We start from the raw sequence: 53,956 nt of genomic DNA, 5'->3' as shown, positions 1-53,956 counted from the left end.
TCTCCCGTTGGAGAGTCGCGAGCCTCCCCATGATGGTATCAAACTTCTGTTCCATGGTGTTATCGTTCTTTTGATTCTGAGACCTCACAACTGCAGTGATCCGTTCCGCGATGTTTTCCAACTGTCGCTCAAGGGTCTCATTTTGAGCAGGCCTCTCTCTGATGTTTCCCCTCATACGCTCAATGGTGTTGTTTTGAGCCTTCACAGCAGCTGCAAGCGTCTCCAAGGTGTTGACCATATTACAATTATTATTATTATATTACAATTATTATATTATTATTATATTATTTATCATTTCTAGTCTTTGGTTTCTTTGAGTTCTGTCTTATGGTTTATGTTTCTGTCTTCTCTAGTTGCTCTGTCTCCCCTGTCAGCTGTATCCCCTTGTCAAGTTCGCGTCTCTGTGTATCCTTAGTTGCTATATCCCCGTGTCCAGTCAGTGTCTGTCTGCCCTGGTCCCGTCTCTGTTCCCTCTGTTGCAGTGCCTGCATGTGAGTCTGTGTCTTTAGTTCAGTCTGTGTTATGTTTCCTGTTTTACTTTGAAAGTCCGTGTCTCATGTATATGCGTCTGGTTTTGCTTCCTTTGTCTCGTTAGGCCTGATTTGCCCCAGCTGTGTTTCCCTCCTGTTACCCATTCCCTGATTGCTCCCCTGTGTATTTAAGCCCTGTGTTTCGCTGTCTGTGTTGTGGTCTACCCTCATTTAGGCTGTGTGGGCTGCTTGCTCATGTAAGTTTAGTTGGATTTTTGTTACGTTTTGCCAGCAATAAAAGCTGAGTTTTAAAATACACTTTTGCCTCCGAGCGTCTGCACTTTGGGTCCTCCTTATCACCACTCTTGCCTGCACACAGCCCTAACCTGACAAGAACGTGTTGATATTCTATGATATGATTTACACTGAGGTGTTTGACAAGATTAGTGATGTTGCCACAACCATACATGCCAACCCTCCCGATTTTTCCGGGAGAATCCCGAATTTCTGTGCCCCTCCCGAAAAACTCCCGGAGCCACCATTCTCCCGATTTTCCACCCGGACAACAAAATTGAAAAACCATATCGCAGAATTCATAGCGCGGCCCAGCCAATTCCAGTTTCCAACAATGGCGGCAGCTACTTAGTTTTAATATTGCTCTTATTTCTCTTTCTGGGTCGCAAAATCTTTTAACATATTTTCAGGTGAGAATGTAGCTGTGTAAACTTCAAATATCTGAGCTGACCGACACATCGTTTTCAAACCCCCGCGGTCTTTCACTACTCTGGTTGAACATGATATATAACTCACTTTGATAACTTAAAAATGTTATTGTTTGGCTTTTTCAGTGTTTTATTTGTTCGTGAGTAAATCGGTTTGGCTGAGATTAAAGTTATTAGATTAGATTAAATTAAATTTAACTTTATTAATCCCTCAGGACGGTTCTTCCGGGGTTTTCACACAGCTGAATAAACGTCAAACAGAAAACTGATTAAACAGAAGTGTGAGACGGTCGAGAGTTTACGTCAGCGCCCGGTTATATTTTAGATAGCAAGGAGCAGACGGCAGAGTTTCACTCCACTGAGGGAGCTCATGACGTACTACCCGGGTTTCTTTAGACCACGAAGGCCGGGTCCTCAGGTGGAAGCAGCCTCTGAATTTGGACACCCCCGCGGTTTCCGGGCCGGCCAATAATAACGGTGACATTTAATGTATTTTATCAGATAAATAAACACTGTAAAATGTATTTATCACCCCCCCCCCAACAGCCCTTTTGAATGTCTCCCTAATTCTGAGGTCTCAAGGTTGGCAAGTATGGCCACAACACCTCACTTTTTTGCCACATGTATCGCAAACCACGTCTCAGCTGTTTGTGGAGGTAAAATACATCCACACAATTACACTCAGCCATTGTTGTGAGTGCGCACGCCAAGGGGCTGCGACACATTTATACAGCCGTATTTCGCACAGGACTATAAAATCATATATAGTTTATAGTTGAAAATAGTGGGAATACAGCACTCGCTGTATTTTTTGCCAGATGTTCATCCCCTCAAACTAGATGGGACCTCAAACTATTGTTATCTCCACCTGATATTAGAGAATCGCAGGATGAGGCCTTCACCTGGCCAGGCTTCAGCACATCTGGACAGGTTCACTAAATTTCCTCAGGTGCTGTGCAGAGAGGGTTTGTCCGACCGGTGTTACTGGGAGGTAGAGGGACATGCTTGCACTCTGTCTGCAGCAGTGGCAAAAATGTTTGGCAAAAGTGACCTATACTACAAATATTTAGCACAATGCTCCATGAGAAATCAAGGGACATATGCTAGATGAGAAAACCAATTAAAAAAGCAAACAAAACAAAAATCCTTCTTAAGCTGTTTGTTAGACACACACACTGATTTTGTCTGTTTTCGCACAGACAAATTCAGTGTGTCTGTGCGAACGTAAAATGAAAGCATGCAGGTTATTTATTTTCCATAGGGAAAAAAAAATGTTTGTGCTGGCAAAAAGATCCAAAGGATTGTCATCACTGAAAAGAAAAAAAAAAAAAACTTGCAAGTTATTACAGGCCCTAAATCCTTGCAGTTACTCGGATTTGGAAACTTTGCCACTGTGGCTTACTTTATAAAGCCGGACTGTCAGCTTTACTTTGTGGGGAACATAAAGCCCAACTGAAAGTATTTTAACATGTAAAAAAACTTTTTTTTTTCATTTTCTTTTCTCTTAGCCCAAACAGTTAAAACATTGTAAAAACCTGCAATTCATTTATATCATTGTTGATCCATCCATCCATTTGCTTCCGCTTATGCTTTCCGGGTCGCGGGGGGTGCTGGAGCTTATCCCAGCTGTCATAGGGCAAGAGGCAGGGTACACCCTGGACAGGTCACCAGTCTGTCACAGGGCTAACACATAGAGACACAGACAACCATTAGCATTCACATTCACTCACAGATTCACACCTATTGGCAATTTAGATTAATCAATTAACCTATCCCCACTAACTGCATGTCTTTGGACTGTGGGAAGAACCCACGCAAACACGAGGAGAACATGCAAACTCCACACAGAAAGACCCCGGCCTCATGGTGGAATTGAACTCAGGACCTTTTTGCTGTGCGGCAACAGTGCTAACCACCATTGTTAGCATTGTTGATAATAATGGTAATAATAATAAATCAGTCTGGATGTCTTAAAAAGAAAAGTGGAATTTCAAAAAAACCCAAATGACTTTATTCTTTAGATCAATGAATTATGGAGTTAATATTTACACTTTTTTTTTCAAATAACTGCATTTAACAAAATAAAATAAATGAAAAGATACACTGCATATAGGGAATACATCATTAAATTTTATGCAGAAGCTGCTGCCACCACATGTTGGGCCTGCATGTGCATCTGTGAATGCTCAACTTCCCCCTTAATCGTCAACAATGTGAAAGTTTTTCTACTTCTGTTTTTAATTATAATTTCTTAATCACTTTTAAGCACAGATTCACTATCTCTAATCCCAGTCGTTGTTAACATTATGCATTTGCCCTTTAAAACAATGGCAACATGCCCAGTTTTCACCAGGCACATCTGGGTTTCTGTTGACTGCAGAAACACTGCTCGAGTGAGTTCCACAGAAAAGTGTCAGTGATTTCTCTACCAGAGGAAGTAAGACAGTTATCTTTGTGTTTTAATGTTTCATTTCTAAAGGATGTTGTAATCAGTGCTTGAGGCGTAGCACAGTACTCTGTGCCCTATAAATAAGCTTCTTTGGGCCTTTCTTCCTTCCTTGATCTATATCTCTCACGCATCTTTTGATTTTTTTTTTCTTTTGATTTTGAAGCAGCAAACCAGGAACCTTGTAGTGCTAACAATAAATGAACTGTTTATATAAAATGATGATGATATTTGAAAAAAATCGATGATCCATCCTCACATTTTAACTCTAATTTCTCAACACGCTGCACAATTATTCCACACTTACTTGAAGATTTGCTTAGAGTATCAACCTTAAAAGTGCATCATTTTCTTCATTTTCATTTAGGTATTAATTTTAGTCCTGGATCCTAACTTTGTACCTCCTTCTCGCTCATCCTCTTCTGCCTTGTCCTCTTTCTTTCCATTACACTTCAGGACAACCTTAATTCTCTTTACTTACATTTTAAACTAGTGCATCTTGTCTCAAAAAGTTGATTCTGTTCATCTGGACGTAGCGTTTTGTGGGAGAAACGTTTCGTCACTCATCCAAGTGACTTCTTCAGTCGCAGCTGACTGCAGGTTTCCCCAATCTTATAAACAGTACATTTGCATAATGACTGAAACCAGCCCACTGAAGGAACAATTGGCTGGGAGGTCAGTTCCTTAATCATAATTATGCAAATTCTCATGACCATTGATCAACAACCACTGACCAAAACCCACTGATCAATGGCCATGAGTACCATTCACAGAGAGTTGGGGAATGGCTGCAATCACTGCATTGTATGATGGCGAAAGATGTACCCTTAGGCCCCCTCCTCGATTCAGAGATGGTCTTTCCCTTTTCATGTAAATGGCCTCCTTGACTCCGCGCTCAAACCAGTGTTCCTCCCTGTCCAGGATGTGTACATCCTCATCCTTGAAAGAGTGTCCACTGGCCTGTAGGTGTAAATAGACTGCAGAGTCCTGGCCTGACGAGGTGGCTCTTCTGTGTTGTGCCATCCACTTCGCCAGATGTTGTTTGGTTTCCCTGATGTATAAATCCTTGCAATCCTCCTGGCACTTAACAGCGTACACTTTGCAAGCTCCTTTGACTATGATGACCTGGATGACTGAGAACCTTCACAGACAGCGTACACTATGTTACTCTGTTTGTGTCGGGGGACCCGATCCTTGGGGTGGACCAATTTTTGGCGCAGCGTGTTTTGGGGTTTAAAAGCCACAGAGACAATTAGAAAAAATGCGTCTCAACTGTTCCGATACTCCTGACACGTACGGGATCACTACAGGTTTTCGCTTGGGCAGTGGTTGTCCTTCTTTCCTGGATTGGCTGGAGCTTTATTTAGGTGCCTTTCCAGCTTTGACAAAAGTCCAGCTGGGATAACCACATTTACTCAGGGCCTTCTTGATGTGCTGTTCTTCAGCTTTCCTGGCCACTGTGTCAGTGGGGATGGTGTTCGCTCTGAAGTGGAAGCAGAGCAACTATGGGCGAAAGTTTTGGCCTGTCTCAGCAATGCAAAGCCCCCAGCATCCAACATCATCATGGAGGAGAGGAAGGCACTCACATCACTTAGTGATGACAACAACATTATCATCCTTCCGGCAGACAAGGGTAGGTGCACAGTATTGCTAAACCAGAAAGACTATCATGAGAAGATTTTGTCACGAAATTGATGAAATTTATTCAAGTGAAATACAAAAAAATATGGCTTTTTTACAACAAAGATACTATGAGGTAGGAGGCAAATCTGCAAAATTACTGGCCTATAAATTAAAAAAACAACAATCAGAAAATATAATACATAAAATAAAGGATCCTCAAACAAATAACGTTGTGTATAAATTGGAAGACATTCAGTTAGCTTTTTTAAAATTTTACAAAGAACTATACACACAACCTAGAGTGGATGTTAAAGGTATGATATCTTTCTTGGACTCACTTTGCTTACCAAAGCTGAATGAAAACCAGAATATAACCTTAATCAAGGACATATCTGAAATTGAAATTAAAAAAGCTATTTCAAAATTAAAACCTAATAAATCCCCAGGCCCGGATGGATTCCCATCAGATTGGTATAAGGAAATGAAAGAGTTATTGATTCCCTTGATGAGAACATCATTCAATTATATTTTAAAGACGGGAGTAATCCCCCCATCTTGGAATGAGGCTTCTATTTCCTTAATAGGTAAAGAAGGAAAGGACAGGCTTGATTGTGGAAATTACCACCCTATTAGTGTTCTTAACCAGGACTATAAGATATTCACATACATCCTTGCCAAAATAATTGAAAATATTCTTGTTCATATAATTAGCTTGGATCAGACTGGTTTTATTAAGCAGAGACAAACGCAAGATAATGTTCGCTGAACATTACATGTTATTGATTATGTTGGAAAAAATAAAATTCAGATCGTCCTTATGAGCTTAGATGCTGAAAAGGCCTTCGATCGGGTTAATTGGGAATTTCTGTATAAAGTCATGGGCAAGTTTGGATTTCATCAATCGTTTATCAGGATTATTCAAGCACTATATAAATCACCAATGGCACGAATTAAAGTTAACGGGGCGCTTTCTAATGTTTTTAATTTACAGAGAGGGACACGTCAGGGTTGCCCTTTAAGTCCCTCACTCTTTGCTCTTTTCAAAGAGGCCCTGAGTCAAAGTGTTATACAAAGCAATAATATTACTGGAGTCAAGATCATGGGTCGAGAGCATAAGATTTCCTTGTTTGCTGATGATATTTTGATTTACTTGACAAATCCAAACATTACTCTCCCCAAGCTGTTATCACTTCTGGAGACCTTTAGCTCACTATCAGGTTATAAACTAAATATATCGAAGACTCAGATATTAACTTTTAATTATAAGCCAAATCAGGAAATTAAGTCTAAAGTCAATTTGAACTTCGAGTCGGAGCAGATGAAGTATCTTGGAGTAAATATTACTAAAGATCTCTCTAAGATATATAATGCAAACTTTAATCCTTTGTGTTATAAAATAAATGAGGATATTAAAAGATGGAACTTATTACCATTTTAAAATTTTGAATCACGTATTGATACAGTTAAAATGAATATCTTGCCCAGGATGCTTTTTCTGTTCCAAACACTCCCAGTTGAAATAACTGATAAACAATTTCAGGAATGGGACAAAATAATCTCTAGGTTCATATGGCAGGGGAAAAAAAACACGGATTAAGTACCAAACTATCCAGTTGGCTAAAGACAAAGGGGGGCTGGGGTTCCCATGTTTGAAAGATTATTATATTTCAGCTGAATTGAGGATATTAGTGTGTTGGTGTAATGTAGACTACCAAGCGAGATGGAAAGAAATAGAAACAGAAACAGTGGCCTTAAGAGATTTTCCAATTCAGGCAAGCTTAGGGGATGTGACACTTATTAAAAAACAAATTAATCAAGGAAACCAATGGATTAACCTGCCTTTAAAACTTTGGTTACAATTTCTTAATAAGAATGATTGGAATGAAGAGGCCAGGATTTTAAGATGGTGCACTTTTGATTTTGATTTTTTACCCAATAAGTTAGATGTAAGATATAAAAAATGGGCAGGGCAAGGCTTAATGGCATATTGTATGTTTTATGATAAGGGAATTCTTAGGGACTTCCAATCAGTAAAAGATCAATACCAGTTAAGCAAAACTGATTTTTTTAGGTTTCTTCAAATTAGGCATCACCTACATAACTTTATACATAAAACAACAGATCTTTTCTCTCTTCCTGTTTTGAATATATTTGTCAAGGCTTACCAGGCAGATCCCAGCCTCAAGGTGATTTCTAGACTGTATAAGGGTATACAAGAGGTTAAGAAGCAGAATACTACCTACATTTAAAAAAAAATGGGAAAGGGAAACAAAGGGATACAGCAATTTCAAATGACATTTGGTATCAGCAGTGTGCTTTTCAGTGGAGAATTTCTAGTTCTAATATATGGAGATGTTTTGGTTGGAAGGGTCTCTGTAGGTTTTTTATTACTCCTGCACAAAGTAAACATTATTGTAATCACTCTAGCTGCTGGAGAAACTGTGGGGCCCAAGGAATAAAACATTTCCACTTGTTTTGGTCTTGCCCATTGATCAACACTGTTTGGGTATCGATTCATTCTGAGTTACAGATCATTTTTAGTATGCAACTTCCCTTTAATTGGGATGAACTTTTGTTTGGATATTTATACTCAGTGAATGTAGATAAAATGTCCAAGCTGTTGTATGGTATTCTGAGTTTGGCTGCCCGTAAGACTATTACCAAGAAATGGCTTAGTGTGAAAATTCCATCACTAAATGACTGGTATGAGATTGTTTATGGGATGTTTAAAATGGAAAGAATTACCTTCATTAATAGACTCCAATATGACATATTTAGTGATATTTGGGATAAATGGAAACATTACATTTTGTCAAGGAGACCCGATTTTGTTTGAATCTCTGTAATTATGTATGCCATATTTCTGAATTGTTATGTGTATATATGTATATGTCAGTATGTATGAGGGTATAGGCGAATACATATGTATGTAGGTATGTGTATGTATGTCTAAGTATATGGGTGTGTACGTGTATGTATGTGTGGTAATGTGTGTATGTGTGTGTGTGTGTGTGTGTGTGTGTATACACACTAGATGGTACACCCGTTTGTTTATTTTTGATTATTTGTTTATTTTTGGTTTATTTGTGTTCTTATAGGTTGTTTATTAAAAAATAAAATATAAAAAAAGAGAAGATTTTGTCACAAATCCCTACAGGTCTGAAAATCTTGCAGTTATAGCTAGGGATGGGTACCAGTATCCGGTGCCATGATGGCACTGGTTCTGACATAAACGGTAGTAACCAGACCGAAAAGCAGCGCACATTTCGGTGCTTTTTTTTCCTGAGCTGTGATACACTTCTAGCCAATCATTTTACGTTTCCGAGGATAGCAGGCGGGGCCAGGTACGTACGTTCTTTTAGAGCAGAGCTACAGATTAAAAATGCCCAAGGCGAAGCGGTCAAAAGTCTGGCTGTACTTCACAGCAAAATATGCAAACTCAGCAGCCTGCAACAAGTGCTTTAAGCTGATACTGTGATACTGTCAAAGGAGGTAACACCTCAAATCCGATGAAACACCTGGCGACGCATAGCGTTTTTTTTAAAAGCCCAGAAATGCGCCATATGATAGCTTGCTGCGAGACCTCACACCAAGCGCATCTACTGTGCATGGGTTGCCTGTTATCGGACCCGGAGTTAGCAATATCCCCCAAAACCCCCGAAGAGGAGAGTCCTGGCCCCTAGCCCTGCCAGTGTAGCAGAAATGATGACGGATGATGATGGCAGCGGCGGCCGTTCTTCTCTGCATGAGTAGCTTCATGTTGTTCGTGTGTAATTTACGTTGAGTAGGCTAACCACGTTATTACATTAATGCATATAAGGTGAACTATCAAACATCATCATAGCTACATGCGGCTGTCTTCTTGTTTGATGGCAGATACTCCCAAAAAGGCTAAAATGACCAAAGAAAAAGTGGAAAACAGTTAAACATGAGAGGTTTTTGGACAAAGTTTGTGTTTTTTTCCATTGATTAAGCACTGCTTCCAGCCAAGAGTGATACCATATATGCCACATAGCTGCAGAAAAGGCTAACATTGTTATCTTTTTACAAAAAACCAGCTGAACATGAGAGGTTTTTGGACCAATTTTGTGTTCTCCATTCTTTAAGCACCGGTTTGAGCACCGTTTGAGCACCGGCACCGTTTCAAAAGTACCGATTTGGCACCGGTATCGGATAAAACCTAAACGATACCCATCCCTAGTTATAGCCCTAAACCACGAAGGATGTGTGTTCTTGTTCAACAGTCATATGGGTGCAAGGTGTGTGTGTGTCCTAGTAGTAAAGTGAAAATTTTAGTTAAGGTTTTGACATATGCCTCTAAAACAACAACTGTTGCTTTGACAGCAAAGGTCTAGAAACATTTTGGATGCACAAAACAGTGGAAATGAGATGAACAGGGATTTGGATGAACTATCCTTTTACTGGTTTGCTTTTGGGTTTATCTGCTTGAGAATGTTGACGAACTACCAGAGCCAAGAGAGGCGAGGCATAATGGGGACACACCTTCCTCTGCTCCCTGCGTGTTACAGCAAGCATGACAAGTCAATGGAGAGAGGGCTCAGAGAGAGAAACAGAATGAAAGTAGGTGGGGGAAAGTGAGGTGGGACCAAAAGGTTAAAAGAAAAGGAAGAAACTACAACATCTTTAACATATTCAGACTCCTTTTCAAGCACATGGTGTTTTCTTTTCTGTATTGGGATTTACATTTAACTTGGTAAGTCTTTTCTTTCTTTTCTGATCTGGGATTTGTTTGTTCTTATTAATGATTCTTTACAATAGCTCATTTTCTGCAGCCTAGTGAATTATATATTTATTTTGAGACTGCATGGCATATTGCATGTTTCCATGGCTGATACTGTTCTCATGTATATTAGAGCTTTTGAAAGTATGAATATGTCAGGTACAGCTACATTTCTGGACACTTATGTTCAATGTGTTGTACCCTTTCTGTGCGCGTCCCCTTTCTCTGTGGGTGGAATAGGTATGCATGTGAATCACAGAGCACACAAACACACCCTCTAAGTTAGGCATGTTTTTATTAATCATGTGGTTTAACAGGAAGGTCTGTGTGTATACATGGTAATAAAAATAGAGATTAAGCTGACAAAAACCAAAGAAAATAGAAACACTGCGACAACAAGCGTAATAGAAACTGGAGAAAAAAAATCTGCCATTTATCCATGACCTGGTTATAGTTGGTATAAGTTGTAGGTGTTGCACAGCTCAACAAGAAAAAACAGTGTCAGCGTCCACTGCTGCTTGGATGTCACTGCCCATGAGGTTTGACCAGCTCTTTGTAAACAACTGTCATGTGGTCACATTACTTCAAAATCAAGAAAAAAGCAGAAATCAACTGAAATCTGAAAACACTTATCATTAACTCTACATTTAAATTTGGTCTTTTTTTTCATTCATCTTTTTTCTATGTATTTATTTTAGAAGAATCTTCATAGTTATATTTAGCGACATGATTATTAAAATGGGTTTTTTCAAGATAGAAATGATTTTCTTTTTAGTTTTGTTTTCACTTATCGCTTGTTGTGCTTAAAACAAAAGCAACAGGAGAAAACTGGAGAGTGTCTCTTAATAATTTTACTACTTTATAAAGATAAGAAAGAATCTATTTCTACTACTACTCCTTAATTACCTGCACCTCCTCACATTTAATACATGCTAAATGTATTTGTGCTTTAAAGCAGTAGTCTGCTGTAAATCTTCATAAAGCTTAATATTGACTGCTTTGATTGTGCCTGCCGTCTCACCTTGTGTGAGCTTGCTTAACTTTAAAAACAACTGCACGCTTATTGACTCTGTAATAAACACCAACTACAAGACAGTTTGCTAAGAAATATCAAACAGGTTTGTTCAGCAAGTGTAGGTGTGAGTACCTGATTATACGCAGAGGCATACTGACACTGCCTGACTGGAGTGACAGAGAGTGTAGATGTGTAGATCATGTAGTGACACGTTTTTTTTGAAAAACATTTTCAGTAATGTGAAAGGACTCTGATTCTTGAAGTCAGCTGCTGGAGAGGGGAAAAAAAGAAAATACATGTGAGAAACATTTGATGTATGAGCTAAAATTTATTTTGACATCAGAATTGATGTTGACACATGTTTTCTAAACTGGCGCTTGTGTACATTTTCTTGAACAACTATGGGCTTCCAGTTAGTTACAGAGAGCATATTCACACATCAAAGTGTCTCTGCTAATGTATAAATGTCTCCAGGGCTGTAAATGTTAGATATACATACACATATTTTTATTACCTTAGTTTACGTCATCAAATCCCCCAAAATAAAACTGTCTCAGTACGACAGGGCCAATTTCTATTGCCCTGCGGTCAGTTATTGCAGGAATTACAAGGTAATTATACTAAGTTTACACCACAAGAAAGGACAGAGGGAAGATAGGACTATTTATATACAAAGAGCTGGTTGGGAATGGCAAACAGAGTCAGAAATAAGGCTCGGGTGAAAGTAATGAGGGACAGATAGGAAGCAAAACACACACAAAAAACTAAGATTCACAGTAAAATTGAAGAGTAACGGTTAAGAGGAAGTACTAGACAAGGAAATAAAAATGGACCAAGGCATACTTAAAGAACAAGGCACAGAAAGGCACACATAGAAATACTGATGAAACCACTACAAATAACAGACACACATTACCACACTGTGAACCAGCAAACACAACATCATGTAACTGAAAAACATTAAATAGCAGTCAAGGATCCAAACACCAACTCAATGCAACTTTTGCTCAACCTAAGGGACACAGTGTTAAAATGCATTCACTGAAGTTATTATCCTGTTAACAAATGGAAAAAAAAACTTCCTGGTTTAAGTAAATGTCAGAAAGCTTATTAATACGTATATACTTCACATTTGAACACACATGTGTGTTAGCACCAAGACATATCAACACACGACTGTTCATTTCAATGCCATTGCTATGAATATACTGAGACTGCGTTTCTCTCACAGGGCAATGATAAACAATATATTGGACTAATGCATAAATGCTGCAGCTGGTTAAAATGGGAAAATCTCACTGATTTATTCACCACTTGGCCAGTAGTCTGCGCTACAGCACGGTGCTCTATTATTTTAAAATGAGTGTCAGTTTCACATAAAGTGTTAGGCTGTAAACGAATTAATTGTCAGAAAAATAAAAATAAAGTAAGTGATTATCCTCATGTATCCACACACTTCTCATACAGTGCATATCATTTTTAGTGTATATTTAATACTATAATGCTATTTTATACTATTTAAATACTTTAATACTATTCTCTCCTGACTGTATTTTGAAGCTTCCCAGTAAATTTTTTTTTGTTGTGTTCGGTTCTGTTTGTGTAAATCACCTTCCCTCAATGACCCTGAAGAGAAGGAGCACAGAAGTCTAAAGTACAATCTCTGGTTAAATACTGACACCAACACACTCACTGGTGCTTTCCACTCATGTCTGGTCTCGTTTGTTCAGGAATTAAGAGTCCCCGTTAAAACCTGTTGCACTTGCACCACACTCCCACACTTTCCTGCATGAAATTCATGCTTTTAAGCCTGGCACTCGTGGGAGGAGGTGAAGACTTTTATTATTATTTATTATTCCTTTGCCATATTCTTGCTGCAGCCCTGAGATGCTGTCTCTATTTTCTTTATTCTTGTTAAAAGGGAGTAATAAAATGACCGAATGAATCATTCTCTTTGACAGGAAACAAAGATGGCCCACAGAGATTGTTCAAATTTGACAAACACTGCTGTAGGAAATGAAACCATTATGGATAATCCAGTTGCCACATCTATGGGTGCCTTCATCCTCAGCCTCATCTTTCTCCTGGGCTGCCCAGGAAATTTGTTCGTCATCTGGAGCATCGCGGCACGAGCCCGAAAGCAATCTGTCACTACTCTTCTCATCCTTAACTTAGCTATCGCAGATGGCTTTCTAATGGCTTTAACCCCGTTTTTCATTGTCTACCTTGTTAAACAGAACTGGGTGTTTGGGAATGTAATGTGTAAGGTCCTCTACTACCTGTGTCTAGCCAACATGTACGCTTCCATCCAGCTCATTATGATGATGAGCCTCTACAGGCTGGTGGCTGTGCTGTGGCCACAACGTGTCGGTGTTATCACCACCCAAAAGACGGTACCGCGTGTGCTGGCAGCGGTGTGGGCACTGGTGATTGTCGCCTCCATTCCTGCACTCCTCTTCAGAGAAGTGAGGGACAAGGGACCTATGCATGTTTGCGATTCCTTCCATGATTTATGCAGCCATGTGAGTTGAGAAGAATTCTGATAGAGGAATACTGAAAATGTTTAAATCTACCTCTCTATCTACCTATTAATCTATGCATACATATATACACATTAGCACCTCCATTCTACACTATTTTTCATCCGTCTTGTGTTTTCTCCCTGTACAGGTGGTCCTACAATACACACTGGAGATCATATTGGGATTTCTAATTCCTTATACTGTCATTGTAGTCAGCTACATATGCATCTTGCGTCGGATCCGACAGACCAAGTTCCGCCGTCGCATTCGTAGCGAGAAGCTCATCCTGGCCATCGTGTTGACCTTCTGCCTGTTTTGGTTGCCCTACCATTTCATAAACCTGGTGCAAGTATGTCCCACAGTCTTAATTTTATGCATAATACCTTCTTCCAAAAATGCTTATAAAATTCATCATTATGATGATTCTCAACGAAAAAATAATTTAACTATTTTTACATTTTGCTCAGGTTACATGGGCAGTGTATCCAGAGAGTCAAGTAAAAACTATGTAAGTATAATTTAAGACACAAGTTTACAATTACTATTGAGAAGAAGTGAGTCAGGTGGTGCTGAAGTCAAAGTGAACTTTTTAGTCATTGAACAGTTTGGAAAATTTCACCTTGATATGTGATATGTGTGATGGAACTAGAGCCATGGCACACTATTTTCAAAAACCTAATTCCTGTATGCTAAAGTTTCATGACATCTAAAAGCTAAAGTTCATTTACATCATTAGCATTTAAGAATTGATGTAGATATAGGAAAATTAATGTTTTTTTGTTTTTTTTACAGAGGCCTAAGAGTCATTTGGGGATTTTTATTTTTTTTTATCTCATTATCTCAAGGGATGTGGTCGTCAAGACAACATTTCTGCTTTTACTATCACAGCCTCTGGTCTCTCTTTTAAATACCTTGTAAATAACTATACTCTGCAACAATTCATGTAGCTTATTGAAATGCTGAAGTCTTTCTTTTTTTTTTCTGAAAGCTTTTTACTCCAAATGTATTTTATTGCTAAAAATACTTCTCATTTTCAAATGTACTTTTACAAAAAGGAAAAAAAGGTTCGGTATAGATATATATCTATATAGATATATATGTATTTATTTATGGGTTCCCTTGGCAGTTAGTTACACACATAATTACTGACTATATGCTGACTTTCAATGCAGAAAACATGTTTTTGGCAGATGACCTTTAAGGTCAATCTTTCATCTGTGTCCCAAAAGAAATGCACATGATAAAAAGTTCCCCCAAATTTTCATCTCTTCTAGAAAAATCTCTGCCTGCATTAATCAGCTGTAGGCAAAACCAAGTTATTTTATATTTGATTAATTAATGAATTAATTATTTTTCCCATCATGTTTACGTTTGTATTGTGCTCACCTCTCTTCCCTCACAGACTGCATAAAATATGGACCAGGAGTCGTGCTGTCACCTCTACCACAGCCTTCATGAGCAGCTGCGCCAACCCCGTGCTGTACTTTTTCGCAGGAAAGTCTTACATCCGACGAGAAGGACTTGCGTTCATGGCTCGCTTGTTTGAGGGCACTGGGTTGGATTCAGTTACAAGGAAGAGTAGACAAAACAGCCAGAATAGTCATGATAGAGACAAAGATGCAGATGCTGTAATGCTAAAAGACAGAGACCCAGATTCTACCACTAACTCAAGTTCTAATATCAAACCAGTGCAGAATGGTAAGTAGATGACATGAGGCAATAGGCCTGATATAGTGCTGTGCCCTTGAAATATTAAAATTATAAATTCTTCCTCCATCAACGGTGAAAGCACATTTTTTAGGACAAAATTGGAAAGGTTTTAATAACTTACTAACAGCTGGTTCCTCACTTCTGAAATGAGACTATAACAAAGGATATAACTTGACATCGCATTCCTGGAACAGGCTGCACCTGGAAGCATGATACACTGATATATTTTTGAGGTGATGCTTAAAAGAGGAACTGTATACCACACAAATGAGCCTTGCTCAGCTCTGAACTGTCCCACAAGAGGAAAAACTGCGAGGAACTATGTAGGACTTTCAGATTCCTACTTACCTCTACTTTCAATTCAACATTTACTCCTTAAAGGAGCTGGTGCACTGTACATGTGAATTTTTTTTAAGGTTTGACACTGTTATTTTCTTTATGCAATGATGTATTTGTAAAATGCCTAAAAATGCTAAGGCAGATCAACTGTTACATTTTATACAGTGGAAAGTTGAGCTGCCGTGACTTAATGGGCTTGACAACTTTAATTTTGTTGTTTACTATTAAAATTCACAAGTATGTCTCAGGATTCTCTTTTCTCTATTATTTTTAATTGGAGACATGTCATTTTATTAGCAGCTTGAAAAAAGTTTGAAATCTTAATTTAGGTTCCACTTTTCAGACCCATTTCATTTATCGCCATCTTTCGTACCCTAGTCAATATTTTAACTAAATTGGAACCATTCATCCATCCATCACAGCACAGTCTTTCCCAGGGAGGCTGAGGAGTGTGATCCCTCTATAGCTGGAAAACACCCTCTGGTCCTCCTTCTTAAAGATGAGAATCACCAACTTGGTCTGCCAATCCAGAGGTAGAGCCCCTGATATCCATGCAACATTGCAGAGGCATGCCAACCAAGACAGCCCTAAAAGGTCCAGAGCCTTCAGGAACTCAGGACGGATCTTATCCACCCCATGGACCCTGCAACCAAGCAGTTGTTTACCCGCCTCGATGACCTCGCCCCTGGAGATAGGCGACTCATCCCTCTTGTACCCAGACTCTGCTTCCTCCACGGAAGACGTGCCAGTAGGAGTAATTTCTTCTCTAACGGTTAAAGTTTTATTTGTGAAGAAGTTCATGAAGTCATTATTTGTCATTATTAATTTTGTCAGATTAAAGTTATTTCTGTGACCATTGTGAGTTTTTCTTTCATTGGCCGAAGGGTACCAACAATCTTGTCCAAGTCTGTATGAGCTACTTCTTCTATCTGCTGATGGTACATGCCATCCAGGGACCTGTTCTTCCATGATAGTTCCTATACTTTCTCCTCTTTTTTCTTGGGTTTCTGGTACCTGAGTAGTTAGAAAAACACAGAACAAATACAGTAATGTTTGTTCAGATGGGTGGATAGGAGAAAGCCTGTTCTTTGTAACAAACAAACAAACAAAAAAAGATTTTAAAAAAATTAGCGAGAATGGTAACAGATTAAGTTTCCAAAGTTGAATCTGAAAAAACAAGATTACTAGAAGTAAACCAAAGTGGAGATGTTTGACCGTAAAGCACAACACCGCATTTGGCAAAACTCAAACTCAAACTGAACAACTCATATCAACTGTGAACTGCAGTGGTGAAGGGGTTTTCATTTAGACTTGCCATCACAAGCCCTGAGGACCTTACACTGATTCACTCAACCGTCATCTTTTCTGTACACTAAATTGTTCTAAAGTCAAACGTGAAGCCAGTGTGACCCAAACTTAAATCTGAACAAGTGGCCTTGATGCCTAAGTGGGTAAAGATAAAATGATGAGATCATGATAGAGACAATTTATGTGCTTAACAAGCATCCATTATGTCCAAGCATCTAATATTGCCTTGTCTGTTGCATAAAGTCATAGACACCTTATGCACCTCTGTTACACTCCTCTCACTGTAAAAGTCACTAAAGTAGGAAAATAATTTACGTTGATCACTTGATGTCCATTCAATCTAGCACAGATGATCAGAAAATAGGTGAACAGAAAGACAAGACAAAGTCATAAACAAAGACAGGCATTTGAACTACAGGGAAACCAAATTCATCCGCTTCAAGCCTGTGGTCTCGCTATCAGGATGAAGGATACATAATAAGCAGCAAGCTGCTACTACTCCATGTAGCCAAGGACTGGTGCTGAGTATGTGGTTATTCCTTCTGCATTTTCAGTCCTCCCCATCACATGTAATCATTTCATTGATTTTTAATGGGTAAATGTTTATTACACAACTACAGCTTTACACCTCTTGATTCTTTTAAGATTGTAAAATAAATAAATAACAATACAAATTAATCAAAACATGACAAAAGCATGACACATAATACAGGTCATTGTGTAGCTGGATATGTCCTGTTCTCCTAAATAACTTAAGACATTTGGATTATGTGGTAAGAGTTGTTGTAAAGGTCTGCCAAAAAGTCTGTTGCAAGAGAAATTGTACAATACACAACTGTGACTTAAAATCGTGTATCAACAAGACACTGAAGGTTTACTGGAATACCCCTCCGTCACGCACCCCACTTAGTCACACTTCTGATTTCTCTTCTTTCACAAAAAACACATCATCAATTTCACAATATATTAGGGTACTCTGGCTTTTTCCTTCTTTTTTATTTCCTTATTTATTTTTAGTTACAGTGAGTTGCTAAACGAATATGTCAATAAACTATGTAAAATTACATAAAAGCTTTACTGTTAGCATTTCATTAACTTTATTCAAGTCTGTTTTCTGAAAGGATGGAGGGCAAACACTGCTCCACAATAGGCAGCAGATGTCATGTCAATATTTCCCATAAAGCGTACCAGTAACACAGCACAGTGCACCAATAAGAATACAGTAACAAAGTGAGAAGTGTAGGAGGAACAGCAGCTACCTCGCAACAGAGTGAGCACAAAGCTGGCTTCCTGTGGTCATTGATTTCCTCTCACATGACACTTCTTACTCAATATATTAAAAAACCTGTTTTCCTCCTCGCACAAGATCTTCAGAGTTAAGAAGGGAACTCTGGAGGTTAGGTGTGAGGTGTTACACAGAGGGATATTATTTTTTTGCTTTTACTTTTCTGATTTTAAGAGAGACACCACCATTTGAAGGTAAGCATGAGAGTTTGATATGCCAAGATTCCCAGCCACTAGATATCACAGAGTTTGGCAAATTCATTGTTTTCTAATAAAATCTTAATATGGATGTAAAGAGTAACAGAAATCTCAACAGGTTTCCCAGATTATTTATTTAGTCATTGTTACACATTCATTTCTAGATTGCCATTTTTATTGCTGCTCTTAGGTTTTGATTTGTAACAGAGGAGTTGCAGCTTTCTGTGGAGCACACAGATGTCTGTGTAGCTTCTCAGTGATCTGAACTGGACTTCTTTAATTGCCCAGATGTTTCAGCGTGGTTCAAAAAATAAGTGCATATTGAGTATTTGTTTTCTGTGTTGTCGTGTGCTATGTGTCCAATTTTTCCAATAACCGAAAGTGATTAAACACATATTGTTATCCTTCATAAGATTTGTACATTCATATATTTACTAATGATAAAGTTAGGCCTTTGAGAGCAAGAAAGACTCGACTAGACTAGAACATTTCAGCACATTTTGATGTTCAACATCTCTGGAACTTGTCAAATAATTTCATTTGGTTAAATAAATGTTTGCTCATTCAAAGCAGCTCTGGTGTACACACTTTTCTTGTGTTAGATGCAGTTGTGGAAATCAAAATGTTGTGCAATATTTTAAGCACAGATACAGAGTGTACTCACAAATCTTAACGCAACATATCCTGTTTCCTGCCTCTCTATTATTTTTAAGGTTAAGTCAAGTTCACAGCTTTTGGAACTAAACATCTTCAGAAGCTTTCTCAATGGCATCCAACACAAACTCCACCACCTCCACTGCCCCTCAGATGATCTCTGCTCAGATTGGTATTGGCATCTTGACCCTGGCATTTGTACTGGGTTTTCCGGGGAACCTGTTCGTGGTTTGGTCAGTGGTCTGCCGTGTAAAGAAGCGCTCAGTGACATGTTTGTTGGTGTTGAATCTGGCTGTTGCGGATGCTCTTGTCCTGCTCAGTGCACCTTTTTTCCTGAGATACCTGGCTGGAGGCCGAGGCTGGGAGTTTGGCTCAGCAGCATGCAAGCTGATGCATTACCTATCAAATGTGAACATGTACGTGTCCATCTACCTTATTTGTCTGATGAGCATGGACCGTTGCCTTGCTGTCACAAGGCCTTTTGTTTCCCAGAAAATAAGAACTAAGCGCTCCCTGCTGTTTCTCCTGCTGGGAGTCTGGATATTAGCATTCCTGCTGTCACTGCCGATGCCTTTCTATCGCAGGTGAGACCAAAGGTTTTTTTCACATTCAAAGCAATTGTGTATTAATGTGTTTACTGCTGCGGATCAGTGAAGGAAAGTGAACTGATCTTAATGGATATCTGCTCCCATTAGCTTCATGTGGATAATGTAGTTTTTTCCTTTTTTCATATAAAACATATAAAGATAACCTTTTTGTAGTGTATCTCAACTACTCCACTTAGAGACAGCACTACTGGAAAGTAATACACCTATAATAACACGCAATAAAGAAAAAAAAAAAGAAATTTTGATTTTTAATATCTCCTGCAGATAAATCTTTTCAACAATTCATTTCTAAATTTTCTAAAATATTTATTTTTTCAATCTTTTCATATCTAATTTATGATATATATATATATATATATTTCATATATTTTTTCACTTTTTTTAGTGTTTTCTTTTAAAATTATTATTTTATTATTACTGTAAGGGCGTATTGAGTAAACTGTAAAACAGATTTGACTGTAGTCTAACATCTAACCCAAACTACTTTAAAAAGGTCCTACAAATTTATGCCTGTACTCAAACTGTCACAGTTCTTTTTATTTTGCTTTGTTGTCGACTCATAGTTTAGTTCCTACATGCACACAGAGTCATGTCTCTCATTTTCTTACGTAGTATCTTTTGGTGAATTCATAATCTTTTCCCTTTAATTATCTGACAGTGTTCTCAAGAGTCCCAAAAACAACATGAGCGGTTGTGTGCTTTACCACTGGGGGAGTGTGGCTCATCCTGTTTTCCAGTACATTTTTGAGACCATTATGGGATGCCTGGTGCCCTTCACTCTCATCAACACCTGCTACTCCTCTGTCATCTGCCGCCTGCGAAGTGCCATGTTCCAACGTAAAGGACAAAGCAGTCGCCTGATTCTGCTCATCATCTCGGCTTTTGCAGTCTTTTGGCTCCCCTACCACATTGTCAACATCATAGAGGTGTGTTATCTATTTAACGCTGGGTTGACAGCATCAAAACTCTCTCTTACTGTAAGACCCAGACGTAAACACTTCAGGCATATGTTGCACTTCTCCAGTTACTCTAGCAAAACTTTTGTCATGCTACCACAGGAGTGACATTAATAGCTCTGACTGATAACGGAATAAATTCATAAACAATTTACTTTCTTTTTGTGTGTTATTTTGTTTTGTTTTCCCCCAATAATATTTACGCCTCTTTTCTTCTTCCTCATTCAGGTGATTGGTTTATTGATGGGAAGTGAGACAGTGAGCCGTGCTGCTAAAACAGCCCGTCCAAACGTTACAGCCTTTGCCTACTTCAGCAGTGCTGTCAACCCCATCCTCTATGTGTTTGCAGGCAGCTCACACATCCGCCAGGCTGGGTTTAGCTTCATGGGCAAGCTCTTTGAGGGCACCAATTCAGAGAGCAGGACCACATCTTTTTCCCGTAGCGGCCGCAGCAGCTCTTCACCAGATGAGAGCTCTGTCCTGCACACACTCTCTGTCAAAATGGGGAAGCCTTTCAAAAGCAAGAACAGAGGCGAGAGCAGGAGTGCAGTGGAGCAGGAGATTGATGCGCCTGAACTAAAGACTCTGGCCACCTTTGAGCAGTAACTGTAGCATTTAAAATAATGTGAATTGAGTTGACCCAAACTCGCATATACTAACAATGTAAGCTAACTGGAGTAGTCCAGAAAGTAAATACTGTAAATATAATATTTTTGTATTGCTGAAGCAAATCATTGCAGAGTATCATATATTTTTTGCATGTATGTCTGTGTGTGTGTATTCATATTCTATCCAGTTGTACAGAAATGGACAATTTAATCAGTATTTTTGATGTAATTTTTAATTCTAATCAGAATTTTTCTATAGCGCACAACACACAGTCTGACTGTGAGCTCAAATTCAGTTTGTTAAAAAAATGAAAGTTTCTTAATGTTTGCCAATCTCTTATTGTGCAAACATGGCTTGTTTAATATGTGAGACTGTACTGGTTGCTTTGTTGGACAAACAGAACATTGCATCAAAAACATGTCACGAAAGCATCCTTTTTTGTCACGGTTTCGTGCATTGCTGCCTTCTCTTTCACAACATCTAACTGACCTGCATTACAACACTGTATGTGGTTATTATGCTGTTGAGCTACCACCAAAAGTCCCAATAAAATAGGTGAGCAAAAAACAAAAAGTGCTCACCTTTGCAGGAAACGAGTTGCAGTCATAGTGACGTCAAAGAGTGACACATCAGTGGTTACCGCCATTGTAGGATCCTGGAAACACAAAACTGTTTACTGTTACTCAACTGGTAACTTATGTAGGGCCTTCAAATAATGTCAAACAGACTGTTTTTGTCCTCTAACTGTACGGTTCTGTTACGACTGATTCATTTTCCTTTATTAATAATCATTTCTCTCTGAGTAAAAACATATAGGTGACAAGTTTGAACTGAAATATATTTGAATTGTGCTGTAGATTTCGTTCAGACTGCTCAGGAGCATGATTATTTTTATGATTTTACATATGGGCTATACAATTCTGATTGAAAACCAAGAAAGCAAGCATTTCTTTCTTGGGTAGTGAGGTTGTATTTTTACTCAGTTGTATATAGCATTCGTATTCTATTTTTATCTTATTGTATATTTTTATTCTATTTTATTCTACTGTATATAGTATATTATTTTATTCTATTCTGTACAGCTGTGTACTGTATTTATTCTTATTGTATTCTAATTTTTGCGTCATAACTTTTGCACTGTCCACTTCCTGCTGTGACAAAACAAATTTCCCACGTGTGGGACTAATAAAGGTTATCTTATCTTATCTTATCTTAAATCCTTCTATAAAGCAAACATATATATAAAGTAAGAGCAAAAATATGCATAATATGAATGTGAATAATAGAAACGAACACATTTTCTATATGTATTACAAAGATGTTTGGGTCCTTACTTAAAAAAGTAGCAGTTTTAAACACTTGCTATGTTGAGTTAGAGTATGTTGTTTCCTGTTCACCCTGAGCACCTGTACTTGATTGCAGCAGTACAGTTACAGGAAAAGAAAAAAAAATGGTCGCATGAACTTAATCCAGAGTAGTATAGGAAATGAGTTTCACTTAGATTTAAAAAATGTACACAACAACAGTGCAAACTGGATTAACTCAGAAAATCTGATTCTGAAAGGTATTTTATAAGACAATAAAGAACACTTGCTGGTGCTGGGTTCGACTTCCCAAAGGTGCTCTAATGGATTGTGATCTGATGACCGTGAAGGCCACTTGAGTACAGTAAACTGTTTGTGGTGTTCAATAAACCAGTTTGAGATGTTTTGAGCTTCGTGATGTGCTGAAAGCAACCACCAGAAGACAGTAACACTCTGATCATAAAGAGATAGAAATGGTCAGCAACAATATTTAGGTTTAGAAGACGCACACTTGCGATTAAGGGGCCCAAAGTGTGTGGAGGAAATTACATGACTATCACCAGCAGCCTAAACCACTAAGACATGGATCTGTGCTGTTTTGTTGCTGCCAAGTTCTGACCCTGCTATGCGAATGCTCCAGGAGAAACGTTCCCCACTTTTGTTGACCTATGTGATCTTGAACTTACAATGTAAAAGCGGCTTGAGGCAACTGTTGTTGTGATTTGGTTCTGTATAAATAAAATGTAATTAAATTAAATTGTAGCTTCAATTGTGATTTTGTACAATAAAACAAAAACAAATAGTCACATCACACTGGGAAACTGTTTAAATGGAAAATGCCTTGACTACATGTACTTTTCTTTTTGTTGCTGTTATCTTATTTTTTTTTCTTCTTCATTACTAGGTCAATATTCACTTATGACTAAGCTGAAACATAGAATTCAGGTCACAGCGGTGTTCAGTAATACCACTTTAATTCACTTCAAAGACGACAAAAACACGGAAACCTCCTTTTTGCAAATGTGCATGCCTCAAACGGTGCATTTCCAGATGCAAAAAACAGCTTGCGATACAGAAAATTTATCAGTAGTAAACAGAAAATAAGCATGAAAAGAAAACAACAGTCAAAGATAGCATGATTAGAACAGACTACAAAGAAATGGAGCTATTCATTGTTTGTTTTTGCAACCTAATTCTGTTACTCAAGCTGGGAAGCTGCGTATGAAGAAGACGTGTGAAACATCAGATAAATAGGCCAATTCTGTATCACAATGCAGAAGACTGACTGTTCTGTGACCTCATTTAGTGTAATTTGGACTATTGAAATTTTAATGTAGTTAGCATTTTAACTAAAATGTCAAGTTACTTTTGGATGTCTGTTTTTTATGTGTATTTTTAACATTTGAATGAAAGTTAAAGATTAAAATGTCATTAATCCCATTAAACTGAACTTAAATAGAAAACACATTTGAAATAGCGCCTGTCCACAATTGTGCAGGATTCTGCATAATATACAGTCATTAGAAATGGGAGACAAAACTCTCTGCAAACTGACTGAATTAGTTGGGTACAACAGTAAATTCACATGAATATTTCATTGCATCTTTAGGCGGAGGTGGAGCACAGACATCTGGACCATATACAGATGCATTCTCTGTGATCTTAATTCCTTTGTTGAGTCATTTCTCTTGTACATGTTACGGCCTTAGCAGGGCCTGCTGTGATTTTGACCTGTATGGGTGTGTCCTACCATCACAAGTGGGGGCTCATCTGGGCCTCAGATCAATATGTTAAAAAGCATTACATTAAATTAGAATTAGTTTATACATGTGCAATGCCACAACATTTTTATTAGTCTTCTTGTGATGTTATTAAACAGAAAAGTTAGTGCATTCATATACTACAGTATACTTTGATATGACATGTATTAATACCTCAAAATATTTGCAAAAGCATACAAAAATATGTTAGTGTGCTTGTGCTGCCAGAGGGTGTTTGATTCAAACTAGCAAAAGGTAAATAATCACATCCATTGCCTACAAACATTTGTTTTTATCTGTGTGTCTGTGTATTTTAAATGAAGCAGTGTCACTGTGGTATTTGAAAATGCGTTTTCATGCACCTAAAATGCACTGGCTGCTACTTTATGGCAGCATTGATAAGCTTTCTGTTGAAACTGCTCAAGATACAAAATGATTACTTGGAAAACTAGTTTAGTGAGCTCAGATTCACATCTAATCTGAGCTCAACTCCACGTGTTTTGCTCTCGCATTTTCTCTCTTGACTCATTAGTTTCAATGATTCATTTTATGGTGTTAGGTTATGTAAGGACATTTTCAGATAGTGTAAATGGCAAATGGAAGGGTTCTTATATAGCACTTTTCTACTGTAACTGAGCACTCTAAGCTTAGATAGAAAGCACTTTACACAACTTGCCTCATACAAGCAACTTTTTTTCGATGGTTTTTCTATGCAAGTGCTTTCTAGCAAACATAAACACCCATTCATGGAGAGAACAATGTTTAGAGTTAACAGTTAGTATCTTGTACAAAGATATTTGGCATGCTGGATCAGCCAGAGATCGAACCACCAACCTTCTGATTACTTCTACCAGTTAAGCTAGCGCAAACCTGTGTCAGAATTTTAAAAAAACTGACAAAAGGCAAAAAAAAATATCTGATGGACTTCAAGAGCCTTTATGGTTCATGGAAGGAATTAGTATCAAAATCTGCTTGACTTGACTAATGTGGTCCACACCTAACCTATTGTCTGCTTGCAAATGTAATCATTGTTGGATCAGTTTAAATTGTTCTACTGTGCAATAGTCTGTTATCAGACTCCTGAGTTTCAAGAGCAGATTTGCATGTAACACTCTGAACCACTACAGAGAATCAACTACTACTTAAAGATTTTATTGATGATTAACCACGTCTGGGCACGGCAGTGAACAAGCTGCCAGATCAGTATATGGGTAGGGCATAGCACCCAGGTTTTCCCAACATTGCTCTTTGGGGTTATAGCAATGCACCCACTTGGTATCCCTTGCTGTGTTTGCTGAAGACCCTCCTACTACATACAATTTACCATCAAGTACAGTTCCTCCTGGTGATAGATGAGCTCGAGGCAGAGTGGGAAACGAGGACCAGGAGTCCTGAGTAGGGTCATACAGCTCACACAAGAGCTGATCTCCAAAGCCTATCCAGAGAGGCTGTAGCCCTCCAGCTACTACCAACCGCCTTCCTAAAGCTAACATTGTATGGCCTGCACGTCCTGCTCCCACGCTCATGGGTGATCTGGGAAAACAGCCACGGGAGGGATGGTAGCGCCACATAGATGAGAGGCAATGGTGATGGGAGTCAGAACCACCAGAAATATAGATCTGCCCATCCAGAACAGCTGCAGCATGGCCACAAACAGCTGTGTCCAGAGGGTGAGCCAGCCTGCAGGACAACAACAGCCAAATGAAAGGGATATTTTTTTTTTTTTTTTGGGGGGGGGGGGGGGGGGGGGGGAGTTACTCCCATTAAGATAGACACAGAACTCTTAAACTAACCTTTTTATAGTGCTTCAAATACATTCTTCCTACAAGAGCTCAAGATATAAGATATCAATGAATATAAAAAAAGCCATAACTTAATGTATTCACCTCCAGGTGTTCTCCTCAGGACTGTAACATTCCACAGCATCGTGGTATTGATGGTCATTGCGATTTCCCCCAAGAGCAAAAACCTTCCCATCTAGGCACAGTGCGGAGAAGTAGTCCCGTTGATGCAACATATCAGGGAGCTGTTCCCATTTGCAGTGTGTCAGGTCAAACCTAAGGGAAATGGGATTGTGCTTGTCAGTTAGGACTGAGCCAGCTGATACTAATTTGCACTAAGTAGCAGGATTGCTTTCTGATTGCCAGAGATGGAAAAAGTACAGATATTCTGTACTTAGAAATTAGATAGATACTAACTGCCACAGTCCTGGGTCGGTGACCCGGTGTTTTGAGTTTTGCATTCTTATTGAACTTCGATTTTGTCTCTGTCTCCCCTGTCAGCTGTATCCCCTTGTCAAGTCCGCATCTATGTGATATGTTTCCTGTTTTACTTTGTCTGTGTCTCATGTCAGTGGGTCTAGTTTGGCCTCCCCTGTTCTTGTTGTGTTTGATTACTCCCAGCTGTGTATTTTAGCCCTGTGTTTCACTCAGTGGGTGTCGTGTTGTCCCCTCATACTGTGTGTGTTTCCCTCCGTGCTCCTTGTCCCTAGTCTCTTGCCTCCAGGTTTCTTAGCGTTTAGTTTTAGTCTCTAATGTTGGTTTGTTTTTGGAGTTCTGTCCTGTAACTGCAATAAAGCAGCCTCTTTGAGTTTACTCCTCTGAGTGTCCTGCATTTTGGGTCCTACGTCCTGCTTGCCACAGCCGTTTCATGACACTAACAAATACGCCAGTAAAATTTGAAGTAATGAATCAACCTCTTTATTCTAGTAATAAAAGGGGGAACGTATAGGCTATGAAATGTACTCAAAGTAGGAAAATACAGCAAAAGTCATTTCTTATAGGAAAATTCTACCATCTGATTTTATGCAAAGGCAACTGAACCATATTAAAACTGTAATAAAATAATATTAGTACAAGAGAATGTAACTATTATTCAAATCTAAACTCAAATTAATGTACTCATGTTTAATCTGTAATGTATGACACCAGCAGAAAGAAAGTAAAAAAAATAACTATTTTTTCTGTTGCCTTCATTGTACATGTACTTTCCCTCCACACCTACACAGGAACATAGTACAATCATTACAATCAGGGGTAAAATTGAGATCTAGCATGTGGGGTAACCACAGTTTGCGGTGTAGTAGCTCAGCATGGGGAAAAGAATCGCAATACACAAGAGGTTTTAAGAGGACAACACACAAATTAAAAGGAAATTGGGGCGGGGCAAGACAGCAGTTTCACAAGATATCTTGACCTATTTCTATTTCCTATACTGACACTATACTGTATATTACCTTTATACAAGACTCTATAAAGCTGGTATAATGGTGTAATTCAGTGACTTAATCTAAGCATTATCAGTGTAAATACAAATTAGTCTACTACACTTGATGTAACCTAATACCGACCAGCCCCTGTGCACCAATAAAAATAAAGTGAATTCATAATAAATTCCCCACATTGCTGGAAACTAACCCATTTACTGTGGACAACACCACCCAGTATTTTCATGCAACATTTGCATAACACAAAGTAACTATAGCTTAGTTTGTTTTGCAGGACATTTTGCAATATAAAAATACAAGATCTATTAAAGCAAATCTTCTATAGATCCAGTATGTGATTTGAAATTAATATTGCTTCAGTGTCCTTCTTTTCTGCATTGCTAGCTAAATGCTCTGAAGTATTGAAGCCACAACAACACACCTGCACTCCTTCCAGCCCACTTTGAGTTCCCAGCATAAATGCTGTTATACCACTGAACCTAAAGTAACCAGCCTGAGTAGAAAGTAAAGTTCCTCATTATTACACAACCTAATTTATGAAAATCTGTGGTTTCTTGCATGTATGGATCGGATGGCTTGTTATTGACATCTGGTGAGAATTTCATCTCAATGGTAACGTGTAAAATACTTATTTTACCCACTCTCATGGTGCTGCATATATTCCATAGAAATTTTGGTTCACTGTGACATGATAGCGATAGTACTGAGGTAGGCCGTGATGTTTAAACAATGCCCAAAGTGTGGAAAGAAATGTCAATCGTACCATTACACCACCCCTACTACCTGGCCAGCTTGCAATGGACAATTAGGTCTGCAGAATGGATCATAGGCACTGATTTTCCCTCTATTCAGATCCTTTGAAGGTCCAGGGTTAGATAATGGGCAGAAAACATCTTTGCAGAGCGCTCACATCCCTGAAGAACATTTATGCCCCTAGACTTCCCTCACTCTGATGAAATAATCCACTCATATCATGCAGTCATGTGCATATTGCACTACTCAGTTTTGCACTATAGTTTGTGTAATTTCTAATTTCTAACTTGTTTTTTCCCCACTTTTTATCTCTCTCTCTCGCTTTAAACTTGGGCAATTAACAATGATTCTGATTCAATACAGATCTGCCCAGACAACTGGACCTCACTGGATATTTCCTTTTTTGGGGGGTCTTTTCTGTAAACTCTAGATGTGAATGTGCAGGAAAATCCCACTAGATCAGAAGGTTCTGAGAGTAAAAGACATGTAGTTGTAGTTACAGATTAAAAAGCTACATTTAACTAAATTTACACAGCAGTTACGCAAACATGCACACACATTTCTGCAATTGATTCAAGGAGGAAGTTGCATAATGTATCAGTTCAGGGTTTGTGTGAGTCCCTTTAAAAAAAATCTCTTCTGCCAATGACTGTGCTGTTGATGAGCTCTGAACTCAAACAAAGCTGTTAATATCTTGACAGTTTATATATCAAGCACGTGTACAACGTACAAGAAGAACTCTTTTCCAAAATCAACCACAAACACCTCTGATGTCTGTATGACATCTGTGACCCACACAACACTAACCTCACTGCTGACTTGAGGATGTCCAGTGCTCCATAGTATTTGCGTCCTCCCAACACATACAGTTTGTTGTTCAAGAGACAGACACAGTGTCTGAATCGCGCAGGTTCAGGAAACTTTGCAAATGGTTTCCATTCTATGCTCCTTCTTAAACCGGGGCCACGGTGGAACTGTTGAGCAAACCACAGGGTCTGGCTGGGAACCCTCTTCATGAATTCATCATCAACAGTGTCCCCACCTACCAAAACCAGGACCTAAAGAAAAGTGGTAATATTGCTTAAACAGACATAGCTTTAATTGAATTCCAAACATCAGTGAAGTAAAAGAGTATCAACCTGGTTTTTGGTGCGAGGATGATATTTAGGCCCTCTGTAATCCCCTTCAATGAGACTTTGGAGGGCTACCAGTGTTTTCCTTGCACCAGGGCTCCTGAGTAAGATGCTGCAACTAAGGGCCTCCTGAAGTTCAGCATAGCTGAAGAGTGTGATCCGAACATGACGGAGCAGGCTGGACAGGCATTGGAGTCTCTCTTTAGGGTTGTCCTCCACCCAGCTCACTACTGCCTTGAACACCACAATCTAATTATAAAGAAGAGAAATGCTTTAGAAATATTATTTTACAAAATAAACAATAAATTGCATAAATAGCCTGTGATTACTACTCCAAGTGTCCTTAAGAAAGTCATGGAGAAAATCTATTCATTTTAAATTTGAGATAATAATTTATATTTTTTTCACATATACAAACGGAATATTTTCAGTTACAACTACTGAATGCTGCACTTTGGATGGTGTACAATTGTGAGCAATGTCACCTACACAACATTTTGTGAGCAATACATTAGGCTAATTGTATTTTCTCTTCCATTTGTAAATACAAAGAATTAATATTTTAATGGTCAAACTTTGCAGTTATAAAGTATGTAAAGACCCCCAAAACAGCACTGAATATAAATGTGTCTTATTTCAATTTTTTGTTCTTTTATATAAGGCTGTTGAACTGTAAGCAGAAGTAGCACATTAGTTGTGAAGCTAAAAGCCTATAAGCTGCTGCATGTTTCTGGTTCTGCCACAGGTTTCATCCTTTTAAAAAGACGTTTTTCTCCAAGCACTTGCTCAAAGGAGACCGTTTCATTGTTGTTATCTCCCTTTTGTTATTACTATAACAGGATCTTTACCTTACAGTATAAATTGCTTTGAAATGATTGTTACTGTGATTTTATGCTATATAAATAAAAATGAAATGAATTACAAACCCATTGCATTGCACATGGATAACAGCTGTTATCCCTGGCATTACCTTGGGAACAGATAAAAGATTGAGAAATTTGAGAAAATTGAGAAAAAAAAAGTTAGATATGATAGACGAAAGGAGGAACACGTGATGAGAAATTTAAGCTAAACACAAAAAGAATGACTGACCACCAGAAATAAAAATACTACCTCACTCTCTACAGACAAGGAGTCCTTCTTAAGAAGCTTGTCAAGGAGGTGAAAGGGAATATCCTTGAACTTTTCCCCATAAGAGACGCACTGGAAGTGGGCTGCAATATACTCCTCGGCTGCCTGCCCTAGCTGGACCAGCCCGTAGGTCTCAGCCAGGACCAGCACATCTAGACATGTGCTTTCATCCATTCTGTCCTGCAGGAACTCAATGCACAGCGACAGCGCCCCCTCCAGCTGGAACTGAAGCATGGCATCTGTAAGCTCCCAAATCCGACTCCAGTTCAGTCTGAGCTGACCGGTGTAGATGAAATAGAGCATGGATTCAATCACCCAAGACGACACACCTCGCAGGCACACCACTTCCTGGCAAGACTCCCGTAACCCTCCGCACAGCAATGCCCGGAAATAGTCCCCAGCTGCTGCTAACACCACACGATGTGCTGAGAAAAGTCAGGAGATGATAAAAAGTCACAGAGAAAGATGCGGATAAAGTAGAAAAAGACACAAGGTAAGAAAACGTTTCTAACTCCACCTAGTGTTAGCATACTGGAAATGCATTTCCAGTTTACTTTCTCCTTCAAAACAACAGCGGGTGATCATTTTGTGTTTATGTCATGCTTTTTTTTTGTCTTTAATTTTTCTTTTTACAGCAGCACATGTCTGGTCAGCATGTGTCACCAAGAAATTACACATTTTTAACATTTAAAAAAAATTCCTATATTAGTAAATGACATGATTTTGTGTATATATTTACTTTGTGTTGACATTATTGACATTCCATTTCTCTTACCTGCATAAACAACAGCTGACTGTCACACTATGAACTATTCTGGGAAAAGGATTCTAGGAAATCTACAAGTTTGTGGAGGAGCGTGTAGTACAGTCACCCTTTCTGTGAATGTGATTATCATGAGTAAAATAGTTGCACACCAGCTACAGTTGTGGTCAGAATTTTACACACATTCATCATGTACATAAATGTCATAGCAATTTAGGACTTTTATATGATTTATTTGAACTGTTCTTTTTCCAGGGTGGAACAATTGTGCAGCATGCGTCTTTAGTGACTCAAGGAAAAAAGAACTTGATGCACAAGTTTGAATTTATTTTAGATTTATTTTGGATATAATACAACAGTACAATATACTGTGTTGTATACTGTTCAGATATACATTTCAGAGTGTACAGATAATGCCACTGCTTTCAGAACAACTACACTGACTGACTACTACAGTTAATAGATTTTACATACAAAACATACATTCATCTTCATACACAATATACTTTTTGTACACATACAACACCCCATGTTATATGCTATAAAACAGTACGTTTGAGTAATGCTTTAAATGGAGTCTTGTAACCTAAAGCCCTGAGCTCAACCCTACTGAAAATAATTAAAGCCAGGTATCAAACCAACTAATTTGATTGAAGTCTACCACTTCTGTTGAGAAGAGTAGTCAAATATCCCAAAAAAAATATGCCAGAAAATCCAAAATAATTTAATTTAATTCATGACAGACATATGATATACAATGATTCCACTCTGGGAAAAGATCAGTTCAAAGAAATCATTAAAAACTCCCAAATTATCATGACATGTAAACCCATAATGAGTTCATGAGTTTGACCACAGTTGTATGAAATGTGACCAGATCTAATAACAGTATTTGTTTCTCTTTTAATGATCACAATAAAAATGAAATAAATGCTTTGGGAATTTTCTTGTAACTATTTATTTAAAACAATCTAAATCTTTTCAAAGCACTATAATTGAAAACTGTTTAAAAGAAAAACTTTAATGCCAGTATGAACGTATGGAACTTAAGTTGAAAAGTAACATACTCTAGTTTCTGGGGATTTTCCTTTTCAGCATGTGACTAAAAGCAGTCCCAGCTCTAATTCTAATTCTAGATGTGTCATTGTTGGGTGTTAAGAGATTAAACCTTGTTCGGGTCATATTACCCTACATCATAATCTCAAAGGCTACACTGGTCAGCTAGTGGACATTCCTCATAGATTACTTATCATTTGTTACCACTGTAAAGTCATATGTGATCCCATATATGAGTGTTTGGGCCTCACCTGAATATTTCTCTCCAGTCTCTGCTTGTATTGTGACATCACATCCTTCTCCTCTCTTCCACATGTCTCTGATGATAGCCAAGCTCTTCTCTCTCTCTTTTGCAGCAGAAGTTTTGATCTTTGATATGCAACTTTCTTTCAGCCTCTCCATCTGGAGACATTGAGAAGCATTTAAAACCTCCTCAATTACCCGCTCTTTACTCAAGTCCATGGCCACATGTCCACAATATGCAAACTCCATGATAGCCCTTAACCCAACTGGTGTCAAACATTGTGCAATTTCTCCCACTCCAAGCCCTAGCATTTCTTTTGAACCTAAAAATGCATTTGGGGTTTGACTGATAGCTGCTAGAACAAGCCGGTGAGCTTGGAAGGATTTTCCTTGAACGATAAAGGTGCAGTCCAGGAGTAATTCTTCCTTGCAAAGGTTGTGTAAGTGAGTGAAGAGTCTGTCTGAGTGTGAAGAGAAGTTGTAAGAGATAAGATCAGAATTCTCTGAGAGACATGAAGAAAGGCCGTGAGGAGTTTCTTGAGCTTTAGAGTCGGGTATATGCTTTGGTGTTTGAAGAATAGTTTTTGAGCTTTCTTTTATGCCACTATTGTCCACATGTGTTGCACTTTCTCTTCCGCTTGCTCCACTTCTTCTCATAATGTCTTGCTGTGTGCACTGTCACCTTATAGACTTGCTTGTGTCAGAGCAGACCGCCAGATGTTTACATTCAACGTGTACTGTACAAAGAGAGAAAAGGCAGAACAGCGAGAGTCAGGATAAGTCAGTAATAAAGACACTAGAAAAGTGTGACTACTCTATTCCTGGAAATGCCACTGTACTTATTCACTTTAACATTAGACATGAATCAATTGTCCTCATGACCTCTGAAGTGTCTTTTACGCAAAGAAAACACAACCTAGCCTAAAAAAAGTGTGTCAATATTGTCATCATGACAAACTTTTAAGTTCAGGAGGCCACTTATTAGCAATGCTGTAATACACGAATGTGTCAAGACACAAACATCTGTCTGTTGCACCTGTTCACAGAGTTACAGTTCATTTTGACAGTAAACGTCCTCGTAAGAACAATTTCCCACGAGATATTAGAAATACCAGCAGCATACGACTTATTGTAATTTTGTACTAAGACGAGTCTTGCTTGATTACAATTGGTTAATATCTTATTTTAGATTAAGACTCTGCATAGGCACCTACCTTGCTTTTCCTTTAGCAGTGTGGGTGGAACAAGTGACTTTGACCAGTGGCATTGTGAGCATGTGGGGCGCACAAGGCACTAGAGCAGGTTTAATTATAGCATGGCACTGACACTATAAAGACTACACTACAAGAAGTTTCCAGTACGCTCAGGAACTGCCTGCTTAAAAAAGTTCAACATGAAGTGAAGTATTTTGAAGTATTACATGAAGGGACTGAAGGTGAAAACGAAGACTGAGAAGACAGTATTGCCCAAATACCTCAAATAACAACAATAACACAGCCATTACTGCTGTGTCTAAAGTCTGACAAAGCATTAATGAGTATAAATAAAACACTCTCTCACTATGTCCCGCGTACGTTTTTTAAATTGTGCTCAAAGTAACATCAGGAAAATCTATTAACCCAAAAAACAATAATATTTGTTTCATTATGTGTTTAATTCAGTTTTTAACATCCATGTTGAAAAGTTGTTACACAACAGAACGAGAGAGAAGAAGAGTTCCTGAAAACGTTTTTAGTGCAGTCATTGTGAAAGTTCCTTCCTGTGCATTATTGACACTGATAGCTGATGACAAGCATGTAGGCTGAGTCACAGATCAGCTGTGTTACTCATCTTGAAACGTATTAACTTTGTTATGTTAGTTCTACAGTTATTATTTTAAATAACACAGTTATTTATAACTTTTTTTGCAAACAAAAATAAAATCAGGTTTTGTTTTTGGAAATAAAGATTTTTATTGGAAATAAAAAAAATGTATTTCCTGTAGAAAATATCATTGGTAGGGTACTTTGTTACCTAATGTTTTTGCTTTTTTTTTTTTTTATTCTTTCTTTTTTCTCTACTTCTGATTAGATAAAAGCGAGAAGATCATTCAAAAAGTATTCTATGACACATATTTCCATTTTAAAAATATTTTCATCTTTAGTTGCTTCAGCAGAACTCAATTACTCTCCTGTTACTCCACACTCTGCTTCTGCCTGAAACTCAGGTTTCTTATGCTGTATAACCAAGTGTTTTCTAAGAGCACAGGTACTAGAACCTGATATTGAAAACGGATAACAGTAGAGGTTAAGGTATTGAGAAGTATTGGAAAAACAAATATTATTATAATAACAACAATCTGTTAATTTTTATCCAAAGCCCAATATAATAACTTATTTGTGTTTCAGATAACACAACTCAGATAAACATTTATTGTGTGTGTGTGTGTGTGTGTGTGTGTGTGTGTAGGCAAGAAAATTAGTGTATGTGTGTGAGTTTTTGCCTGAAAGGAGGGGGATGAGGTAAATGGGAGGGGATGTCACCTACCTCACTGACAGTATAAATTCCAATTATTTCACTGTGAAATGAACAAAGGCTGATTTTCCCTCTTCATTCAACAAGCAAAGAAAGGCACTGTAAGTACTGCTTTTGGTTTAACATTTTCTATAAAAGGAGCTAAAATTTTTTAGATGTAAAAGTTATTATGTCAAAGGTTTAACAACATGTAATATTTATACTAATGTGTACTTTTGTGAGTTTTAATACTAAACTAAACATCATTGAAAACAACTATTTTCTCCTTTGACACATCAGTCGAAATGATTTCTGCACATATGATCTGTAATTTACATGATACTTTTACCAGTACTTCATTGTAATATATTGTAGCTAGTATAGTATTTCAACCACATTTGAGAATATATTTATATGGGAAATGAATTCCAATAATAATGACAAAATACTAACACGAGTTAAGAATATTCTGCTTTGGTGAAGGTTATTTCTTATCCAGGTTCATGTCCTTTAGAAATAAGACATTAGCACACACTGATGTTGCATTGATAACTCAACTATTATGAGAGTAATTACTCAAATGAGCTTCTTTTGTAAGGGTGAATCATTATCCGTACTCACCCACTGCACAAAATTACATCTAATCCTGCTGAATTTTTCTTACAAGCTTTTTATATTCACAATAAGATAACTTTAATTTCTCAGTTTTCAGTATTTTCATTAAGATGTTGGTTCAGTGATAAATAAAATGACTATAGCATGTGTTGCTTTTTGTACCAAAACGACAGAGAATTAATACTTTATTCTACCCTGCATGCCATATATGCCTAGAATAAGACAATTGGTACAAAGTGCTAAGCTGAAAAGGTTAATTTAGTTTTTCAATTTTCTTTATTGAACACAAAGCTAAAGATAAAATCAAATGATTCAAATATAAATGTTGATAATATTTGGTACAAAAGAATATTATCAATTATAAACTCATATTTTGAGTGTCTGTTGAAAAATAGAAAACAGAAAATCACACACAAATCTTGTTAACAAATATGAATCAGCACTTCTAACTGCTCTCCATATTGTTCCAAAGGATTTAATTGGTCTTTTAATGGGGCAGTTCATATCCAAAAGTCCCATAGTGGGTCAAGGTACTCGCCACCATGTCCAGTTCTCAGTTGGTGAAGAAGGACCTCCCAGGTACTCTTCACACCATTTTGAGACCAACAACAGAAGAGAAGGTGCTAGCCACCAAATTCCTCCAGCGATCATTATCTCAGAGGAGGGTTCAAGGTTTGTGTTATCAACTTGTGTCTATTTTTATTTTCCACCCCAGCATAATTTCCTCATCATTCCACTCAGCTGTTTGAAAAAAATGGAACTTGCAAAATAATAATAATAATAATAATAAAAAAAAAGATTTTCAGGAAGGAAGGAATTATTAGAATCGAATGTCCATTAAAGGAACTAAAGCCTACCATCATAGATATGTTTTCCGCATTTACTAATCTTTGCTATAGTTTCTCAGTTCACATGTTTTTCCCTCTAACAGTACATCAGAGCAGCGGGACTCAAGAATAGAGCTGCGGAGATCTTCCTTCTATAGCACCATAGACCTGCTGCCACAGCTGGAGCACTATGCCAGCACGCTGCCACACCAGCAGGCAAGGAGCAGACCTTCCCTGGAGGTTCTCCGCAAAGCATTCGATGTGAGTTTTCCACTTCTGGGAGCATTTTCTCATTGCTGCTGTCTTTTAAGAATTGCATATTGACAGTAACACCACCTAGGGGAATTAACCCCACTAGGAAATGAAATGTTTGGCCTCTACAAACAGTGAAATGATTCTCACAGGTCTGAAAAACACAGTAGGCAAGGGATATCATTTTACGGTAAAGTTGTTAATGCAAAACCTTATTTATTTATTTATTTTGTGACGATTATTAATGAGAAATAAGCGAAACTTAACAAAACTGGACATGCACGTTCAACAGGGCTTTGGACTAAGCCCTGCCTCTGAGGCAAGTTAGTAAAGAATTGCTATAGTGTTTACCAGTCCTGCAGCCAGGGATTGAACATCAACCTTTCCAATTATCAGATGACCTGCTGGGTCGGCAACCCTGCGTCCAAGGGTGCCCTGGTGTCATGTGCAGTTTTCTACATCCTTATGCTTTAACATCGTGTTCATTATTCCAGTGGAACAATAGATGCCCGAGGTGGGGCACCATCCAACATTCTGCTCAGTAAAATCTGGGCTTTCTGAACTGTTCAGCGTATAATCACAAGCGATGTGATAATACAGTTAAAAAATCAATCATCAACCCTGCAACGTAGGGTGTCCTAATGACATGTGCATGCATGAACACCCTTATGGGTGACATAACAATAACAGCAACACAACATCACTTGGAGTCAGATCAGGCAATCTGTTCTTCCCAATCATGGCACTTCAGGCCCCCCTTTCATTAACAATGTAAGCGTACAAGCCTCCCAGTAGAACAATGGAGTAGAACACCCTTCCGCATCTCACCAGTGAATGCTGAGACTGTCCTTCACCACATAAGCACAAATGACAGCCAGGAGCTATGGAGAAACAACTCCCACTGTCCACTGGGGAAAGCCCCAACTTACAAGCAGCGCACCAGGGTGTACCTACCCCTGCCTGCCGTATATTACTGAGGCAACTACAGATTGGAACAGAGTTCAGCCCCACTCCACCAGAGTGGCACCAGAGTCCAAGATGTACATTGAGGTGAGTCTGAATATGTCTAGCCAGTATCTCTCAACCTCACACGCTACCTCAGACTCTTTACCCATTTAGGAGGCGATGTTCCATGTCCCATGAGCCAGCCTTAATAGGAATCAGAATACCAGGGCCTCTGCCCTCAACTTCTGGTCGATACACAATGTACTATTTTCTATACTATTTTCAGGAAGTGGAGGGAGGAAACACCAACACAGATCCAGGAGCTTGTGAGATTTCGGCCACAGATGCTGGAAGTGAAGAGGCTCAAGGTTCTGAGGAGAAAGCTCCTGCTAGATTTGGCTGGGTTGTTGGAGTTATGGTAAGTAAAACTTCTGGGTCTTTGCATCCACTGGTCCTATAGAACAGCGGTCCCCAACCCCCGGGCCTCGGACCGGTACCGGTGAGTCCGTGAGTTGTTTGGTACTGGGCCGCGAGAGTTGAGGCTCAGGTGTGAAATGTATGGTTTTCAGGGTTTTTATCGGTTTTCAGCGTTATTTTGTTATCGCTTTTATTGTTAACTCGGTTTTCCTGGGTCTTTTCACGTGTGTTATGAATAAATCTTCTTTTTTTCTGTACCGGTACTAGTTTTATTTTGTTGTATTTATCCGCGACACCTTAAAGGCCGGTCCGTAAAAGTATTATCGGGCATAAACCGGTCCATGGTGCAAAAAAGGTTGGGGACCGCTGCGATAGAAAGTTTAAAAATACACAAAATAATTGATCTTGATCACTCTTAAGATCTGTTAATTAAAAGCATATTACTTTCATTTTGGTCACAGGTTCGTTGTATGCTTAATATTTGGGGAGTAATCCTGTTCCTCCGCCTGTCCTGGATCACTTCTCAGGCAGGCATTTGTGAGTAATCAGTTCATTTGCTCCTCCATTTGTTCAGTTCTTTTGCTTTCATTTTCTTGTAAAAATTCCCCACGCCTGTTCATATAGTCTTATCTCTGGGTCATGTTGATTTAGTTAGTTTCTTAATCATATCAATATGAGCACATTGTTCGTAGAGCTTTATCATAGGAAAGCGTGAAAGTTTGAAAAGAAGGGAAAAAAAATGATATCTAAATATTGACAAATGAAGTCAAGTATAGTAACTTCACCAGGAAATGAAAATATGGGATTGGGAGAAATGCTAGTTTCCTTGTTTGAAAAGTGAGCTGTTTTTTAAAGTGCTGACTATGTGTGAGTCTGCTTGTTTTTTTTAGCACACAGTTACTACATTTATTCACTGGGATGAATAAATGTAAGTAAAGTAATTTTTAAATTGCTGAATTTTAAAGGCAGCATAGAGGGTCTATTATATCGCTGAGTATTAAAGTACATATTCTAAAATATATACACTCAGATATGGATTTGCATGTAAGGTAAATTTTTATGCATGGGCAAAGGAAAGTTCTAGAAACAAGTTCCTTTCTGGATGAAGGATGTAAACCTGATTTGTTCATAACTGAAAATTTATGATTGTGTGATTTTAATGAGTCCTAACTTTATTCTTCTTATGTTAGTGTTGACCTGGCTTATTATCCTGATATCTGTGACAGTGACCTCAGTAACTGCCCTCTCCATCTCTGCCATTGCCACTAATGGGAGGGTGATCTCAGGTTAGTCACTCTTCAAAGTAGGAAGTCAGACAAATAAACCTTATATACAGTTTGAATCTGAAAATATGAGAATACTTGGGACACCTTTAAAAATGGTTGGGCCTTTTAAGACTGGAAATCTGCAGCTGAGCTCAGAATTGTAATTTTTCAAATGTGTATGTAGGATCTAGCCTTGTATTTAGGATATGTTCTAACAATCTTGTTTGTCTGAAATAATCTGCAGGTGGGGCATATTTCATGATCTCCCGCACTCTGGGTCCAGAAATTGGAGGACCAATTGGGGTGGTTTTTTCCTTTGCCAATGCTTTGGCTTGTGCACTCAATACTGTTGGTTTTGCAGAGGTGGCCTGTGATCTAATGCAGGTAAAATGTATTGAAAGTGCTTTGTGGTATTAAATGGATGGTAGATTTGTTTTTGTAATAGAAGATGACATATTATATATAATGTAAATAATATTTCATACTAAAATGCTATGCAACAGAACCTAAATTTGGTTAATTGATGTAGGAGTTTGGTGTTGTCATGGTTGATTCAATCAACGATGTCCGTATTGTGGGCGTGATCACTGTTACGGTTCTTCTGCTGATTTCATTGGCTGGAATGGAGTGGGAGTCTAAGGTGAGCACATTTTGATATTCAACATGACAGTTGTACTTGGACAAAGTTTTGTCTCTTAACAACTTCTCTTCCTTTTTGATTTCTTTATTTGTCTTTTTCTCTCAGACCCAGATTTTGTTCTTCTTAGTTCTTCTGGTTTCATTATCCAACTACTTTGTGGGCACATTTATTCCTCCCAATATAGAAAAGCAGGCACAGGGTATCTTTGGATACCGCAGTAAGTTTAGGTTTCTCTCAACAATCTATAGTCTTAAAAACCACATCGAATAATTGATTTGTTTGTTTCTTCCATCTTTCTTTCCTTCTTTCATAACTTCCTAATATTGTACCTGGCATGTTTTCCAGCTGAGATCTTCTTAGAAAACCTGACACCAAACTGGAGAGGAAATGAAGCCAACTTTTTCCAGATGTTTGCCATTTTCTTTCCCTCTGCTATTGGCATCCTGTCTGGTGCCAACATCTCTGGAGACCTTAAAGTATGAGGGACATAAAAGAGAAATGCTCCTTAAAGGAAATATATGAATGCATCGTTTCATAATGTTTTATATTAATTGTATTTCCTATCTCAGGACCCTGCTACTGCTATCCCCAAAGGCACCCTCATGGCTATTTTTTGGACTACTATCAGCTATTTAATGATCTCTGTCACAGTCGGTAAGTTACCCAGTACATACATATTTGATCTAAATAGGTATAAATAATTTAATTAATACAAGACAGAGGCTGAAGGTGTTTAACCTGGCACTCTATAAGTTATAAAGCTGGGGACTTGTTATCTGAAACAGGTTTCCGGTAGTAGCACAAACTGAGATCAATACAGCCTTTTTGGGAGTAAATCAATATTCATGGTTATCCATGAAAATTACATTAAAATCTGTACTTTTCCTCTAGCATCATGTGTAGTGAGAGACGCTTCTGGAAATATGACTGATATCCTGACTGGAAATCTCACTGATGTTTGTGTGGGGCTTGGATGTAAAATGGGCTGGAACTTCACAGATTGTATACAGCAGAAGAATTGCGAATATGGTCTGGCCAACAATTCAAAGGTACTAGTTCATTCAGTTAGCCACATTTTTTTTCTCCTTTTTGTTATTGGGAAGAAAGATACTAAACCAAACAAAAGCACATTTTTGGTTAAATCTTTAACTCTTTGTCAATATTCCTGCTATATTCATTGTATTTAAAACTTTATTCTGGTTTGTCTCATACTTAATGGTGACTCAAACCAGGTCTTGGGCCAGGTTTCTGGTTTCTACTACCTCATCACTGCTGGGGTATTTGCAGCCAGCTTGTCCTCTGCTCTTGGATTTCTTGTCTCTGCCCCTAAAGTCTTTCAGGTGAGAAATTAACTTTTTTCCTATTGCATTCATTATGCATTCATTTGCACTTTTATTGATGAACAAAAGATGAATCCATTATTATAATTTCAATGTACCTAATATTGCTGTATTAGAGACCAGTTTACCTGGACTTTACAAACAAAACAGCTCTCTTTTTGACACAATAATGGGCACATTTTGAATCTGATAATGATTTAGTTATAATTAATGATTTTTAAAGTCACCTGCAGTATAAAGAAAACGATTAATAAGGTAAACTAAAGCGGAACAAGCAAACAGCATGATCTCATGTAGCTTTAAAATCATCGCTCAAGTGTATTCACATTTTAAAGGAGCAAAAACATGGAGGACAGTTAAAAAGTCAGCTATCATCTCATAGCTCAAATGTTTGATTAATGAAAGTTTGTATAAATATAGTAAAGTCTCACTTTTTTGTTTATGTTTTATGTTCTCTCTATCAGTGCCTGTGCAAAGACAACTTATACCCATACATTGGGTTCTTTGCAAAGGGTTATGGGAAAAATGATGAGCCGCTCCGGGCTTATGTGCTATGCTACATCATTGCTGTGGCCTTCATTCTCATTGGTGGGTGTGATCAACATGACTAACACATTTTCACCTCTTACTAATGTTGTGATTCCCATATAAAATGTCTTGTCAGCTCTAAATTTGTAGTGTGATTTTAAATACTCTCTCATCTGTGTCATTACAGCGGAGCTGAACACCATTGCAGCTCTGATCTCCAACTTCTTCCTGTGTTCCTACAGCCTTATAAACTTTAGCTGCTTTCATGCTTCAATCACCAACTCCCCAGGTGAGTAACATATTCAGTAATTAAGCTATACTCAATATTAAACACGTTCACATTAAACCATTAGTTTTGGTATTTTCTAAGGTTTAGTACATTTTGTTCAGTCACACTAATAAGAGAGTTTGCTACTCTATAAAAGCATGTGACAGCCAGATTTTCCACAGTTTAGCATGTGCACAAATGCCCACATACACAACCACCACTCACCAGTTTATTGCTGCTTGGCCCCAAAATTAAACAGTCCCCCATTATGAGGTCGGAAGAAAAAACAAATTGTTTATATGCAGCTTAGTGTGGAAAAGAGATCATCAATCTGACTTCAGTGGAAACTCATATTGCTCCTACAACCAGTGATGGTAAGACAAGGTTTTATGTAACACTCAAATCAATTCTACCAAAATTGTATCTATCATACCAAGTTATATTGGAGAAATCTCCGTACACAGAGGTCCACATAGATCTAACCCGCTGTGAGATTAAGTGCATGACAGTTCTCTAGTTAAAGTTTTGGCAAGAGAGTCAATGTGTTTCTATTTTGACAAAATCAACTACGTACAATTCAAAGCTCTATAACATTTAACAGCAGGTTGCTGGTAATGCCTAAAAAACAAACACAAGAAATCATACATAATGTAAATGTAGGCCATAATGGGTGGACATTGGGATCAGAGTTCTGGCCATGTAGCATTACAAAGTCTGCCCTGTGCCACTTCATAATCCTTTTCTCACCGACTCCTCCTGTAGGTTGGAGGCCCTCATTTCACTACTACAGTAAATGGACGGCTCTGTTTGGCGCAGTGATATCTGTGGTTCTGATGTTCCTGTTTACCTGGTGGGCTGCTCTAATCACCTTCTGTATAATCTTCTTTTTGTTTGGATACATCAACTACAATAAACCAAGTGAGTCAAAAACCATAAGTTTTTGAGCGTAAGTTGGAACTGAGCAGTACTTTGGTTAGAATAACATGCCTCAGATTCATAAATAGAACAGAATGCATCAAAGTGTACTTTACACTTCTTTTTTTGTTTTTTGCATTTCTCATGTAAGTGTCTTTTGAAATCAACAGAGGTAAATTGGGGTTCGTCAGTCCAAGCAGGCACATACAACATGGCTTTGTCATACTCTGTCTCACTTACTGGTGTGGAGGATCACGTCAAGAATTTTAGGTGAGTGATCTAAAATTTCAGTTTAACAAGTCAAAGCTTTTCATGAAACATGCACGAGTGCTAAAGTCTATAAGTGTACTCGTTAATGCTCTTTTCTAATAGTATTAATAGATTTTAGTTTTGAATTTATATTTACTGGATTTCATCCGGGAGCTTCCTCTTTGATCCCTAATGTCTTTTTTTCAGACCACAGTGTCTAGTCCTCACTGGACCTCCAAACCAGCGACCTGCACTGGTGGATTTTGTTGGCTCATTCACAAAACATATAAGTCTTATGATCTGTGGCGATATTATCATGGTGAGACATCCACTCAGCTTTTTCTACAAGAAAACAAAATAAATTATTAGCATTATTGTGGTAAAATAGCCACACCAAACACTTTTTATAGTTATCCTTTGTTGTAATTGGATATGTGAGTTCCTGAGTTCCTTTTCCAGGAGCCTGAGAGGCAGACACGACCACAAGATGCTACAGATCAGCTAGTTAAATGGATGAACAAGAGGAAAGTGCGTTCGTTTTATACTCCATTTACAGCTGAGAGCCTCAGAACTGGAGCTCGATACTTAATGCAGGTATCTAGTTAATATTGTTGTGGTGTAATGTGACTTTAAATGCCCCGAAAGTTACCAACAAATTATTAATATTACTATTAGTATGTTTCTGCCATTAGAACTAGTTTGTATTCTTACCTGTAGGATGGCTTTTATGCTTTTTGTTCAAAGGCTTCTGGTCTTGGCAAGCTGAAGCCCAACACTCTGGTCCTTGGCTTCAAGTCAAACTGGAGGGAGAGTTCACCTGAAAGCATTGAAGATTACATTAACACCATATAGTAAGATGGTCCTTTAATGGTGCATTTAATAGATATGAAAAAAATCATGTATTTTATAGTATTGCTATTTTATTTATTTTATATTATGTGTGTATTTTTACTGTCTTTGTAAGGCAGTGTAAAAAAATAGTATTTATAAAATAGCCTAAAGAATAGTTGCAAAAGAACAAAGTCTTCTCAACTTACTCATCTTCTCTTGCTTTTCTTCAGTGATACATTTGACGCCAACTTCTGTTTGTGTATCTTGAGGATGATGGACGGGCTGGACATCTCTGACCAGTTTGATTGTGAAGGTCTGATGAGTATAAATAAGTAGAACATTCTCTAAGTGCTTAACAGCAACATGATACATTTGTGGCAGCGGTTGACAACATATTTTTCTTCTTTTTTTTTTTTTAGTAAACCAGGGCTTTGAGCTTGATGAATCTGCTGAAAATTATGACCATCAGTCTACAGACAGGGAATCGGGTAAGAGCTAATTGTGTGCATAGGTACATATTAGATTACTGTACCAAGTCACGTTAAATTTCAAGTCAGAATCTGTAAATCATAACTACTGTGAACTAAAGTACGGGAAGGGATTTTTCTTAGAACTGAAAAGGATATCGGATTTAAATAAGATTTCCACTCTGTAATTTCAAAATCTAATAAAGTGAGTGGTCTATTTATGATTACATTTCTTAAAGTTCAAGATTAAAGTTTTAAATTGATTTAATTTGACTAAAGTACCTCTAATGGATTGTTCCCTTCCTAAATTAATATGCACTGCAATGGTGCTTAGGATAATGTATGAGAGGATGAGGACAGTGAACAAGAAATCATTATTGCACTGGCACACCTTAGATTGCATTATAACTTTCTAATTATTAAGTCAGTAATCACTGCCCACACATAACACACGCTTTCTCTTGTGTTTGCAGCTGATGACGTGTCCGACAACAGCAACAGTGATCAAATCAAAACAGTGTTTCAGAACACCCAGGGGAAAAAGTCTATCGATGTCTACTGGATAGCAGATGATGGAGGTGAGCCCACAGAAGTGCTTTTCTTTCTTTTTTTCCCCCCCGTCCTGCCCGGCAGTGTAGCAATAAATAAACAAACAAACAACGGGAAAAAAAGTTAGAGGAGCCTCTTCGGTTTATTCTTCTAATAAATAAACAAAAAAATAAATAAATTTGAGTTGGCCTGGTTTTCTTAGCTGCTGTCATGTTCTTCTTCTATTTTCAGGACTGACTTTACTGGTACCTTACCTGATCACCAGGAGAAAGCATTGGCGTAACTGTAAGATCAGGGTTTTCATCGTCGGAGATGAACTAAACATGGACGAAGGCCGTAATGAGTAGGTTTACTCTGTTTCGCCCGGGGGGAAAGTGTTGGCTTTTGCATTGGCAAAATTTGTGGTTATCAAGATGAATTCAGAATTACTCTTTTCCTCTAAGAACTGAAAATGTTCAGTTTGAAGATTTTACAATAGACAACAAATTTGGAATTATTTATTTATTTATTTATTGTTTTTTCAAAAAAAAAAAATTAAATGTAGGTTTTCATGCAGTTTGATATGTCTTTGTTTGGATGTAATTCTGTCAGACCCTTTGGTGTTTATGGACATACTAGGAAAGGGTGCTTTATGATTTCTGGAACTTGAGAACTTGTGGACTGTTGTGTGTTTCAGAATGATGGCTCTGCTGAAGCGCTTTCGTCTACATTTCAGTGACGTTATTGTCATGACAGACAGTGAGAAGCGCCCTCAAGCCAAGAAGTATGTCGGAAAAAAGTTGCAATTACCACCACAAGGCACACCTATGTGAATGTGTTTTTTTCTTCATAGCAGTTGTGTTTTGCTTTGCAGCATGACTAGGTTTGTGGACAGTGTCGCCCCCTTCAGGCTGCATGATGAACAGCAGACAGGCGTCACAGATCAGGAGCTAAGACAGAGAGAACCATGGAAAATATCTGATAAAGAGTTTGAGGCCTTCAAACAAAAGGTGTGTGTGTGTGTGTGTGTGTGTGTGTGTGTGTGTGTGTGTGTGTGTGTGTGTGTGTGTGAGTGTATCATTGACTTCCAAAAGGTCCAGAGCAAAACACTTTAAATATATCTATGCCTCATGATTGTGTAATATCCCCACATTATGTGACACTAAGTCAGTTTCCTACTTGTATTTCCTTTATTTACAGTCTGAGAGAAAAGTACGGCTTAATGAAATCATCCGCAGGAATTCACAACATACTGCCCTTGTGCTTGTGTGAGTACATGGTTTATATCGCAATACATATTTAATAGAAATCAAAGTTAGTTAGGATCTCCCATTTCCCTCATAGTCCCCATATTTATATGTACACAATTTACTAAAATCATCATGCGTTAGGATTTAACTAATACTGCACTGAAAATATAAATCTATTACTATCCTGCTACCCATCATGTAGCAGACTTTGTTCTTGTTTTACTGTCCCTGCTTATGTAATTGTTATTTAATGATTTTTTTTCTTCCCCACGTAGGAGTCTTCCTGTGCCACACAGTGACTGCCCCAGTGCTCTTTACATGGCCTGGCTGGATACTCTCACCTGTGGCCTTCATTGCCCTGCAGTGCTCATACGAGGAAACCAGCAAAATGTCCTTACTTTCTACTGCCAGTAAATTGTATTTTATTGTGAGTCAGTCATGGAGGACTATTTTTATTTTTAGGAGTCACAAAACTAAAAAATTCAAGCCTTAGAAGTGAACAATAATTTAAAAAAAAAAAAAAAACAAGACAGAGAGAGTGCAATATTTGCCAAATTAGGGTTTAACAAATCTGGTGAATAATAAGGAGACAAATTAAAATTAAGATAGACACATGTTACATGAATGATTCTGAGAAGGTCATTGTAAGTACTCTCCCCTTATACAAGTGAATATCACCGTATCTCAACCCAAGCAAGAACATTTTGGAAGCCACCACTTTTATCAAACTGCTAAAGGAGGTGACATCTTTTGGAAAAATTATGTCCATCCTATCAGGAGAGTCCCAAAGGCTTGGAACATCAAGGTAAATTAAAGGTCTTCTGGTAACAAAGAAATGAATCCAAGATCTTGATAATGTTTAACTGAACATATATTTGAAACACAACTGTCTTGTTTTAGCAAGCTAGTTACTAAGTCATTTGTGAAAAATGTAGTATGAAGTATAAAACAACTGCTGACAATTTTAGTGAGTAACAAGAGAAAGTAGCATCCAGTGCTAATGTAAATTAAACAGAGAAGAATATTAGACTTAGTGGATTCTTTTACAGTCCACCACTGATGGGTAGGGAAACTTTTTGCTCTTTATGGTTAAACTTGTACTACATAACCACCAACTTTGTTGTTAACACACGATAATGTAACCATGTTTGAAAACTGAGACACAAATTGTTGATTTGAAAATGATTAATTTAAGTAAATGTAAATTAGTAATACATTTAGACTTTACATTGTATTCACTATATTTGTCAATATCTTTTACATTTATATTTGTTTGCTTAATCTGTGATGTGTTTTGTAGAATATTAAATTATGTATAAACTCTTCTAAGATGAGTTATTCTGTTGATATTTTCCAAAGGTAAAAATTTAAAACCTCTGAGTTGTACTATTTAAATGCTGACAAGCAACAGCAGGAATATAATACTGTAAAAGATTAATATTCTGTTATAAAATCTGCTGTTCCTCAAATCGCTACTTGACATTTTCCCAAAAAGCAAGTCACCCTCTAATTTTACACCCATTGTAATATTGAATATCAGTAACTATAAAAATAGGCTGCAGTAAGTACAGTTAACCTTTTACATTACTTCTATCAATACTCAGTCTGCCTCACCTTACAGCTATATGCAGCATGTGCAACATTATGTGGAATAAACACTGGGGGCATTTGTTATTATTTTTGGCACTAAGCAACATTACTAAAGTCTGGATTAATCTGCAGACGGGTTATAATAACATGGAGATGCATCACCAACAGATTAACTATAAGTAGATAAAAATTACGCAAAAAACTTGTAAGTAGACATACTGTAAAAGATCAGTATGTAGAGTAAAGTGCATTGCAGCAAAGCTATTAGTATGAAATGCTATATAATAATTTAAATGTCACTTAGTCACATTATCAGCTTTAATAGTGTTAAAGATTTTTAAAGGCATCCTTCATTGACAACATTGTGTCTCTTTGACTTCACACAATGAATAACAGATTTTTAATAACAATAAGTTACAGAGTGATAACCATGGTGATAACCATATCAGACCATTGATACTGTTAAATACAGCGATAACTGTAGGAGTTTTCAGCCTCTTTGATCAGGGGGGATTGATCTCCCTGATAACTGTGATGTAGTTTAAAACAAATTTTGATTAATTAAAAAATAAAATAAATATTTTAAAATTCTTTTTTTCCCTTTGACATATGCTTATCTATGATATATATGTCTGCTTCATCCGAATCATGAGATTATTGATTCTTACAGCAAAAATTTGAGCAATGCAACAGTCTAATTGAACACCTATGTTCTGTAGAAGGTACTGGGAATAACTAAAGCAGATTTAAATGTAACACTTTGAACCAGAAAAAAAGAAGTTAATGCTTAAAGTTTTATTGCTAATTAACCATTTTTTTCTTTTACTTTTAACCATAAATTAAAACAATATCCCCGCCCTTTGTGTAGGTGCATGTTCAAAGGTGTCTTGTATACTAAAAGATCCATGTTTTTTCCTTCTTACAATGGACCAATACGTAATATTTATCTTGTAGTTTGCTTTGGTTCCCAAGAGCTCCCTCGTCATGATGTGAAGAACTCTTTAATAGGTTAACTATAATTAAACAGTACATTTATCACAATCCTGTGTGGGTGCTGGCTGCAAAATGCAACTGATACAGAAGAAATTCCTGGTATTTTGGCATGCTGCATTTCAAATACTGGGATGTACCAAGTCTTTTTTTTTCTGGCACATTAAATACAAGATGCCTCACTGTATTATGCTAATGGTAGCTAAACATTTCAAAGATGCAGTGAGTCAACATCAGTTTCCATCTCACTTGAAAAACTGAAGACAAACAGCAACACCGGCCATTAAATGTGCAATATGTGGGGGCAACATCCTAACATGACCTCTTGCTGAGGTCACCTTCTTTAAACAATGTGCTAAGGCTATTTATGATGTGCACAAACCTGACATTGTTAACTAATTAACTAAATGGCAGAACATTATTAACAGCTTAAATTACTGGTTAATCTATGGATCAAAATTTCAGTTTTTGTTTTTTCACATTTTATAATAACATCAATATGTTAATATATCTATATTTATAGGTATATAATACATAAATAATACTATTTCGCTGTAGGCTTAGTTAAATTCAATGAACAAACAATTTGTAAATAGATTTTTTTAAAACTAAGCCAATAAAGTTGGCACAATGGTGCACTGTTTGGCATCATTGCATTAAAGGGTCCCCAGATTTGAATATAACTCAGCTGGTCCCCTTTCACCTGGAATTTGTATTTTGTACAATAACTGTGCTGCATGGGTTTCTCCCAGAATTAGTGCTGTGAGTACAAGAAAATAATTATTATAATATGATGTGTTAAATTTGTTTAGATCAGAGGAATAAGGAAGGATTTGTCTGTGTGTTTTAGTTTGGCTTAGTTGTAGCCTGAGAGTGTGTGTAATTGTTTAGAGAGAAAGGAATTTATGGACACTGGGGGTCTGCCTGCCATAAAAGGAGACGGGAAGCTACAGTTGGGGATTGCTGATGCTGATGCTTGTACCTTCAATAAAAACTCATAATTGTTATAACTTAGAAGCAGGTTTGCAGGAGACTCTCCACATGCTTATCTGTAAATGTAAGACGATAAGAGGCCAATGGCCCAGTGGATGCAGAGTGGGGCTCTCAGTGTTTGTACTATATTAACTCTGTTTTGTATGTTGTGTAGAGGAATTTGGTGTAGCTTGGGTGAGGAGATTACTTTTATGACCCCCAGGAAGTCACGTATACAGAGACACACATACACAGTGCTTTGACTGTTACGACGCACCCACACCTACATGCACACTCACTCACGTGCTCGTGCATACACACACAGACACAGAGTTTGCAGCACACCATGGGGGTTTTATGATGGGGTCGCTTCTATAAAGCTGACTGTAACAAACAAAGGAGGGAAGATCTGCAGAGGGGCCGGCCTTGCACATCTCCCCTTCTAGAAGATGCATGCTTAAATGAAGATGAATAAAGGTTTTGTGAAATGACTACTGAGTCCGGTGCCGTCTCTGGATGCCTCGGGGAATAAAAAAGAACCGGGGTGAAACTAATTTCGTAACAGTGCCTAATTATAAAGTCAGCAGATATTTACATGAAGTTTTAAATTGACGCTGACAATTACAGGTGTAAAAACATTGATTTTGCGCCCCAAAAATGCTAGAGCATATTTATTGAACTTGTAGGTAATTGTGTGGATGCTTTAAGCATCCACACTATTGAGTTCCTGTTTCTCTTTATTCTTTATTATTCTAGTTGCCAATTTTTGTACTTCTTTGGCACTTAACTAGTCCCACAATTTTCAGCCGATTTTCGCCGTTCAAATTTTAAACTATTCTACTATTTCTGCTAATGCGGGCTATGACTTTTGCTATTTTTTGCTATTATACTTTTTAAAATATTAAGCTTTTTTCCTTTAATTTGTCCCATTGAAATGAATGGAAAACTTCCGCAATTCTGCTAAATTTTGCTTGTTTTTGAAACTTAACTACTTCCTCATACTTTCGCCTAGAAAAACCATTCAAACTTTAAAATGTTCACAAATTATTGGGCTATTCATGTATGATTCAGCTTTTTCAAATATTTTACCATTTTACTTTTATGCCTCTTAAAGTTTTGAGTTGCACAATTGTGATTTTTCACAAAATACATGCGTTGTTATGGTTGCTATGCTCTTGGCTTCCAGTGTGCCACTGAAGCTTTTGCAGTCTTCTCTTCATGTCCGAACAACTTCTTGCTACTTGCTCAATTTTCACTCAATTTCCACAAATTATACATCAAAATGTAGGTATTTTTGCTGGCTTTCAGAAAATGTAACTATCATTGTTGTGGGATTTGTAGAATCTTGGCAAACCTCCTCAGACCAACACAAGGTCTCAAAACTCTCCATATAAAGTCAACGGAGAGCTTGTTCAAAATCATCGCTGGATTTCTGTAATGAGAGGCATATTCGAATCGTCATATCTCCTTAACGAAGCGACTTTAAGACATGAGGCTTGTCCCGGTATATCTTCAGACACTCGTGACGCTCACAATTCAAGAATTTCTTTCTCACCTATTACCGTTCTGAAATGAGTTGGACTTGTTTGAGGGTAGGAAATTCGTCCTTCGCTCAGATTTCTTCAGATTTCAAACTCTGGAAATGAAGCATTTTTTTCTCTCGTCATAACTTTTTGTTGGATTTCCACAGAGACCTGAAAATTTCCATGATTGTTCACCAAAGCCTGCTGTCTCTTACGGTGAAAGAATGATTTCAATACTCCAAATAGATTTAGAGTTAGAAAGCGTTGTTTGAGGGCAAGTCAAGGCAGTTTTTGCTTCGCTCTACTCAGTTATGGTGCATTACAAGTCAAATATCTTTAATAATTCATATTTTAATGATAAATTGTTAACACTTGAAGATTCCCCCATCTCTTCTGAACAAAACGGTGTAAGAATGACGGCTCTAGCCCCTACGGTTAGGAAATTATGGTCATTTGTTTGAGGGGAGTCCTCACTATGAGAAATAGGCTGTAATAATCCTGTGCCTCTCTGTAAAAAGATGCACCTGTTTTGGCGGGAAAACGTAAACAGCCACTCTGATTGGTGGATTTAAATTCGGCAGCTCTCTCCCTCTGTGTGTGTGTGTGTGTGTGTGTGTGTGTGTGTGTGTGTGTGTGTGTGTGTGTGTTTAGTGGGAGAGAGAGAACCCTACCCTTATTTGGCAGCATGTCATTGTAGGATTTAAATTGAATATAGTTAGACTGGTTGACTGGATTAGAGCCTGTGTTTGTGTGTCCCTCTGTGCATTTGTGTGCATTTGTGTTTCAATATGCCTCCATATTGTAACTTGTAAGTTATTACTATTCTGCTAAATCATACTATTTCTGCTTTTCATAAGATTTGTGCCTAATATAGTATTTCTGCTAAATTATAGTATTTCTGCTTTTTATAGGATTTGTGCCTAATATAGTATTTCTGCTAAATTATAGTATTTCTGCTTTTTATACTATTTGTGCCTAATATAGTATTTCTGCTAAATTATAGTATTTATTCTTTTTATAGGATTTGTGCCTAACATAGTATTTCTGCTAAATTATAGTATTTCTGCTTTTTATAGGATTTGTGCCTAATACATTATTTCTGCTTTTTATAGGATTTGTACCTAATATAGTATTTCTGCTTTTTATAGGATTTGTGCTTAATATAGTATTTCTGCTAAATTATAGTATTTCTGCTTTTTATAGTATTTGTGCTAAAACATAGTATTTCTACTAAATGTAGTATTTATGCTTAATCATAGTATTTCTATATATTTCTGCCAGGTCCCCAGGCAGCCAATCCTCTGTGAGGACTGAGACATTCAAATTTTCAAATCAGGGCCTGCACGGCTTTCCAGCCAATCATATATGTGTCCTGAGGCATTCAGATTTGCATATTGGGGCCTTCATGGCTTCTAAGCCAGCCAATCATATCAGGGCTGAGGAATTCAAATCCACAAATCAGGGCCTGCATGGCTTCCCAGCCAGCCAATCATATATGTGGCCTCAGCCATTCAAATTTGCATATTGGGGAATTCGTGGCTTCTAAGTCAATAAGTCATCCATGTCATATATCTCTAAAAATTCATATTTTAATGATAAATTGTCAACACTTGAAGATTCCCCAATCACTTCTGAACAAAACGGTGTAAGAATGACCGCTCTAGCCCCTACGGTTAGGAAATTATGGTCATTTGTTTGAGGGGAGTCCTCACTATGAGAAATAGGCTGCAATAATCCTGTGTCTCTCTGTGCTGCGTGTGTAAAAAGATGCACCTGTTTTGGCGGGAAAAAGTACACAGCCACTCTGATTGGTGGATTTAAATTCGGCAGCTCTCTCCCTCTGTGTCTGTGTGTGTCTGTGTGTGTGTGTGTGTGTGTGTGTGTGTGTGTGTGTTTAGTGGGAGAGAGAGGACCCTGCCCTTATTTGGCAGCATGTCATTGTAGGATTTAAATTGAATATAGTTAGACTGGTTGACTGGATTAGAGCCTGTGTTTGTGTGTCCCTCTGTGCATTTGTGTTTCAATATGCCTCCATATTTGTAATTTTGTAAGTTATTACTATTCTGCTAAATCATAGTATTTCTGATACTTTTCGGTACTTGTGCTAAATACAGTATTTCTGCTAAATCATACTATTTCTGCTTTTCATAAGATTTGTGCCTAATATAGTATTTCTGCTAAATTATAGTATTTATTCTTTTTATAGGATTTGTGCCTAACATAGTATTTCTGCTTTTTATAAGATTTGTGCCTAATATAGTATTTCTGCTTTTTATAGGATTTGTACCTAATATAGTATTTCTGCTTTTTATAGGATTTGTGCTTAATATAGTATTTCTGCTAAATTATAGTATTTCTGCTTTTTATAGTATTTGTGCTAAAACATAGTATTTCTACTAAATGTAGTATTTATGCTTAATCATTGTTTGAGGGGAGTCCTCACTATGAGAAATAGGCTGCAATAATCCTGTGTCTCT

General features: G+C 37.7%; 4 protein-coding genes across 5 annotated transcripts; 3 read left to right on the top strand and 1 right to left on the bottom strand.

Moving 5' to 3' along the window:
• The first annotated feature begins 9,822 nt into the window (after positions 1–9,822).
• LOC146714407 (leukotriene B4 receptor 1-like) lies at positions 9,823–16,441 on the top strand. The gene is made up of 5 exons (XM_085450886.1): positions 9,823–9,975; positions 12,979–13,539; positions 13,688–13,888; positions 14,007–14,047; positions 14,942–16,441. Exons 2-5 carry the CDS (start codon positions 12,988–12,990, stop codon positions 15,243–15,245), a joined length of 1,098 nt encoding a protein of 365 aa, XP_085307012.1. The 5' UTR covers positions 9,823–9,975; positions 12,979–12,987; the 3' UTR covers positions 15,246–16,441.
• Positions 16,442–18,218: 1,777 nt separating this feature from the next.
• LOC146714406 (leukotriene B4 receptor 1-like) lies at positions 18,219–22,410 on the top strand. Its single transcript, XM_085450885.1, has 4 exons — positions 18,219–18,375; positions 19,092–19,616; positions 20,299–20,566; positions 20,825–22,410. The coding sequence occupies exons 2-4, from the start codon at positions 19,144–19,146 to the stop codon at positions 21,200–21,202; spliced, it is 1,119 nt and encodes a 372-aa protein (XP_085307011.1). The 5' UTR covers positions 18,219–18,375; positions 19,092–19,143; the 3' UTR covers positions 21,203–22,410.
• A 1,056-nt stretch (positions 22,411–23,466) lies between these two features.
• On the bottom strand, positions 23,467–33,843 carry LOC146714405 (kelch-like protein 33). 2 transcript variants are annotated; one of them, XM_085450883.1, is made up of 7 exons: positions 33,789–33,843; positions 32,583–33,311; positions 30,495–30,937; positions 29,388–29,630; positions 29,056–29,306; positions 26,156–26,326; positions 23,467–25,949 (listed from the first exon to the last, which is right to left on the bottom strand). In XM_085450883.1, the coding sequence occupies exons 2-7, from the start codon at positions 33,229–33,231 to the stop codon at positions 25,421–25,423; spliced, it is 2,286 nt and encodes a 761-aa protein (XP_085307009.1). In that variant the 5' UTR covers positions 33,232–33,311; positions 33,789–33,843; the 3' UTR covers positions 23,467–25,420. The 2 variants fall into 2 exon arrangements, with proteins under 2 accessions (XP_085307009.1, XP_085307010.1); XM_085450884.1 differs by lacking the exon at positions 33,789–33,843 and having other exon boundaries at positions 32,583–33,638.
• A 2,317-nt stretch (positions 33,844–36,160) lies between these two features.
• slc12a10.1 (solute carrier family 12 member 10, tandem duplicate 1) lies at positions 36,161–46,948 on the top strand. The gene is made up of 27 exons (XM_085450882.1): positions 36,161–36,354; positions 36,614–36,770; positions 37,993–38,124; positions 38,585–38,660; positions 39,314–39,409; positions 39,633–39,772; positions 39,918–40,028; positions 40,134–40,245; positions 40,374–40,504; positions 40,598–40,682; positions 40,920–41,077; positions 41,261–41,368; positions 41,833–41,956; positions 42,084–42,185; positions 42,927–43,082; positions 43,250–43,349; positions 43,536–43,647; positions 43,788–43,922; positions 44,073–44,179; positions 44,390–44,472; positions 44,579–44,647; positions 45,100–45,204; positions 45,407–45,518; positions 45,852–45,938; positions 46,029–46,164; positions 46,355–46,422; positions 46,680–46,948. Exons 1-27 carry the CDS (start codon positions 36,173–36,175, stop codon positions 46,816–46,818), a joined length of 3,123 nt encoding a protein of 1,040 aa, XP_085307008.1. The 5' UTR covers positions 36,161–36,172; the 3' UTR covers positions 46,819–46,948.
• The last annotated feature ends 7,008 nt before the right edge of the window (positions 46,949–53,956 follow it).

This window comes from Copadichromis virginalis, linkage group LG3 (assembly GCF_057382275.1).
Source record: "Copadichromis virginalis isolate Kocher_CV1m ecotype Utaka linkage group LG3, C_Virginalis_male_GT1.1, whole genome shotgun sequence".
NCBI lineage: Eukaryota > Metazoa > Chordata > Actinopteri > Cichliformes > Cichlidae > Copadichromis > Copadichromis virginalis.
The sequence above is the reverse complement of the archived record's forward strand: the minus strand, read 5'-3'. Positions and strand labels throughout refer to the sequence as shown.

Excerpts from the sequence above, each read along its gene's own strand:
- LOC146714407 (XM_085450886.1), top strand. The coding sequence starts at position 12,988 with ATGGCCCACAGAGATTGTTCAAATTTGACAAACACTGCTGTAGGAAAT. Across the intron at positions 13,540-13,687 it reads TCCATGATTTATGCAGCCAT|GTGGTCCTACAATACACACT; the intron begins GTGAGTTGAGAA and ends CTCCCTGTACAG. Across the intron at positions 14,048-14,941 it reads GAGAGTCAAGTAAAAACTAT|ACTGCATAAAATATGGACCA; the intron begins GTAAGTATAATT and ends CTTCCCTCACAG.
- LOC146714406 (XM_085450885.1), top strand. The coding sequence starts at position 19,144 with ATGGCATCCAACACAAACTCCACCACCTCCACTGCCCCTCAGATGATC. Across the intron at positions 19,617-20,298 it reads CCGATGCCTTTCTATCGCAG|TGTTCTCAAGAGTCCCAAAA; the intron begins GTGAGACCAAAG and ends ATTATCTGACAG. Across the intron at positions 20,567-20,824 it reads ACATTGTCAACATCATAGAG|GTGATTGGTTTATTGATGGG; the intron begins GTGTGTTATCTA and ends TTCCTCATTCAG.
- LOC146714405 (XM_085450883.1), bottom strand. The coding sequence starts at position 33,231 with ATGAGAAGAAGTGGAGCAAGCGGAAGAGAAAGTGCAACACATGTGGAC. Across the intron at positions 26,327-29,055 it reads ATCCTCAAGTCAGCAGTGAG|GTTTGACCTGACACACTGCA; the intron begins GTTAGTGTTGTG and ends CATTTCCCTTAG. Across the intron at positions 25,950-26,155 it reads CCTGAGGAGAACACCTGGAG|GCTGGCTCACCCTCTGGACA; the intron begins GTGAATACATTA and ends GTTGTCCTGCAG.
- slc12a10.1 (XM_085450882.1), top strand. The coding sequence starts at position 36,173 with ATGGGGCAGTTCATATCCAAAAGTCCCATAGTGGGTCAAGGTACTCGC. Across the intron at positions 36,355-36,613 it reads ATCTCAGAGGAGGGTTCAAG|TACATCAGAGCAGCGGGACT; the intron begins GTTTGTGTTATC and ends TCCCTCTAACAG. Across the intron at positions 40,505-40,597 it reads ACATCTCTGGAGACCTTAAA|GACCCTGCTACTGCTATCCC; the intron begins GTATGAGGGACA and ends TTCCTATCTCAG.